Raw genomic sequence first — 72,089 nt, 5'->3', positions numbered from 1 at the left:
TAGTAAGAATTCTCTAATCAATATCAAAACTTTTCCTATTCCTATACTAGTTTCTCTTCCAAATGGATACAAAGTCAAAGTAACAGAGTTTGGAGATGTACCAGTCACATCTAATATTACTTTACATCAAGTCTTATATGTGCCTTCTTTTAAGTATAATCTAGTTTCAGTCCATTCACTAACTAATACAATGAAATGCATAGTCATGTTCACTAATGCATTATGTCTATTGCAGACCCCTTTAGTGAAGAGGCCACAGGTTCTTGGTAGTTGTAGAGATGGGCTTTACTTCTTATGCACAAAATGCTTGAAGACCTCTGAAAGAGTCAATACATGTCAAATATGTTGTTGTTTTCCAAATAATGGTCCTTTTTCTAGTTTCATTAGAGGTGAAACATGTAATTCTTTTCCTGTTAATTCCTATTCTCCTGATCAATACAAAGTGTTAGCTTCTAATTCTGTTCCTTTTAAGTGTAAATCTTCTTTTAGTCATGTTATGGCTGATCACAACTCTGGAGATAATGTAGACTTGTTGCTTGGCCATGTACCTTTTGTTGAGATGAAAAGTATCATTGGATTACCAGTCAGTTTTTCTTCCAAACAACCTTTCTGCTGCAATATTTGTCCAATGTCAAGACAACAAAGGCTACCTTTCAGTCATAGCACAAGCCAAACCAAATCCATTTTTGAACTACTACATATTGATTTATGGGGACCTTATCATGTATCCACTTATGACAACTACAAGTATTTCATTACTTTGGTAGATGATTATAGCAGATCAACTTGGACACACCTCTTAAGTACTAAGAGCAATGCTCTACAAGTTTTAAAAAATTTCATAGTCATGGTAGAGAATCAGTTTAATACCACTCTCAAAAACATTAGAACAGATAATGGGCTAGAATTTAATAATAATGAAACACATCAATTTCTTTTGTCCAAAGGAATAGTTCATCAGAAAACTTGTCCATATACACCTCAACAAAATAGTATAGTGGAAAGAAAACATAAGTATTTGTTGGAAACAGCTAGAGCTCTTTTGTTTCAATCTAAACTACCTATAAGATACTGGGGAGAGTGTGTTCTAACAGCTATACATATTATTAACAGACTACCATCGAGTTATTTGAAAAATAAGTGTCCATATGAGGTATTATACAATAAGAAACCAAACTACAGCCAGCTTAGATCTTTTGGTTGTCTTTGTTACCCTACTGTGCCAAAGGTACTTAGAGATAAGTTTGAGCCAAGGACTACTCCACATGTTTTCTTAGGATATATTTTTGGAACTAAAGGCTATAAGGTAATGAATCTAGCTACAAAGAAGTTACATATCTCCAGGGATGTAATTTTCCATGAACATGTCTTTCCTTTTACTTTGTCAACTGAAAGTTCTTCTTTTTCTTCTGTTTTGAAGTCTTTTTCTTCTCCTGATTATACTGTTTCAGATTCATATAAGAATTGTGTAAGTGATTATGACAATGTGACTGATACAACTCCTTCTCATTTACCTACTCACATTACTCAAAATCCTGATATACCTTCCACTACTCCTATTACCTCTTCAACATCTTCTCAGTACAATACTTCCACAATAGTACAGAGGAGATCACACAGGGAAAACAAAATACCATCACATTTGAAAGACTATGTTGTCAATATCCCAAAATTGAAATCACTCAGTTCTAACACATCCAACACAACTCTCAATAACAATTTATCACTTACTGCATTGTTTACCAAACATCATCATATATCTCCTGAAGTCATTGCATCTAATAGTCAGTCACTTGTTGAAAATATTTGTCATGATAGTGAGCCATCATCATATGAGGAGGCATCACTAAATCCTGCATGGCAAAAGGCCATGACACAAGAATTTGAAGCATTGTATGCTAATGATACTTGGGATCTTGTTGCATTGCCTCCAAACAAACAAGCAGTTGGATGTAGGTGGGTGTATAAGGTAAAACACAAAGCAAATAGAAGCATAGAAAGATTCAAGGCACGACTAGTTGTGAAAGGGTATACACAGTAGGCTGGTATTGACTACACTGAGACTTATTCACCTGTGGTTAAGATGACCACAGTGAGAACTTTGATAGCATGTGCAGTGAAGAAAGGTTGGAGCATGTTTCAACTTGATGTAAACAATGCATTCCTTCATGGAGATCTTCATGAAGAAGTTTATATGAAACTACCTCCAGGACTTGAAGTACTTAATTCAGGGATGGTTTGTAAATTGAAGAAGTCCCTTTATGATCTTAAACAAGCATGTATGCAGTGGTACTCTAAGCTAATTGAAGCATTGTCATCCAGAGGTTACTCACATTCACAATTTGATCACTCCTTATTTTACAGAAAGGAAGGTCCATTGGCTGTGTTTGTTGCAGTGTATGTGGATGATGTTATTTTAACAGGCACAGACACAACTGAGATTGCACATCTGAAGACATATCTAGATAACACTTTTAAAATCAAAGATCTTGGAAGACTTCACTATTTTCTAGGCTTGGAGATTCTTGATACAGCAGATGGGGTACTTATTTCTCAAAGGAAGTTTACTTTAGACTTGCTCAAAGAGTATGATTGTTTCAATTATACACCTTTGTCCTCTCCTTTAGACCCTACTGTTAAATTGAAAGCCAAGGAAGGAACCCCTTTGTCTGATCCTACTTTCTATAGAAAGTTAATAGGCAAACTGAACTTCTTAACTAATACGAGATTGGACATAGCTTTTAGTGTTCAACACTTAAGCCAATTCATGCAGGATCCACGAGCTCCACATTTACAAGCAGCTTATCATCTGCTTAGATATCTCAAACAGGACACTACCTTAGGAGTTCAGTTGTCTAAGGATCCTGACTGCACAGTCCAAGCTTTTTGTGATTCGGATTGGGCATCATGTCCAGATTCAAGGAGGTCAGTCAGTGGCTATTTAGTGCTACTTGGGAACAGCCCTATTAGCTGGAAGTCTAAGAAACAAGAGACAGTCTCCTTGTCATCAGCAGAAGCAGAGTATAGATCACTCAGAAAAGTTGTAGGAGAACTAACTTGGATTCATAGATTGCTTACTGAGTTAACTGTCTCTATTTCCTCTCCTATTAGTGTTCATTGTGATAGTCAATCTGCCATCCATATTGCTCGAAATCCTGTGTTTCATGAGAGAACTAAACACATTGAGGTGGATTGTCACTTCGTGCGTGATAAACTTCAGGAGGGGTTGATTTCTTTGCATCATGTGTCTACTTCCAATCAGCTTGCAGACATTCTTACCAAGGCCCTCACTGGCATCAAACATTCAGCCATCTTACACAAGTTGGCTGTGAAATCTTCACCTCCAACTTGAGGAGGGGTATTGACACTCATAATTACCTCATGTACATTACTTATTTCAAGTTTGTTAGTTAGTTGTATTTCCATTTTATAGTTGGTGTTGTAATAGTTAGTTACATAACAAACTAGTTAGTTAGTTAGTTATTTTCTTTCCACTAGTTTGATCCATCTAATCACATGTATATATACACCTCATGAGTGATGAATGAAGGTAATCAAACTCTTCACAATTCAATCTCAAAGTCTTGCATTGTATCTTTTATCCTCAGTCTCGTTTGGGGAAGTTTGCAGCTTCATCAATGGCTGCCCATGCTTCATTTTGAAGATCTTAACATCATTTATTGTTTTTGGTACATAGGAAAAAGTTTCCATGTAGAGGATTCTCCACAGCAAGGCCTTTAATATATAAATATGTCTTTTAGCTTGACTTCAGTTGATATACGTAATTTTTAATTTTGAAATGTGTATAATTATGTATTTAAATTTATATAAAATTAAACAAGTAGACATATGCATCATACATGGCGTCTTACGTGACAATTCACATCCTACATGGTGTCCTATGTGTAATTGATTGTCATGTAGGATGTATGTGTATACTTATTCAATTTTATACAGATCTAAACATCTACTTATATACACCTAAAGTTAGAGAGCATAAATAGAATTTCAGTTAAATAATATGTTTATATATTATGCCTTATAATATTCTTTAGGAATGGGTTTAGGGATGGCAATGGGGCGGGGTGGTGCAGATTGAGCTTAACCCGCAAAATTTTCATCCTCTCCGCCCCGCATAGCAACACTTTTCATTTTCAACCCACCCCACCCAACCCCGCATAGACCCGCTCCGCATAAATTTTTTTAATATTTTATTTTTCTAGTTAAGTTTGATACTAAAAATAAATTCATTTTTTCATTAAGTTGTATCAATTTAATAGGATAGTGACTTAAAATTTTGTTTTTTAGAGGTCAATTGGGAAACATGCAAGAAATTATATTATTTTTTTGAACCATTTTCATTTATTATCTTGAATATTTAGTAGCTTTAATGAAATTATCTTAAGAAATAATGCTCTATCACACAATAACACGTAAAAAGTTTAAAATTGAGTTTGAACCGACATAAAATCACATATACCCCCTGGCCCCACATTAATTTTTTAAAAAGCCACTTCAACCTGACCCGCATCCAACCTGCCCCACATAAGCTTAAGCCCACCCCACCGCATTTAGCCTTAAATCTACCCCGCCTCGCATCTGCCCCGCCTCATTGCCATTTCTAAATGGTTTCATAACTTTGCGTACAAAGTTCAAATTTTCCCTTAATGAATAAACATTACAATGAAATCAAAGGAAAAAGACATTTGCGTGTTGCATAGTTTTCATTTGAAATTTCAACATAAACACTCGTACAAGCACTTGAAAAAATAATAATCTCTCCATTTACTTTTATATGGTTGTTTTTCTTGACTAAGCTCTTTGTTTTATTTGATTTTTCTTTATACAAGAGATACACTATGATTACTTAAATAGAATTGTAATTAGACTTTTGTGTGTTGTTGCTTTCTTTTGAAATTTCCATGGTATGGCTTATAAACAACGCAAAATGTATACAACATCCTAATTTTCTTTAGGAATGAGTGCATAAATTTGTGAAAAAAACGGCAAGATTAATAGTCAAATGATATAAACCGTTAAATATTAGACTTATGATCCTTTTATATTGGATTTAGTGAGCTCAGTTGATTTTTCAAGTAAAAAAATATGTCAAGTTTGAATTTTACATATTTCTTAATAAATAGTTAATTCATGACGTGACTTGTGAGTATTTTATAATATCATTTAGGGATAATGCACAAGTACCCCCTCAATCTATGTCCGAAATCTCATAGACACACTTATACTATATAAAGGTCCTATTACCCCCTGAACTTATTTTATTAATAATTTTCCAATCCTTTTCGGTCTACGTGATACTATCTTGTGGGCCCAACGCTGGTTGACTTTTTCTTTCAAACTAGTGCCACGTAGGCCAAAAAGAGGTAGAAAGTTACTTATAAAATAAGTTTAGGGGGATAATAAGACCTTAGTGTAGTATAAGTGTGTCTCTGATATTTCGGACATAGGTTGAGGGGGTACTTGTGCATATTCCCTATCATTTATATTAATTGATATGTAAATCTTAGATTTTGGAAAATGATTTGCACTGAAGTAGTTAAATAAAAACATGAAAAATATGTTTTTTATTATATGCCAAAAATGTTAAATAAAAATAAAAGATATAATTTTAAGAAAAAATAAAAGGTATACAAAGAAAATATTTTTTTCATAGAATTCAATACAAATTAATACTTTTATTTGAGTGGATAATGCACACATGTTTGATAATTATAGTTAAGGCGTATATAATCAGTTAATGAGTAAACATCACAACGAAAATTCAAAGCAAATGGACATAATAATTGTGTGTTGTAGCTATCACTTAAAATTTCTAAGTCAACATTCTGCAATATTAACATTCTTTCATAGTTGCCTCTTTTGACTTTAATGTATTATATACCACTAACAAAGGTTGAATTATATCATACTTTTTTCAGCTTCAGAAGATAATATATTTACATACACATATAATTTTTAGAAAATTACGTAATTAAGTAAATATATAAGTACTAATTTATTAGCTAACATAATTACAATTTGCATTAATTATAATTCAGAATTTACTTCTAGCTATAATTATATTCTCTTTCTTTCCTCTCTTCCTCTCTCATCGTTCTCGTCTCTCCCTCTCTTTCGAATCTCGCTTATCGCTCTTACTCTTTTCCAGTCAAAGTCTCTCTATTGGTAGTCAAATCCACAAAATTAACAAAGTGATTGTCTGGTCAACTTTATTGATAGTCAAAATCCACAAAATTAACAAGTGAGAGGGCTATATTATTTAAGAAATAAGGGAAAATACCCAAGTACCCCCTCAATCTATGTCCGAAATCCCAGAGACACACTTATACTATACTAAGGTCCTATTACCCCTGAACTTATTTTATATATAATTTTCTACCCCTTTTTAGCCTATGTGACACTTGTTCGAAAAAAAAAGTCAACCATCGTTGGGTCCACAAGATAGTTGCCACGTAAGCTAAAAAGAGATAAAAAATTATTAATAAAATAAGTTCAGAGGGGTAATAGGACCTTAGTATAGTATAAGTGTGTCTCTGAGATTTCGAGCATAGGTTGAGGGGTACTTGTGCATTATCCCAAGAAATAACACAATAAGATCTTAACCAAATTAATATCCTTAAATAGACTATATTCAACTTATTGATAGTCAAAATCCACAAAATTAACAAGTGAGAGGGCTATATTATTTTAAGAAAATAACACAATTAGATCTTAACCAAATTAATATCCTTAAATAGACTATATTCAACAAAAGGTGGCCATATATGCTTGGCGGTTGCATGGATACACAATCTCAGTAAGTTTATTTAAGCCATAATCAATTTTAAAAAAAATTGTTTAGTTTAACTATTTAAGAATTACATTATACCCTAATATAATCAAGTTCCAATATGAATATTAAACTTTGAATGAAAAGTAATAATAAAAAAAGTTATATATATGAGTATGACCAAAGCGAATCTAAAAATATGCATATGAAGTTTGTTGAATTGCTTGTGTAAATAAATTTCAGATATATTTAATTTATCTACCTTTAAACATACATGACAATCCTACTTATGAAACAACTCTTGAAAAGTCTGAGACCACCAAATCTGAATCTTACGTAATCTAGGCCTACATCATAATTTTTGTCCTATGTAATGTTATATGTATATTATGTCATGTAGAACGCAAGTGTTTTCTAGTGCACATTCAAAGTTGAAGGGTATAACGAGAGATAAGTACCCCCTTCATCCCTACTCAGAGGTCTTGGATTTAAATTATCTTCGTTATAGAGTCGTCTTTGTTAGGAGACGTTTTACCCCCAATATAGGACTTTTCGGTGCAAATCTAGATTTAGTCGGACTTTAATACGGATACGAAACTTCGAATGGAAAAAAAAGTTGGAAGACAAATTTATAAAGCCAAATGGATTTGCATTTATTGGGGATACATAACAAAATTTCACTCACCACTCTCCTGTGTATCTAGTATTTCAGATACATACAAATCATACCAGATATATGCAAATCACACTAAATATTTGATGTAGTTCGCATGTATCTAGGATACATGACACATGACAATCTCACTCGCTTCTCGCTCCATCTATTTTAGTGTATCTGATAGCAAACATACATGAATTTAGGTATATCTTCCCCAACATATATGGTAGAATGTGTGTGTGTATATATATATATATATAGAGAGAGAGAGAGAGAGAGAGTAAGGATGTATGTTTAATAAGATAGTTTCACCTAAATTAACTAGACATTTTTGAATAATTTAGGCACATATTTGATCCTTTTTTCACAGTGAATTTCATCTATACATGTACAAAAATAGATAAAATCAAATGAGTAGAGTCAAGAAAGACATCCAAGAATGGAAATGGTAGTTGTATCTCAAATGAAAGATACAACACACAAATGTATGTATGCTTCCACTTGAATTTTCTTTTTGATGTTTACTCATTAAGTTAACGTAACCTAACTCTACTTGTCATTAGCAATATGCGTTAGATATTCCATTCAAGATTGAAAGGAGAGAAAAGAAAACTCTCCAAGTAAATTCAGATTTAAATTAAGCAAACTTTTGAAATTGTATCACTTTTCAAGGCTTTGGTTTGCCTATAGCCAACCAAATAAGACTATTTGAGTGGATATAATTAACACATGCTTCTTCACATTGTTGTAAAGGTAACTTAATGAGTGAATGTACTACTTGTAAACCAAGTAAGACTATTTATGTGTTGTAGCTTGTATATGATCTCAATATTGCAAGGACTTCATAAACCATTAATGTTTCCATTCCTTTTTCCATAGTTGCCATTTTTGAATTTAGAGCTTGTATGGCATTATTGTTAAAAATAGCTTATTTTTAGAAGTTCTTTTAAAATAGTTTTTTCTTTAAAAAGTGTTTTTGATTTAAAAAAGAAAACAAATTGGCAATTCATTGGAAAAATGCTTTTGATAAATAGATTGTGTTTGACTAATCATCTTTAAAAAGTATTTTGAGAGTAAATTATGGAAAATATTTTTGCATTAATATTAAGATTATTTTATAGGGAGAAATTATTTTAAATATCTATTATAAAAATTTTAATTAATGTTTTATTTTTTTAAAATTAATTATATCTATATTCAAATTTTCAATTTAAATAAAAAAAATAAGTATTGATATAATATTAACATTATAATTTAAGTATAATTAAAAATATTAAGCAAAATAAATTTAAAAATCATTTTACAAATTAAAATGCTACATAACAAAATTCACCATTAAAATAAATAAATATTCAAAATATATCAATAAATATGTATATATCGCACGAATAGGTGGTCTTGAAAAAATAATTTTCTTTTTTTTTTTTGCTAAAAAGGCAAAAAACAAATAACTTCTTCCCAACAATAAAAAAATTATTTCAACATCCAATTAGATTTTACTTAGCCAAACACCTTAACTTTTCCAAAACAATATTTTGTTTCCCTCAAAATAAGTGATTTCTGTCTCCCAATAGCAATGTCAAACAAACATTTATGTACTACTAGTGAATTTGTCTATCCAAAAAAATATTATCACTCGACTTTAAGATTTAGAGAGAATATATTCTCATTAACACAATGACACATCTATATCTTCACTATAACAAAAATAACTGTTAACAATAATAAATATTGATATTAATAAAGAGTGTTAAAATCTTTACCGGCATTAATTAAGTGTCATTAGAACCACTTTCGCTAAAGACTTTAGGAAAATATACAAAGGATATTAATTGCCGCTATAAATATATATTTAGGGGCAATGAAAAATTAATTACTTGCTAATAAAATTTTTTATGTAGTGCTCTGTCGTCTAACAAATAAGGCAGATTTTATATTAAAAAATTTTTGTTAATAAACTGAATTAAAAAGAATAATCCAAAAATAGTTTTTTAATTTATAAAATGTCACAAGATATCTCACGCATTTTTTTACCCCTCCAAATCTGACCCAGATAAAAGATTCAATCTCTCAAATCATAAATGGAATAAAAGAGTTATTGTTTTTTTTTAAAAAAAATCGAATCGGACTTGGTGGGGTGATGAAAAATAATTGAAGTAATTTATAAAAGTCATATGACATTTTTGAAATTTAAAATAAAAATATGTCTGATTTGTTAGACATCAAGAATATATATACACTAGCTTTTACTATGAATATATCCGCTCTAAATCGTGAAATTTAAGGATATATTTGTTCCTTTGTCCTTGATCTATAAGCCAATATTTATGAATTTTAATTATATATTAAAAAACACTTATAATTAAATAATGGGTGAAAATCATTTACAACTTTTAGAATTGCTTTTAAAATTTTCAAATTCCTTACCAACTATGAAAAATAAACATCCCCCTCCCTCCATAAGTCAATTTATTAATTGAAAGGCCTACTCAGCCCTAACATTATAATGTTTTATCTTTTTTATTATAACTTCTTTAAAATGATAAGTAAAAAAGAAGTATTAAAATCTATGCAGCAAATAGCATACTTCAAAGAAAATAAATATTATTTCTCATGCGATGGAAATTTCATGTGAAAGCTACAACACATAAATATATCCTTTTGCTTTGAATTTTCATTTTAAGTGAACGTACGTAATTGTCAAGCAGCACAAGTGTTGAGCTCATTTGGATTGGCTTAAAAAAAGTAATTTTTAAGTTAAAAATAAAAGTTCAAATAAAAATAATTTTTAAGTTAAAAAATAAAAAGTAGGAGGATATCTACTTTTGGTTTCTGTCTTATTTTAAGTAATTTTTTATTTATTTTAAATCATTTTTTTACCTTGTCAAATACTTCATAACTTATTTGAAGTTATTTTTTATATTTACCAAACGCTTTCAAAAATTGAAGACTGACTTAAAAGTAGATTTGATCAACTTTTAAATTAATCCAACACAGGCGCTCAATTATATTGTATCCACTCAAATAGTCCTTTTTGTGTGTTGTAGCTTTCATCTGAAATTCCTATGTCAAGATTGCAAGGACTTCATAAACCATTAATGTTTCCATTCCTTTTTCATAGTTGCCATTTTTGAATTTAGAACTTGTTTGGCATTATCGTTAATAATACCTTATTTTTAGAAGTACTCTTTTAAAAATTAATTTGGATTTATGTATAGACTATTAGGTATTTTTTTGTAGAGAATAGAAGAGTAATGGATAACTAGTAGCTCACCACTAGATATAAATTCTTGTCCTGTTTTTGCTAGTCAACGGCCAGTCAAGTCAGTCTGCCACCCTAGCTAGTCTATAATTGTCACAGAAATATCAATAATATTTATGTAGTAATGTAAGAAATCAAGTTTTATTATTGGTCTAGCCAACCTATTCGGGGCGGATCCATCCTTGGTTAAGGGGTGTCAAGCGACATTCATTCGTCAGAAAATTGTATTATGTAGGTAAAAATAGATAAATATAACTTTGAATTATTATAAATGGTATGTAAATACCCTTCGTTATATTTTCAGATTGTATATATCTTTACCATCAATATTTCAGAACGTATATACCCTTAGGATAGACGAAGGGACACGTGTCATATTCTTAAAGGCCTAGACAAGTTTAATTTAATTTTTACTCACAATTAAAAAAAAACACCCTTAAGAAAGATGGAGGGACGTACCATTTATGATAATTCGAGAATATATATTTGTCCTTTTAGCGACCAAGTTTAGTAAAACAAATATATTAAGACATGTTATTAACAAAAGTTAAAAGTTTAGTTTAATAATCAAGGATTTGTAAGAATTTTTTGAGATTGTGTGTTCCTACTATGACCATTGACACTCCTGCTGGCCTCATAATTATTTTTCTACTATAATCATAACTCCTCTTAATAAAAATTTTGACTACAGTAATATTGTTTAGTATTTTTAATAAATTTGGAGATACATTATGGGGAGTAGCTTAATTATTAGGTGTCCTTTCCCAATCTAGATCTCTAAATTTGGATCATGACAAAAGGGCTCAGTGATTAAGTTGGTTTAGAATTCTAGTCAACTAATTAATCTTGAAAGGATGTTCATGATTTGATTAAAAACTTATTCAAGTCAATTATATTAGTAAAAAAAATCTGATCTGATGTGATCTAATTTGATTTTAAACAGACAAATTGTATATATCATTTTTATAAGAATAAAGAGACAAATAATACACTTTAACTCGTTGTAAAAATGGTGTCTATATATTTTATCATCTAATAAATGGTCCATACAAAGAAATAATACATTCATATTATAAGCCTCCAACTCTTATTAGGACACTACATATTCAAATATATTTGACTTCTAATAAATATATTTTAATGAATGATGTTACATTTACCTAATAAAAATCTTATCACTTCATTTGTTTGGTTAATGTTTATTTAATGTAAGTACTACGTAGAAAACTATGTAAATGGTATATATATCATATATTCATATAAAAGAAAAATTTAAGGTCCACGTCATCTCAAGTAAGAATTATTTTTAAAATTTATTTAATTTCAAAATTAGTCTTTCCCTTTCATAAAAAAATATGCAATTGTTTGTGAAATTTTTTTGTGTTTTATGAAAAGTTGCAATTTTTATAAAGTGTTGTGACTTTTTATGAAAAGTTGTACCTTTTATTAGAGGTTATGGTTTTTTTGAAGGGTTGCAACTAATCCATATAGTTGTGACATTTTCAATAAGGAACAACAATATTTGTTTACACTCTCCTTTGTTATCTATAAATATAAGGATTTCATCTCATTTTAAAACAACGAAAAATCTAAATTTTTTATTCTTCTTTTTCTTCTTCTTCTGCACCATTCAATATTCGTGTATTTTGTTTATGTTGAGTTGTTCACTGACATCATTGCTTAATTTACAAATCATAGTATTTTGTTATAATTTTCATTTTCCGTTACATTATTAATGTTCGTTACTACGTAATCTTGTATGTAAAATAATATAGTTTTTTTAATTTTGATAACCGATAGGTTTTAAATATTATTTCATAAATTTCTTGATATTAAATTCACACGCAAAGCACGAATAATTTTATTAATTTATTTATAATTAAAAACCAAATAAATGAACCAAATCAATTAAATGTTTATCATATCTGATTTTATTTGATTAATAATAATTTAAAAGTCCACTAAAATTCGAAATAATTTTAAAACGGACTAAATTTGTTTGACCATAACAACTAAATTTTAGTTTCAACTAAAAACCGTCCCGAATCGAATCGCAAACACTCTAAACATTGCACTTGAGTACTAAGAAACATTTTCGATTGCTTCGAGAGAATTGAACTTACAAGAACGATAAAAAACCAACATTATTACAGAGTTTGTCTAAGATATCCATTTCTTGTTGAGCTAAGTTCATCGCTCTAGAGCGATGAGAAAATAGGAACACCTGGTAAGGTAGCACCAGCATCGACGATGAAAACATTGCCCGTTACATATTCAGAAGAATCATGCATTAAATATCGAATGAGTGATGTTAAGGCCGGATCTGTAGTTCCAAGATATTTCAGAGGAAGAGTTCTCAAAAGGAACTTATGGAACCATTTATTTTTAACGAGGTCCTCTGTTATCTCTGATTTTACAACTCCTGGTGATATCGAGTTCACTCTGATATTCTCTCCACCCAATTCAATCGCCATTATCTGTTATTTCAATCATAATCAATTAATTCAATCACATACATACAGATAATTTGTTCAATTGAACGAATCGTACCTTAGTAACCATGTCTAGAGCCATCTTTGAAGTACCGTAAGCAATAGTCCCTGGTACTGCTGTACGATTTAAACCCGCCATTGAAGTGATGTTAATAACAGATCCTCCGCCCTGTTTAGCATCGATCATACGCTTACATACATATTTCGAAACCATCCATGCCCCTCGTAGATTCGTGTTATATGTATTGTTCCATTCCTCCTCTGTTATTTCCACGGAAGAGCTCACGCTCCCTGATTTTTACACAAAATTTAAATCTCGTTACCATACAACAGCTGATAGCGACTCAATAAAATGAAAGATCTAAAGTTAAATTATAACAAGAGGCTTATTAAATTCAATAGTCTAAATACCTCTAACACCGGCGTTGTTAATCAAGACATCAATACGTCCAAATGCATCCCAAGCTATTTGTACAGCGGAGTCAATGGTAGTACTATCAGCAGAGACATCAAGCTCAACCGCGATCGCACGTTGAGGTCCGTTGGATTTACTATTAATTTGGTCACAGAGAGATTTCAGTCTGTCAACACGACGAGCTGCAGCAATGATTTTGCAACCGGCTTTTGCTAAGTTGATACAGAACTCTAGCCCGATTCCAGATGACGCACCGGTCACCATAACTACTTTTCCACTAAGGTCTTGCCATGGCTCCATTTTTTACAAGTACAAATGTTATACTATATAGTTTGATACAGAAAGTTATATATATATATATATATATATATAAAGTCAATGAAATGTAAAACTTCTAAACTAGACGCGTTTTTCCTCTTTTCTTCCTAATAAATGAACTATAGTCTCAATTATACCATCTAACTTGTCTATTACTTATATGTCCATATTTTTAAAAAATTCATTTGGAATTATTTACTCTCCGTTTCATTTTATATGATATCATTATTTTTATCAGTCTAAAAAAGAACATTACATTTTCTTATATGGTAAATATTTAAATGTACAATTTATTTTTTATCTTTGTTGGTTTCATTTAATTTTATACATAGTAGTCTAATACATTTATGAAAAGAGAGAAAAATGTGTTAACTTTTTTGAGGGATAATTTGGTAAAAAATTTAAAGTTTTCATTATTTTTTGAACTCCCTGTCCGATCAAATATTGTCACATAAAATGAGACGGAGAGAATATTAAATTACAAAATTAATTTAATTTTTTCATTTTTTTTCCTTAAAACGCACGAATATAGAGTGAACTAAAAGTTGGTAAACCCACTTGTTAGATGTGACAAAGAGATTGACAACAAACAATTGGAACGATTTCTTTTCAATAATTTTTTATTTTTCATGATAGGCTTAAATTATAAGATCAGTAAAAGATACTTTTGTACATTTGTTTAATTTAAAATTATAAAATTTAAAAGTTATTTTTTATATTTTAACTTTTTGTCAAAGTTTAAAATTGATAATGGAATATTATGGCCGCCTTTGTTGAAATATCCGTGATGTGGACCAAGAATATGTCACTATGTGTGGGCCCTCTGTTCTTCAGACCAGTTGCTATTACTTGGGCAAACTTTAGAGTTTAGCAAATTTAAGACTAAATTCATGTTTATAAAATTTAATTAAGAAGTTGTTAGGGTAAATCAATTCACATTCTTAATATAGTTTGATACCATCTATTTTGGACTAATTAAGGTTATACATTTTTTTTAAAAAAAGCTTCACATCATTACAAGTATTTTCTCACTTAACGTGTAGTTTTTTTCCCAACAAATATAACTTAAACTTCACATCATTAGCTTTCATAGCCAACTAAAACATTTGTGTATCGAAAAAATGTTAGCTACCTTGAAGATTGGTAGATTGATGATGAAGATGCAGAAAGAAGAAGAAGAGAATTAACATACTATGAACTGCTTTTCATTCAAAATTAACCTTTAAGTTCTTGTACATGTATGTTTATATACAGAGGAAGTAAAGCATATGGTTATAACTAACCTAACTACCTTCTTGACATCTAATCACTTAACTTTTAATATTTATATAATGATTCTACATTCTCTCCCCCTCAAGTTTGTAGGTATGAACAGGTTCAATACACCAAACTTGGATAGCAAGTACTCATGTTGAGATTTTCCCAAGCCTTTAATTAATATGTCAGCCTCTTGTTCTTTGGTATTCAAGTATTTAGTTTGAATCAACCCATTCTGGATCTTCTCCATTATAAAATGACAATCCAACTCTATGTGCTTTGTTCTCTCATGCAGCACAAAATTGGCAGCTATTTGAATAGCTGACTATTATCACTATAGATAGTTACTAGAGTAGAGACTTCAACTCCAAGTTCTTTGAACAATTTTACTAGCCACACAACTTCAGCTATTGCACTAATTAGAAGAGACGAGATTATCTATTTTAGTAAAACACAAATTTAAGGATCAGATGCCTAACATAATTCTCTCCATTTGATGCATAATGGGATAAATTAAAGTTGTCCTTTCAGTGGTAGGTGAGGCGCCAACGTACTGAACCAATCAGAATGGAAGATGTTGTTTGTCTATGTTATTCTTACAGTAACTTGTATTTATAAAGTTAATGAACAGAAACAGAAACAAGATGAAGCAGAAAATTTTTTTAAAATACAAGAATTAATCCGAGTCCACAGAAACTACTGTGTGTCCTTAAGAAATTTAATCTCCTCACTGTACCCAAGGTTATGGATTAATTTCTCCCAAGATAAAACGGATTAAACCTGTTAAAGAAATAGCGGTACCTCAAACTTCTTTAACTTCAACGAACTTAAGAACAACAACAAGTCACACAGACTCAGTCGATCGACACGTTGATTTTATTTGAGAAAAAAATAAATGCAGAGAAAGAAAAAATTTTCAGTGATTAAAAAATTAAAAATTGACTTCCTTTTATAGCCATTTTCAGCAAGGAACATGTATGTTCAGTGAAATCTGTTCAGACCCATTTTATCCAAAAAGTTGTGTCTTTTGGAAAAAATAACAATTTTTCGAAAAATTGTGTCTGTTAGGAAAATAACTACTTTTTGGAAAGTAAAGACTTTTCAAAAAATAACAACTTTTCGAAAAGAGTAATAACTTTTCGAAAAGAGTAACAACTTTTCGGAATGTTACCGTTACCTGCAAATTTATAAGAAATGACTTTACATTTGCACTTTGCAAATGACTTTTCATTTTCCCTCCAAAGTAGTTCCCTCACTTTTCATATTCTCTCTTTTCTTTTCCCATTCACACTTGCTAAAACCCAACAGTCCAATGGTTAATAACTTTGTATAGTTGATACTTTCAACATGACAAACAACATATTAAGTTCATTCATTTAAAAGGACAAAGAGAGACAACAAATCTTTATCAAGAACTCAAGCATCAAAGAACGCAACAAGGGACTTGGTCCTGGAAAGTGTGGATACGTGAAAAGGACGAAAAGAAAGTTGTCAAAAGGCTTCCAACTCTGATATGGTTGGTGCACAATCTTTGAGAACATCAGGCTCTCAACCAATGGCCTTGTGCCAAGAGTTTGTGTTCATTAACACATACTCAAGTTTTGGCAAATAAAATTTTGAATTTCAAATAATAGAAAAGCTCAAAAAGCAAAGACCATATTCAAGAAGTATCATCCTAAGAGCAATAGGGACCTGATAGAGCTGCAAGCTATCTAGTTGTCTTAGGATTATATTTTCCGTGCTTAATTACATTGTCAATTTGCTCCTGATCTATCAAGGACTCATATTTGTTTAAGGTTTGTAAAAGTCTAAATCAGTTAGGATTAACTGATTTAGTGGGCAACACTATTTTGTTACTTAGTCAAATTCTAAATCATCTAGAGTTGGGTGGTTTAGTGGGCAATATGGTATCCGCTTAGTAAAGTCTAAGTCATCCGAACGTGGTGATTTAGTGGACAACCTATGTATTGCTTAGTTGAATCTTAAGTTGTCTAGCAGTGATAGCTTAGTGGGCAAAGCGTCATCTGCTTAGGCTCTTCAAGCAATAAGGTTATTGCTTGGTCGTGAGATTAATAACTTTTTATCACATTGTTGTAACCGGGTTTCACTTTTGCTTGTGAAGATTAGTGAAGACGGTTGAAAATTTTGTGCAACAAGTCGTGATTTTACTCCCTTGAGCAAGGAGATTTCCTTGTAAACTTCTTGTGTGATGTTCTCCGTATTGTTTACTTTTTTACGTTGTTCTTACTGTGTCAATGGACCTGGTTAGTTGACCGATGGTAGACGCATCCACTCTATCAATTAGGATTTCTTAATATCGCTTCATCTGTTCCAATTGTTTTCAATTGTATTTTTAGTTTCTTGAGTAATGATTTTATCAATTGTCAATGTTCAATTAAACATAGACTACTTTTGCTATTCAAATTAGATATTCATCAATAATAACTATAAGAAAGAGTAGTAAAAACTGTAATATTTTTAGCTGTTAATGTAAGAAAAAAATTCATCTATAAATTCTTAGTCAATATTACATTACCATTCTAAAAGAAAACATGATAACCATTTTGGGAGAAGGCAAGTCAGCAGATGAGAGATCTTTCAAGCAAATGTTATGTTTTCAAGAAGAATTATGAGAAGATGTATATAATGACATGTTTATGTCGTTATGAGTAGTTTAGTAGTGAAAGAATTTGGACCAGAAACTTCTTCGGGTAGTGACTTAAAATTTTTAAGCAAGGCCAGCCCTCGAGAAATTTTGGGCTACGCGCATTCTAGGGCCGCCTGGTAATGGGTGGGGTGAACTGTTTGGGCTTGGTTGTTATTTTCTTGTAGCCAAGACATTAAGAAATTCGTAGGGTTTGGCGAAATCAAATATGGTAAGTATGTGGTGTAAAATGAATTTTGAGGCTCTGAAATAGTTTATTTAATTTTTATCAAGGTGAAATGTCTTATTCATGTGGAGTCAGGAGTGTGACAATTTTTTTTAAAATAAAGAGAAAGTATATTACACCATACTATAATTAGAGTGATATAAAAAAAATAGAGGTACGTTTCTCAAACTAATAAGCATAGTTTAAATGTGAAATTCACACTCTTAATTATTTAAGTATTAAACTCAAGAAAAGGAAAAAAACTAGTTATGTTTTTAAAACTTATCTAAAAAAAATGAAAAAGAAGAAGAAAGTCTAAGCCTAAAAAGTCCTATTTTCCAAAGCATTTAACGGAGGGAAAAAATGTTTTCCACGTGGCATGTAGTTTGTCTTGAGAGGATTCATTTTAATACATATACGCATAAAATCAAAATTTGAAGTTATATATATACAATATAATTTTTTAATAATAAGGTTCGGATGAACCTCTTAGGGTCCACCTAGGTCTGCCCATGGTGTTGATATTTCTTGAGCTAATGTTTCGATTACTTCACTAGCACAAAATCAAATAATTCAAGCAAATAAATAACTTGAAATAGTAATAAGATTTAACGAGATTCGATTAATTTTTTATGTCTTTGAAGTAAAAGCGGAGAGAATTTTTCACTATATATGAGAACCTTACACGAAAATGTACCACAATTAGGATCCAGTATTGCTTTAATTTTTTTCTCCATTGTTGTACTATTTTTTATTTTATCTAATTTTGTTGAATATTTTATCTAATTTTGTTGAATTATACATAGATTGTGACATATTGAATATGATGCCTGAGAGATAGAGTAAAGTCACGACCACTTAATTAAACTATCAAAATTAAAATTCAAAGCGAGAAGAATAAAATATCAAAATGAAAATTCAAAATGAGAAGAATAAAGTGGCAAATTTAATTAAGTAAATGAAGGGAGAAAATAACACTAATAGAGTGGAAATTTTGTAACGTTTATTATTATTGAGAAGGAATAAACGTTTGTTTAACGGCTAAAAAGTTGCTTTATTTTTAGAAAAAATAATTTTTTTCAGAAAAGCAATTTTAGAAAAAGTAATTTATTTCATTACAAAGTGTTTTTTGATAAATCAAATTGCATTTCACTATATAATATTAACATACTAATTTAAATATAATTAAGAAATAAGATATTTTAGTGATGAAATAAGCAATTTTCTGCTGCTTCTTGCGTTTTTTAAGAAAGCACAAATTTTTAATTTTTCTTTTCGACAAATTATTTTACGTCCATTTAAAAAATAATTATTCTAATTAGCCGAATAAGTTAATTTTTCAAAAATAAAAAATCATTACAATAAATATTTTTAACGTTCCAACAATTTCAAAGAGGCTCTAATATCGATCATCGTTAACTAGTCATACTTAATTTGATCGGAAATAGCCATTTTGAAATTTCAAAACTAATACTCCCCCCGTTTAAAAAGGAATTACCTAAAAAAAATTTAATTTTGTGCTTCTAAATTAAAGTTATGTCAAATATATCAAATATCCTTTAATCTTTAGTCTTAAACATGTTACGTGGAAAGTTAAAGTAAAAGTATTGATAAAAAAATAAAAAAAAATCATTCTTTCTTAACCAGACTAAAAAATAAAATAAAAATATTATTTTTTTAAACGGAGAGAATATTATTTTCTTGTCCATAGAATAGTACAATATAATAACTACGTACTATAAAATTACAAGTAACATGTGATATGTTTGTGTTGTAATTTTCAATTGAAATTTCCAAAGTCAAAAGGATTAGAAGAACAAAAAATACATTTTCATTCATATATCCATAGTTGTCTTTCTTTGACTTTAATGTACTAGCTAGGATGTGGAACAACGGAAGTGATTAGAGCTGTTGTTAAAAGTGGGGTTTGAATTTGAATAAATTCGATAAATTTTTTTTTATAGATTTTATATTTTTACTTTTTTGATATTTGTCTTTCGAAATACAAAGACATTGAAAGCAAATTCAAAAGAAAAATAAAAAAATAAAAAGGACAAATAAAATCAATACAAAAAAAGAGAAAAAACAATCAATAAGGGTAAAAAAAAATTTTAATACAAGAAAACGTGTGTTAACTTGGTTTAAATATATAGAGAAAATGGTCAAAAAAAATTTCAAGCTATTATTAAATTTTTAACTACACACTTATTCTTCACAGGGATTCCATCACCCCATCCCCCACTCGAACCTTTTGAACTGAAATATTTAGCCCCCTACAAATTCACGCCCAGATTTGTATTAGGCATAGCCAACACGTGCTGCCACGTAATATTACCTTTTTTATATATCAAAAAATTAATTATTTTTTTATATTTTACTTTTTTGTTTTATATTTTCATCTTCTCCTTTTCACTTTGTTTTTCATTCCTCCATTTTTTTTCCTTGAAAGCTTATGCATATTTGATGACTACCGCATCTTCGACCTTCGTCGAAATTCTAAAAATTAGGAAATATCGTTTTTTAAAGCTAGAGACAAACGAAAAACTCATTGCGTCTTTCTTCGCTATTATAGCATTTCAATAAGTGAGTCTTATTCATCAAAGGTTCTATTACCAAATGATTTCGTAGTGAATTTTTCTCCATTTGAATCTATTACTTAGTGAACTACTCCATTAGTAACTAGTGCGAAGTTTGATTTTCTAACTTTCAGTTTTTATTTTGATTTTGAGTAACCAACAATTTTTTAAAGTTTTGAAAAGTGAAATAATGACGAAAAATATGTGATTTGAAGATGAGACTTAGTGATGAATAGTTGAGGAGGACGGTGAACTGATGATCAAGGCGATTGATGAGCCACCTGTATCTATGGATCTATGAAGACTAAAGGAAAAAGATAAAGAAGATAAAAGAATAAATGGAAACATAATTTTTTTTTTTAAAAAAAAGAATACTAATATGAAATAAATTATAATTTTTTATAAAGATAATATTTTAATTATCTTTTTATCTCTCACTCTCCCAAAGAGAGTGAACTACACCTCTTCTATTACATCAACATTTAGGGAGCACATAATAAAATATAAATATGAGTGTGTAGTTAAAAATCTGATTATAAATTGAGGAGATTTTTGATCATTTTTTCAAATATATATAAGGCAAAAAAAAAAAGAGAGATTTAATAAATTATTTTTCTTTTAAAAAAATAATTAAAATCTTTATAAATATGGCAACATGTGTATCATAGCAACTATTTTGAAATTGAGACTTTGACTCCATATCAACATAGAAGGTGCACGAAAATACAGAAAAATAAAGTTTTTTTATAGGGTAAGAAGAGATAAGTTATTATAAACTAGTTAAATTAAAGTGTATGCTTGAATTTCAATTTCAATTCAAAGAAATCTTCTATCTTATCCTTTTAAATTCAATTAATATGAGTACTTTACTAATCAAAAAAGTTAATATTATATACTCTATAAAGACGACTCAAATGGATAACTATCACATGATGCTTGAGAGTTGAGTAAAGTTACGTTCACTTAATGAGTCAAAATGATAAAATTCAAAGTGAGAAGAATAAATGAAGGGTTTACTTTGTGGTTAGAGAAAGTGATTAATTAATGATTTTGACTAAATCAAGGGAGAAATTTAAAGAAAATTAATAAGTTGTGTAACGTTTATTATTATTGAGAAGGAATAAGATATGTCGTTTGTTAACTAGTCATACTTAATTTGACCGGAAATATTCGTTATGAAATCGATATAATTTTCTTGTTTTTACGATAGTATAATAGGGTATAAGGCACAAATCTCTATACAAATTATGATCGAAATCATAGAGACATATTTAAAATAAAAAAAAATACTTTAAAATTCCAAGCAAATAAATACATTGAAATAATAGTAAGATTTAATAAAATTCAATTAATTATCTATATTTTTACCGTAAAAGCAGAGAGTTTTTCACTATATATGAGAACCTTACAAGAAAATGTACCACAATTAGGATTCAGTCTAGCTTTTTTATTCTCCATTATTGTACTATTTTTTTGTTTTAGCTAATTTTGTTGAATTATACGTAAAAATGTGACAGATTGAATATGATGCGTGAGAAGAATAAAAAGTTGCTTTATTTTTAGAAAAAATAGTTTTTCAGAAAATTAGTTTTACAAAAACTAATTTATGCTTAGCTAATTCATTTGAGGATGTGTTTTTTGATAAATCAGATTGTGTTTGACTAATTTTGTTAATAATTTTTTTTGTCATTTAAGTGTGCAATTACAAAAATGATAAGTGCCAATATTATAAAATTTTGATTAAATTATCAATCAGTATAAACATAAATATATAAATAAAATAAAATAAATTATAATATTGACATAGATTTAAATATAATTGAAAATATTAAGCAAAATAAGATATTTTAGTGTTGAAATAAATAATTTTCTGCTTCTCGTTGTGTTTTTAAGAAGCACGAATTTTTAATGTCTTTCTAACAATAGACGAATCATTCTAACGTCCATTTAAAAGTAATTATTCTAATTACTCGAATAAGTTAATTTTTCAAAAAAAACAAAAAATAAGAAAATCAGTAAAATAAATATTTTTGATGTTCCAACAATTTTAAGAGGCTTTAATATTGATCATCATTAACTAGTCATACTTAATTTGACCGGAAATATCTATTTTGAAATTTCAAAACTGATATTATTTTCTTGTCCTTAAGAATAGCATAATATAATAACTACGTACTATAGAATTTACAAGTAACATGTGATATGTTTGTGTCGTAAGTAGAGTCATTAATATTGGTTAGTCTTGTTGGATCGATTTCATCTAATTTGAGATTTAATAGGATTGAATTATAATTTTTGAAGCCCATTTGAAAAAAGGTTTTTTAGTTCGGTTTGAATAAGCCTACTGATTTGTGGGGCTTGAAAAATATCTATAGGCAGGTCCGTGAGTCAATAAAAATAATAAAAAATGTATTAAATATTAAAATTTAAAATTAAAAAGAGTCGAAACTCAAAACAACTAAATTAATATTTCTATCTAGATATTTATATTTTTACTTGAAAGAAACTTAATAAGTATATAAAAATAATTTTAAATGTGAATTTGATTAAAAAGTAGTAACATTAACATCATGTAATATTGTTTTATCGATATTTATGATAATATTTTTAAATTATAATTTAATTTAAAAATTCTAAAAATAATATAATTTTTTTTAAAAAATAGCTGACTCGATAAGGCTGTAGCCCACATACTTGTGAGTTAGGCTGACCGTTTTCTGGCCCACAAAAAAGATAAATTAATTCGATCTGACCTATAAAATATTAAAGCCTGCATGAGTTAATCCAAATAGAATGAGCTAGCCTATATTGACAACTCTCGTAATTTTCACTACAAATTTCCAAGTCAAAAGGACTAAAAGAACAATAATACATTTTCATTCATATATCCATAGTCGTCTTTCTTTGACTTTAATGTACTAAGATGTGGAACTATGAAAATGATTAGATACCGAGTTAAGTGAAATTCGTAAATTTAGATAAATTTAAATTCTTTTTTATAAACGTAATATTTATATTAAAAAAATTAAATCTCTAATAAAACTACTAATTGATAACTTCGTGGTAAAAAAGGAGTCAGTGTAAATGTTTTTCATGTTAACTCCCTTCATTTAGTTGCATTAATTAGCCACTTTATTCTTCTCACTTTGAATTTTCATTTTAATATTTTATTCTTCTCACTTTGAATTTTCATTTTAATACTTTATTCTTCGCTCTATGAATTTTCATTTTAATATTTTATTGTTTTCACTTTGAATTTTCATTTTAATATTTTATTCTTCTCACTTTGAATTTTCATTTTACTACTTTATTCTTCTCACTTTGAATCTTCATTTTGATAGTTTAATTAAGTGGATGCGACTATACTCTATCTCTCAAGTATCATTCAATCCGTCACAATTATATATTTATATCAAAGAGATAATATTAAATTAACTTATGTGACGTCATCACAAATTAAAATTTCTGTTTTATTTATTTATTTTTAAAATTTGTTTTTCTTTCCCAAAAAATTGTGATATTTATGAAATATTTGTGACTTTTATGAAAAATTATGACTTAAATAAAGAATTGCAACTTTTATATAGAGTTACAATTTTTATAAAAATTGTGACTTTTATAAAAGAAATTGTGACTTTAATGATAAAACGTAGTACAATAATGGAGAGAAAAAAAATTAAAGCTAGACCGAATCTTGATTGTGGTACATTTTCTTGTAAGGTTCTCATATACAATGAAATACTCTCTCCACTTTTACTCCATATAAATAATTAATCAAATCTCGTTAAATCTTGCTAGTATTTCAATTTATTGTTTGCTTGGATTATTTGATTTTGTGCTGTCTTTTGCAATAGAAACATTAGCTCAAGAAATATCACCACTTGCACAACCTAATAGCCACATATAATCGGATACAATTTGTCATGACAATAGGGTGGTGCGACATATGACGGAGTGGATTGAGTTTAATTCGTAAAATTTTTAATCTGCTCTGCATAGATTTATCCTACATGAACCCGTTATACATAAACTTTTTTAACATTTTTCTTTTCTAGCTAGTTAAATTTTACTAAAAATAAAATTCATAAAAATAAATATATTTTTTCAGTCAATTGTATTAATTAATTAATTAGATAATGACTTAAAATTTATTTTTTAGAGGTTAATTGGGAAATAGGTAAGAAATACTTAAATAGTACTCCCTCCGTTTCATAAAAAAAGATCTGGTTTGACTTGAAACGGAATTTAAGAATATTAAGAAGACTTTTATATTTTGTGGTCCTAAATTAAAGTTAGGTCAAATGTACAAAATTGTCATTTGATTTTGTGGCCTTAAACATGTCACGTGGATAACTGAAATTAAAATGTTATAAAAAAAGTCATTCTTTTTGAAACAAACTAAATACAAAAGGTGATCATTCTTTTTGAAACCGATGAAATATTAATTTTGATTGAACCATTTTCATTTGTTAACTTGAATATTTTAGTAACTTTAAATAAACTATTTTAATAAATAATGCTCTATGATCACTCATATAATATGTAAAAAGTCAAAATTAAGTTTAAACCCGCCCTCCCCGCACTGCGCCCACATAGCCTTAAACTCGCCTTGCATCCCGCCCGCCTAGCCCCATTGTCATCCCTACTTATAGTTATGAATTTTTGTAACAAATTTATATTAATCACTAAACGCGTATCTAACAACTTAATTTATTCGTAATAACAATTCTCTGAAGAGAGAAGTACAAACAAGAGGGTCTAGACGTTATCTTGCACCAATGCTAATGAAGTAACAAACCCTAAATGTTTACAATATCGAAAATAATTTTTCATTAATCATTTAGTCGATATTTAGGAACAACCATTAAATGGTTTTCTTTGCTTGTTACTATCCCAAAGTGTTCATCAACGTCCAAATCACAAGGTTGCATACCATTTGGAAGCTCCAAATCAAAGCAATGTACCAATTGTGCCACCATAAGGCGGACAACGATGATCCCTAGCTGGATTGCAGGGCAACTTCTTCTACCAGAGCTAAATGGTAAAAGTTCAAAATCACGTCCACGGATATCTATACTACTTCCAACAAATCTCTCTGGAAAAAACTTCTCAGGCTCCGGCCAAACATTTGGATCCCTCTGAATTGCATAATGATTTATCATGATCCGTGATCCCTTTCGTATATGGTAGCCATCAACTACACAATCTTCCATGGCCTCACGTTGCGTTACAGGCACAACGGAATGCAGCCTCATTCCCTCTTTCACAACCATATCTAAGTACTTCAACTTCTCAAAGTCTGACTCTTTTACCATTCTTTCAAGTCCTACCACTTCTTCTAACTCTTTTTGGAGTTTCGTCATCACATGAGGATGTCGAAGAAGCTCTGTTACTATCCAATCTACCGATGTTGCTGAAGTGTCGATAGCAGCAACAAGCATGTCCTGTTACATATAAGGAAATTAAACACGATAAATTAGGATGAACAAATTCAAATCATTTGATAAGCTTATAATATACTCCCTCCGTTTCACAAAAACTGACCTGATTTGACTTGATATGGACTTTAAGTAAATAAAGACCACTTTTGAATCTTGAGGTCCTAAACTAAAGTTATGTCAAAGTTAAAGTTAAATATTACCAAAAAAAGGAAGAGGTCATTCTTTTTTAAACAGACTAAAACGGAGAAGAGGTCATTCTTCTTTAAACAGACTAAAAAGCAAAGAAGATCATTATTTTTTATACGAGGGAGTAAGAAATAGAAGGGATGAAATTAGAGAACGTACGATGAGAATAGCTTTTATATTGGTACGATCAAACTGAAACTCTCTGTCTCTTGAATGCATAATGTCCAACATCGTGTCTACAAAGTCTTTGGATTGCTTTTGGTCGCGAGACTGAACATGTTCGTCGATTATCTTCTCAAGAAACGCATCAAACACCTTTGAAAGTTCCTTGAGTTTACGCGTGATTCCTTGGAGATCAATTACACCAAGGAAGGGGAAAAAATCTCCAAGATTTGGTGTAGCACCTAAGTGCACAACTTCTTGAAGTATACCTTTGAATCCCCTCTTGCCCAATTCTTCATCCATATACTTCTTTCCAAACACCATCAAACAAGTTATGTCAGCGCTCAACTTTGAAACTCTTGCACTAAGATCAACAACACAACCACCGCCATCATTTTTAAGCGATTGGATCATAAGATCAACTTGTTCTGTTCTGACGGATTGAAATGAATTGATTTTTGATGTGTCAAAAGGTCTAGAGTGACCAATTTGCGCATGTTGCGCCAATATGGTCCATATGTTCCAAACACCAAATTCTTATGACCATATGACAAATACTTAGCGGCCTCGTTATGAGGCCTTGTAGCAAAGATATGATCATAAGTCTTGAGGAATTTTTCGGCTGTATCGACAGACGATGCAATATATGTAGGTATTAGTCCTAGTCTAATGTAGAAAAATGGACCATATTTCTTTGCTAGGTTTTGTAAATCATGGTGTGGTTTTTTCCCTAGCAAATGAAGATGTCCTAAAATGGGGATTCCCTTTGGACCTTGTGGAAATTTTTTTCTCTTGTGGATATTTAGGAGCTCATACAAGGCATACACTATACAAATTACAACAATTGTTTCCCATATCAAAGTCATGGCTAAGCTAATATGACTTCCCTAACTTCTAAGTCTAATCTCTAATGTAATATGTATATATATTTATATAAACATCATTTATGTTGAATAGTATACATATGGAGGAGTCAATAATATTTAAAAAGTTAGTAGCCATTAGATGAAAGTGACCATTAAAAGGTGTGGATTAGTTTATCATATATAGTACCGATATTCAAATTTGGCTGCAATAGTCAATAGGAACATATATTATAATTATGTGTTTAAGAATAATATATATTGTAGAATAATTGTTTGTTCAATTTATTAGGGATCCCATTTTATTAATAATGATTTGATAGATTATATATTTGTTTATAGAGTCCGGAGCCAAAAAGGTAAAAAAAAATTGTCAAAAATTTTAAAAGGGGATATCAATTATTTCTTTTAACCAGAAGGAAGCGATTTTCTTCTAATAAAATTGATACCGTAACTTTTTTTTAATATCGCTGTTTTTTAATAAATAAATAAATGATATCTTTTTCCTATCTTTGCAGCAAGCCTGCAATAGATGCTGCCAGCTTTGTTTGCCTCTTTGTAAAAATTTCTTTTGACAAAATCGCTGTCATGACAACAGATTTTAAGAAATTGATGTATCCTTTTGAAATTTTTGACAATTTCTTTTTGACCTTTTGACTTCGGACTCTTTGTTTATATGTCCATTTATTTGTGTAGTAGATGATTTTAAGTGTATAGAATTTTAACTTACATACGAATGAGTACTGAATCAATACTTCTTACGAGTATAATTTTCTTGTTCACAATCTGATAAAGATGGAAAATGAACAAACCATCTGTATATATGATTGTAGCACGAGGTTAAATATCGGTTACTATCTTACTTATAGAATGATGTTGTTCTGACTTCTAGTTCTAGTGCATTTTTTATGTATTGGATATGAGATGAATGTTTTAGATTAACTGATAAAATCTATTCTCTACACTATTAAATGTATCGATATTCTAAATCTGGATAGCATAACAATTGTTATGACATGTATATATCAATTATGAGTTTGATTTATTAAAAAAATGAGATTAATATGATTTGAATCAATATGTCTGGTCGAATGAATGATAATGATTTTGTCATTTCATCAATTTATACAATACATGATTTGGTGCATAAAGTTTAAAATTACACACATAATATACATTTAAACTTTTAAAAAAATCAAATATATGTTCATATGGATTTTATTTTGAAAAAATTATCTAAATACACAATTTATTTACTATATTCTCTAAAATTTCTATCATTTGAAAAAGAGTTATATAAATTCTTACTCACTCATATCCTTGTATACATCACTTTACACAATATATAAGGACTCTGGATGATGTATCATGAAGTTAATAAATGTATATGAAATTGGAATGAGATGTATGAGGACATTTTGAAATGTATTCGAATTCCATTCAAGTTAAAGGAATAGAAATTTTTAAAATTATTTTTAAAAGATAATTCAAATTTAAAGATTTTTATTTTTATCTCACCCAACCCCTATCACTCCTAGTCCCTGTACCCCTCTGATCCCCCACATTTTTTTTTTCATGTCCTAGGTCAAATCTCAGGGTCAGATTTAAAACGGTCATCAAAATCTTGTCCTAGTTTGAATTTGAGGATCGAGTCCAAGATCAATTATCGACGTTAATTTTCACATTACAAATTATTTTCCTAAAATAAATTTTAGTCTCAAACTAAAAATAAAAGATAATTATAGTTTTATGTAGCGCAATCCAAAAGTGTGAAATTGGGGCTTTGAAAATTTGGCACAAATGTTTGTATAAGATCACATCAACATGATTCTGCAACAATGGCGATTGGCGGGAGGTAAGTCGATTCACTATTTTCGCTACAATTTTACTCTAAAAATGAATTGAGATTTGTGTTTTCTAATTTTTGATACAAATTGGTGTTAGAAATTACAAGGAAACAGATTTTCCCCTGACTTTGTATATGATTTTCAGGTTTTAATATGGTGAAAATGAACGGGTCTCTAAACGGGTCAAAAAGACCCGCTAATGGTAGAAGACTATCTTCCGGTGTTTTGTCAAAATAACTCCACTTTTTCATCATGGTTAGTTTTGTTCACTCAATATGATAATGAATTTTTAATTAAATATTGATTTGAATGAGGTGCGGATAAAAATTGATGAGTATAAATGATAAATTAAGAATTGCATTGACATAAAATAATTTTATATCAACGAGAATAATCATTATATATGAGATATAAATGATTTATAAAATAATGATGTAAATTATAAATTAAATATACGTATAAAATAAATGATTCGTAGATATATATAAATTAAATGTAAATTTATTTTACAAAATGTAAAATTATGGGTCAAATTTTGTAGTTGAAAATTCCAAATTATGATTTGAAATTCCCAATCATATTTTTACATATGGATAAGGTAAGTACTCAAAATTGTGTTTTTTATAAAATTTGAAAAAAGAAACAAATATACAATTAGTATACACTGATATACAGATTTGTATATAAAGATATACAGATCATACATGTATTATGAGTCGTGGTTTGACTCCTGGTTGCGTGGGTCAATTTCGAAACCCTTTGAAGTTTTCCACCGGTCGACGTACGGATCGTACTCTTAACATAAGAGTTGTATTTGTTGAGATTAATTAGGTGCTAACTAATTATTTGATGTATCTAAATCAGTTAGAGTTGCAGTTGTAGAAAATTTGTTACAAAATTTAGTTAGATGGTTAGCTGTCACATGGTGTAGATATTTTCTTATTTTCATACACATGTATAAATACAGAAAGGAGGAGGAATAGAAGGCAGTTTTTCTTTTCCCAAATTATAATCACGTGTATCTTCTTCATGTCACTCTATCGTCTTCAATCATAAACACAAGTTCCATTAATGGAGTCCTTCAACTGCTGAATTACAATCTTAACATGGTATCAGAGCAATAAGTGTTTTTCTTTTCCTTCTACAGATTCTGCTACATTTGTTCTTTCCCTGTTTTGATTCATATTCCATTTTTTTTGAATCCTTGTTGCAATCTGCTCTCCACTGTAATCATTTTTTTTCAGTTTTCATTTTGATTGCAATTTTTTTTTTGTCAAAGTTTCCTTCAAAATCATCATGGCTCCAACAGATGAAACGAATCCAAATCCCACTAATCCAAATCTCGCTCAACCAACCATCAATTACAGTGATCCTTTGTATATGCATCCATTGGAGAATGCCGGATCTTCAATTACTCCAGTTCTTTTTGATGGATCTGGATATAGATCCTGGAGGCGTGGAGTTCTTCGAGCTCTTTCTGTGAAAAATAAGATCGTTTTCATCAATGGAAAGCTGCAGAAACCAGATCCAAACTCACCTACATTTGCCCAATGGGAACGTTGCGACGACATGGTCACGTCGTGGATTCTCAATTCATTATCAAAGGATTTAGCCGACAGCTTGCAATACGTCAACAATGCGAAGGAATTATGGGACGAATTAGCTGATCGTTATGATCAAACCAATGGTGCAAAACTGTTTCAGCTCCAACAGGAGATTAATGACCTTGCACAGGGAAATCTAGATATCACAGGATATTACACCAAGCTTCGTCGACTTTGGGAGGAGCTCTCTACTCTGGACGTCAATACCCAATGTACATGTCTATGCGATTGTGGTGGTAAAATCAGAATGCATAAGGCAGAGCAGGATCGCAGACTGATTCAATTCTTAATGGGACTAAATGAGGTGTACACTGTGATACGAGGTAGTATTTTAATGATGAACCCATTGCCGACTATGCCACAAGCTTTTTCCATTCTAGTTCAAGAAGAGAAACAACGAGAAGTCAAGTCTTCTGCTCGCATGTCTTTAGCCTCGACTTCTCTCAACGCTTCCACATCTCTTAGTGCTCTTTCTGGAAGTAATGGTTTCAAAACGAATTTTTCCAGAAATAAGCATACAAATGGAAACAATGCTTATGGAGGACCTACAAACCAGTTTCAGAATCCTAACAGGAACAACAATGCTCATCCTTTTCCAGATATCAATAGAGCTAACTTGTTTTGCGATTACTGTAAGAAAAGTGGGCACACAGAGGCTAAGTGCTACAAACTACATGGCTTTCCCCCAAATTTCAAGTTTACTAAGGGACGACATTCTGGTGCAGCAGCTAATGTTCACTCTACTTGTGACGATTCTAGTCAGGGAACTCAAGGTTTGACTCAAGTTCAATATGACCATTTGGTGAAATTTCTTGAAAATACTCAGATTCAGGGAACAAGTGGGAGCTCAAAAGAATCTGCAGACAACATCATGAGTGGAGCTGTGAACTTCGCAGGTATCATGGCTTGTCACTCTTCTATTACTGAAATTGGTGATCTTTCATGTAATTGTTCCAAGCTTACTGCTGAATCCTGGATTATAGACTCTGGAGCTTCACACCATACGACCTTTAATAAAACATTACTCACCAATGTTAGACCATTAATTTACCCATTCCTAATCACATTACCTAATGGTTATAGAGTTAGAGTGACAGAAATTGGGGATGCACATTTAAATTCAACGCTGATTTTATACAAAGTATTGTTTATACCTACTTTCAAGTTCAATCTTGTCTCAGTACATTGCTTAACTTCTCATCTCAAAAGTACAGTCAATTTCAATGATACTTCATGTTCTCTACAGGGCCCTTCACTGAAGAGCCCTCTGGTGATTGGTAGAGCAAAGAATGGTCTTTACTTCTTGTGCTCAAAATGCCACAATGCTGCTATTTCAACTTGTTCTTTTGGTTCTCATGTTTCATCTGATTGTCCTCCTCAACATAATGCCAATAAACAAGTATCACATTTTCCTAACAATGTAAGATTTACCCATTCAAGTAATAAAAATGCTTGTTGTAATACAAAATCGAATGTCACTTCTAGAAATATTTCTGCACCTTCAGAATGTTTTTCTCTTTGCACATCTCATGAAAACAGTGTAGATTACTTGTGGCACACCAGGCTAGGACATGTTCCTTTTGTCAAAATGAAAGGTATCCATACCATACCGGTTAAATTTTCCCCAAAACAACCTTTTTTGTGCACTATCTGTCCCATGGCTAGACATGCAAGGTTACCTTTTCCATCCAATACTACCACCCTTTCCACCAAGATTTTTGATCTCCTCCACATAGATTTATGGGGACCATACAATATACCAACTCATGATAATTACAAATATTTCATCACAATAGTTGATGATTATAGCAGGTCAACTTGGACTCAACTGATCAGTTGCAAAACCAACACTCTACAGTCCATAAAGGTTTTTACGTCTCTAGTAGAAAATCAGTTCAACACAACCATTAAGGCTATTAGAACTGACAATGGTCTTGAATTTGTCAATAAAGAAACAAATTTTTTCTTGCAGGAAAAAGGCATCATACACCAAATAACTTGTCCATATACACCACAACAAAATGGTGTGGTGGAAAGAAAACACAAATACCTACTTGAAATTGCAAGAAGTTTGTTGTATCAATCAAAACTTCCCATGAGATATTGGGGGGAATGCATATTAACTGCAACCTATATTGTCAATAGACTCCCCTCTATAGTCATCCAAAACAAAACTCCTTTTGAAGTCCTATATCGAAAACTACCCACATACTCACATCTAAGATCTTTTGGTTGCCTTTGCTTCCCTAGCACCCTTAAAACTCACAAAGACAAGTTTGAACCACGATCCACTCCACATGTTTTCATTTGATATCCTTTCAACACAAAAGGTTACAAAGTTCTAGATCTGATCTCCAAGAAAATACACATTTCAAGAGATGTATTGTTTCATGAAAACATTTTTCCTTTTGTTCTTCCTTTCCCTGATTCTACTTTCAGTTCTGTACTGAGACATCTTAATTCCAATACTGATTTGCTTAGTCCTACAAACAATATTTTGAATAAAACTCATCTTGATTTAAATGAAGACAACCCCACTACATTCACAAGCAACACTATTGAGACCAACATGTCAAATGCTACACATATAAATATCACTAGGGACTCATCTGATGAGACCACTCCAACATCAAATATTCCAGAAATAATTACTGCATCATCTCATCCAGAGATACCTTGTTCACCTCAGATTCCCACTAATACCACTTCCAGCTCACATCATCTACCTGCACCTAGAAGAACAAGTAGGATCCATACTGTGCCAGACTATCTCAAAGAGTACAACTATATACTTCCTAAGTTACAGCCTCAACAATCACCATACCATCCTCCTGATATCAATGCTCAACAACATGTTTCACTCACTAGTTTTAATTCAGAGAGTCAGCAATTAGTTAGGAACATCATTCATGATAGTGAGCCAAGTTCATATGAGGAGGCAATCATGAGCCCTGCTTGGAAATCAGCAATGACACTTGAATTTGAAGCTTTATATGCTAATAATACTTGGAATCTAGTTCAATTACCTGCAGGAAAAAGGGCAATTGGATGCAAGTGGGTTTACAAAATCAAACATAAGGCTGATGGGACAGTGGAAAGATTCAAGGCTAGACTTGTGGTAAAGGGATACACAAAACAAGCTGGTATCGATTATACTGAAACATTTTCTCCAGTAGTTAAGATGACTACAATGAGGATTTTGATCAGTTTGGCAGTGAAGAAGGGCTGGGATTTATATCAATTAGATGTGAACAACGCATTCTTACATGGTGATCTAAATGAAGAAGTCTATATGGATATCCCGCAGGGACTCCAAGTTGGTGAAAAGGGACTTGTTTGCAAGCTAAACAAGTCTTTATATGGCTTGAAACAAGCTAGTAGGCAATGGTATGAGAAATTGGCAGAAACTTTGTATTCAAGAGGCTACTCACACTCCACCATTGACTATTCTTTGTTTTACAAAAGGGACAAGTCATCTGCAGTTTTCGTAGCAGTATACGTTGATGATATAATTTTAACAGGAATTGATTTGGTTGAAATTACATCCCTGAAGCCTTTCCTACATGATCAGTTCAAAATCAAGGACTTAGGGAAGCTCCATTATTTTTTGGGTTTAGAGATTCTTTACAAACAAGATGGTGTGCTTATTACACAGAGAAAGTTTACTACAGATTTGATCAAGGAGTTTGATTGTCATCATTATAGTCCAACTTCTTCTCCTCTCGATGTTGTTGTCAAATTAAGGTCACATGAGGGCACTGTATTAAAGGACCCAACATATTATAGAAAGTTGGTAGGAAAATTAAATTTTCTTACAAATACTAGACTAGACATTGCATTTAGTGTGCAACATCTCAGTCAGTTTCTACAAGCACCAAGAGAGCCTCACTTAAAGGCTGCTCTTCGCGTGTTGAGGTACTTGAAGAATAATCCTACACTAGGGATTTATCTATCTAAGGAGCCGAACTATACTATCACTGCCTATTGCGACTCGGATTGGGCTGCATGTCCTGACTCCAGAAAGTCAGTGAGTGGATATATAGTGCTCATAGGGAACTGTCCAATAAGTTGGAAATCCAAGAAGCAAACGACTGTCTCACTTTCTTCAGCAGAGGCAGAATACAGAGCAGTACGAAAGGTAGTTGGAGAGTTGGTTTGGATTGAACGATTGCTTCATGAGTTAGGAGAAGGACCCTCCCAACCTATATCAGTTTTTTGCGACAGTCAAGCAGCTATACATATCGCAAAGAATCCTGTTTTTCATGAAAGGACTAAGCACATTGAGGTTGATTGTCATTTCGTTCGAGATAAGCTTCAAGAGGGACTTGTGACTCTTCACCATATTCCAACCGTGGAGCAATTAGCTGATATATTAACCAAGAGTCTTACTGGTCCCAAGCATTCGGCCATTTTGCACAAGTTGTCTGGAAGTATCTCCCTTCCAACTTGAGGGGGGGTGTTGAGATTAATTAGGTGCTAACTAATTATTTGATGTATGTAATTCAGTTAGAGTTGCAGTTGTAGAAAGTTTGTTACAAAATTTAGTTAGATGGTTAGCTGTCACATGGTGTAGATATTTTCTTATTTTCATACACATGTATAAATACAGAAAGGAGGAGGAATAGAAGGCAGTTTTTCTTTTCCCAAATTATAATCACGTGTATCTTCTTCATGTCACTCTATCGTCTTCAATCATAAACACAAGTTCCATTAATGGAGTCCTTCAACTGCTGAATTACAATCTTAACAGTATTGATGAAAATCTTAAATTAGAATATCTCTGGCGAAACAATTATAATTTTTTATTCTCAACTCAGATTTACAAATGGTCTTTAATGTGACAGGTACTGAGGCACGTAACTCCTCATATTATAAGAGATATGCTTGTTTAAAGTTGACCCTTGCATTATCTTATCCAAAAGGTTAATTGATAGAGAATCATAGAACTCGACTTAGTGTTAGAGGTTCCTTATGACCCTAATTCACATACAACATACTTCCCACACTAAGAAATTTATCTTAGCACCTAGTAAATCATCCGTTAAGAGTCTATAGACATATATAAAGAATTGTTCTGTCTTAGAAATTTTTGGAGTGTTACAACGGTACTACTCAATAAGCCCTTAGGACAAGACAGAAGTATGTTACTATTGACGACGGAATTCAAGACAAGGGGAAGATTTGTTAATTATGTCTCGAATTCTTTCCTTTGTATATTTTACCAAACTCATAATCTCTATTAGTTTAAGAGATCCTTTGTCCTAATTGATTTGAGAAACTATATATTGTCTTTCTAGGACTAGGAGAACCTTTTTACTTATAGGTTTGAGACTGCTTGAGATGTATATATAGTGGAAACTCTCTTCTCTTGCTTGGAGAATTAGGCGTAGCCGAACCTCATTAAGTCGTCGTGTTAATTTTCTTCTCTTTTTGCTTTATTTATGATTGTGTGCTAGTTAGCCTATGATATTTTCGCAACGTATTTTGTATTACATTGTGAAACGAATACATTTCTTATTAGCTCCACAAATACTACAGAGAAAAACAAATTACAAAGGAGCCTAGTCTGAGAGATAGCATGACCAGTAAAGAAGAGAAGAAATGGTTTAATTAAGGTCAACTATTTCAGCCAACTCCATTATTATTATGTATATAATCTCTCATTTGATCTTCCTTTAATTGATTATCGCACCATATTGCATCGTTTGAGATTAAGCATTCTTGTTTAGTCTATAAGTAGGAATGGCTATTAAATGATTTGCTCTGCTTGTTGCTAACCCAAAGTGCTCCTCAACATCCATTTCACAAGGCTGCATACCATTTAGAAGCTCCCAATCAAAGCAATGCACCAGTTGTGCCACTGTAAATTGGACAAGGACAATTGCCAACTGCATTGCAGGACAACTTCTTCTACCCGAGCCAAATGGTAAAAGTTGGAAGTCATGTCCACGAATGTCTATACTGCTCCCAGAAAACCTCTCGGCCAAAAACTTTTCAGGTTCAGGCCAAATATTTGGATCCCTTTGAACAGCATAAAAGTTAATCAGGATCCGGATCCTTTTTGTATGTGGAAGCTATTGACTACACAATCTTCCATTGCCTCGTGAGGTGCTAGTGGCGCTACGGCATGCAGCCTCAAGCGCTCCTTTACAACCATGTCTAAGTAGTTCAAGTTCTCCAAGTCTGATTCTTTTACCATTTTTTCAAGTCCTACCACTTGTTCCAACTCTTTTTGGAGTTTCTTCATCACATGAGGATGCCGAAGAAACTCTGTTAATATCCATTCTATTGCTGTTGCTGAAGTGCCCATTGCTGCAACTAACATATCCTGTTATAGAAACGGGAAATTAGCACAAACAAACCTAATAATAGAAGAACATAGATGGGATGATCAAAATAACGTACAAAGAGTATAGCTTTTATATGGCTACGGCCAAATTGAAATTCTGCTTCTCCTGATTGCATAATGTCCAACATGGTGTCAACAAAGTCTTTAGATTGCTTCTGGTCACCAGACTGGACATGTTCATCGATAATCTTCTCAAGAAAGTCATCAAACACTTTTGAAAGATCCTTGAGCCGGCGAGTGAGTCCCTGGAGATCAATTACACCGAGGAAGGGGATAAAATCTCCAAGATTTGGTGTTGCTGCTAATTCGTCAACCTCTTTGACAAGAGCTTTGAATCCCCTCTTGTCCAAATCTTCATCCATGTACTTCTTTCCAAACACCATCAAGCAAGTCAAGTCAGCATTCAAAGACGAAATCTTTGCACTAAGATAAACAGCAACACGATGATCACAAGTTCCATTTTTAAGTGATTTGATCATAACCTCAACTTGTTGCCTTCTCATAGATTGAAATGAATTGATCTTTTGGTTACTGAAAAGGTGCTGAGTGCACAATTTGCGCATGTTGCGCCAGTATGGTCCATGCTTTGCGGATATCATATTCCTCTGTCCATATGCTAAATAATAAGCTGCCTCATTGTGAGGTCTACTAGCAAAGATATGATCATATGTCTTGAGGACCTTCTCCGCTGTGCCTAATACTTACTAAATTTATTAGCTTCTAAAAGATCTCTAATTGAATGGGTCTAGAGATCTCAATCATATAATGGCTGTGTTTGGTAATGTTAGATATTATTTTTGAAAAATGTGGATGAGAAGTATTGATTATCAAGGTAATGGAAGATATGGTGCTTTCAGAAAAAAGTCAGAAGACAACTAAATGAGCCATATTTCAAGTTGTGTGTCTGATAGCAAAGCAAGCCTTGGGAATAAGTTGCTATAAGGCTTTTTAGAAACTACTTGAATTATTTGACTGGCTGCAAGTTGGTTTAGAAAGTTGTACAAGTATTACTAATTCTAGTACTGTCAAGATAGTTATGCATTATATGGAGTGCAAATAGCAAAACTGTAGCTATAGAGAGCTAATATGATTTTTATATTTGTTATTCCTAAAATTTACTTTTGATTGTATTCATTTCAAGATGTATGATATGTGTATTTGTGTTCATTATGATTTTCATATTAGGGTTTATATAATGACATTTGAATTTCTTTACTACTTTGTATTGATTCTAATATGTATACCAAATGGATTTGTAGTTATTTAAGAAGCATATTTGTATCCATATACTTGTGTAAATTCATTTTCATTCAGAAATGATACAACATCTGTTTGTATATTTATAAAAAATGTAAGATAAAATTTGTATTTTAGTCATCAAACACATGTAAACTTACAATCATGGTAGCAATCAAAATTTGTATTTAAAAAAAAATTGTATTTCTTATCTGTTATGTATTTTAAAAATATATTATATTCAATGTCTAATTTATAAAACACCTACTAAATAGATTTCAAAATTATTTTCTATTCCAAGTATACGACCTAAAAAAAAATTAAAATATTTCAATCATTCACTAGCTATTTGTATCCCAAACATATTACAAATTAAAAATTTGTATATTTTTTTACTTTAAAATATGGCTGGTGATTCTGTACTTTCATCTCCTTTGGGTCCTTCTGCATGCGAAAAAGATACATAAATACTTCAATTCATTGAAAAGATAACTATAATTATTGATGTTGTCCAACATAGTGCCTTGGATGAAATATTGACCTGAAACTCCCAAATCGAATACCTTAGTGACTGTCTAACCTTTAAATCCAATATTTGGATAGTAACTTATAAAGATCTTCATGTGAAGGTCCAACAGTACAAAATACGATCTAGATCCATTTCTAAATCACTTTTTTCAACTACCATTTTCGTATCAATTCCAAAAAAATTAAAGAATCAACCGTTAATGAATACCTGATTGTTTTTGTATTTCACCGACAATCTCATAGTTCAACGAAATCAGTTGAATTCACTTCGATATCCCAATCGATTATTTCAAAATTTTCTTCCCTAATGGAAACAATCACAAATCAACTGAGTTCACTTCAACAAAGGTAACAAAAACTTTTACATGATTTATGAGATCCCTTGGAAAAATCGAGGAATTTGATTTTAAAAAGACAAGGTTTAAGTTACTTGAGAATATGAAATAATGGAATAAATCGTGAAAGAGAAAGATAATGATAGAATTTGGTGAAAAATTTAGAGAGAGAAAAGTGGGTAATGTGAACTTTTGTTTTCGGAAAACTACATAAATAGGCCATAAAACTCAAAATAATTGCAAGTTCATACCCAAGTCCAAAGTAATTTATGAAACATTCATTCACTCATAAATATACAACCCATACCCTTAATTCATTAAGGCTGATAATTTTCGCTTAACTGATACAAAATCAGTATTATATATTGTATTGGTATCATTAAGACTGATAATTTTGCTTAAGTGATACTAAATAAGTATATATACTGTATTGGTATCATTACAGTTTCTTGTTCAGAAATTCATTAGTCAATAATACTATAAGAGTATATATAGTATCATTGACTAATGAGTAATTTCTGAGCAAAAACCTTATTGATAACAATTTCTTAATATAACGATTTCATGGACGAATTAAGATATATGACGGGAGGATGAATGAGTCAATCACTGTGGTAAGCCTTACATACTTGAAAAGAATGAAGTGTTGTACTATTTTTTCTTGAATTTTTGTGTCTTTGAGGGACTCTACAATGACAAGGTCTTGAGGATTGTTAGAGAAAGGGAAGGGTCGTATCTATTACAGGCCGGTTACTCCTACTACAAATATTTTCAGTTTCAAAACCCAAGCAGATAGGGTCATCCATCCTCAGCTGTGATACAACAAATTCCCTTTATCTTCAAATATGCCAGCAATAATATCCAAGACAAATGTCATATTTGTCCTTTAGCTAAACATCACATGTCCAGTTTTATAATAAGACACTTACTTGTTTTGACTTGATTCATGTAGACATGTGGGGGGCTATAGAAAGCCTACATATGATTAAGAAATACTACTTTGTCACTATTGTAGATGATTACAATAAATATACATGAATTTGTTTGTTACATTCTAAATGTGAGGTTACTATTATCTTGAATAATTTTCTTTGTATGTTTAAACTCAGTTTAATGTTGCTGTGAAATTCATAAGATCTGATAATGAAACTGAATTCTTCAACACTCATTGCATACAATTATTGGCTTCACATGGTATAATTACTAAAATGATACAGTAGAAGAAACACATACACTTTTCAGAAAAAGCTAGAGCTCTTAAATTCCCAAGTGGTGTGTCTATAAGTTTTTGGGGTGATTGTGTTAGAATTTCAGTGTAAATAACAAATAAACCGCCTTCTCCAACTTTGAATGGGAAGACACATTATGAAATACTGTATGGAGTGATGCCTATTCTGATCACTTAAGGTGTTTGGCTGCTTATGTTACGCTTGTAAATTATCAAGAAGTGACAAATTTTGCTGCAAGGGCTAAGAAAGTTGTTTTTGTTGCTATTCTGAAATTCAAAAGGGCTACATATCATATGACTTGGAGGATAAGATCTTCTTTGTCAATAGGGATGTGGATTTCAGATAATTTAGTTTCCTTTTAAGATAAATACAATATCAAATTCGGACATTTTAAGTATCACTCACATAGATCTTGTTGACATACTCACTAGTTTGTTAATTTGTTATCATTTCTTATCAAGTTGTTAGAGTAGATTTACATTAAGTTGTTAAAGTAGTTCCTTAGATTTAGTCAACTTAGTTATATATTAAGTTGTTAGAATAGTCCTTACATTTTACTTGTATTTAAGTTGATGCTACGTTTGAATAAAGGTCATTCAAGTTTGCTTGATTCTCAATCTCTTTATGGTTTCAGAGCCCCTCTAACTCTCACGAGTCTGATCCAATTTTTTCCCTTTCCTTGCGTCCAAACATAGTTATTCCCGCTACCACCACTGAAAGTGCTGCTGCACTTTTACTACCACTCAGGTGGTACAGTTCAATCCAGCTGCCTAATTACATATCAAACTACAAGGTAACCTCAACTTTGCCACCTGGAAGGCGCAACTAGTGATACTACTCAATGGACACAAGCTCCTTGGGCATTTACCTGGTATCAAATCTGCTCCGCCGACCACTAACACACAAACTGATAGAACCATCTCCAATCCTAAATATGAGTTGTGGTTTTTCCAAGACCAACTGATTTAACAGGCAATGATGGCATCCGTTGAATCCACCATTGTTCCACTGTTGCAGATGCCTCTTCGGCAAAAATAGCTTGGGATCTTCTTCATACAAGTTATGCCAATAAGAGCACACTCACATCTTCAGTTTGAGAGATCAGTTGCAAAACATGAAAAAGGCCTCCAAGACGGTTGCTACTTACCTACAGGAGATCAGATCGATTGTTGATGCTCTCAAAGTAGCTGGTTCTCTAGTGGGAGATGATGAACTAGCAGTCAAGATTTTGAGTGGCCTGGGTAGTGAGTACAATGAAATCACTGCTGATACAAGAACGCGTGACACAACCCTAAACTTTGAGGAGCTATTCCAGAAAATCACGGACCATGAACTCTTTCTCAAAAATCAAGATATTGACAGGTCATCCTCCTTCATCACGACTGCAGTTGCACAAAGGACCAACTTCTAACCCTAACATCAGAAGAATAGTCGTCGCTTCCCAAATCAGTCTTCAAGACCACAACCCCCACGACAGACGGTCCCTGGAAATCAACAGAATGAGAGACAACCCAGGCAAGTGGTAAAGTGCCAACTTTGTCAAAAGATTGGCCACACAACTGATGTGTGTCGCTCAAAATTAAACACCCACTTCAGGTTAACTTTGTGTCAAATCATCACTCAGATGCATCTCCTTGGATCCTTGACTTTGGAGCAACCCATCATGTCACAACAGAGTCAAATAATCTTGAAGAATACACTGGCAATGAGGAAGTTTCCATGGGTGACGGTAAAATTATTCCCATTACTCACACTGGTTTAACTCAACTTAAGGCTTTTAATTCCAATTTCATGCTCTTTAACACTGTTTGTGCTCCAGCTATAAAAAAACCTTATTTCCATTGCTAAGTTTTGCACTGACAATCTAACCTCAATTGAACTTTTTTCATACTCTTTTCTTGTGAATGATCTCAAAACTCGGAGATTTCTAGTACAAGGCCGGAATAAATATGGACTCTATGAGTGGCTCCAGAGGGATCATGTGTCACCTTCCGCCAACTTCACCTCCACCAAAGTTTCCAGTCAACTGTGGTATCGTCGCTTGGGTCACCCTCATCTAAAAATCCTAGACTTATTACTAAATAACTTTTCACTTCCCTTTACCACAAAAGAAAAGTTTCATTTTTGTAATTCGTGCTCATCAAATAAAGCTCATCGTTTTCCATTTCAATGGCTCACTTTAAATAGTAATGCACCACTTTAAACTTTGTTTAGTGATTTATGGGGTCCATCACCCATTTTATCCATTGATAAAAAGTTGTATTACTGCATTTTTGTTGATTATTACACCAAATATACTTGGTTTTATACACCAAATATACTTGGTTGTATACAATCAAAAATATAAATGAAGTCGCTTCAATTTTTGCAAACTATCATCCTTTAGTGGAAAAAAAATTTAAACACTTGTCTTACTTTATACTGATGAAGGGGTTGAATTCACAGGTCTTAAACAATACCTACAATGCCATGTCATTGAACATTTGATCTCCCCACCCTACACACCCCAACGAGTTACAGTCGCTAAGCGACGGCATCGTCACCTTGTCGAAACAGCTCGAACTCTTCTCAATGAAGCCTCACTACCATATGAATTGTGGTCCTTTGCCTGTTATTATGCAGTCTATATCATAAATAGAATCCCTACATTTGGTGTGAATAATGATTCTCTGTATTAGAAATTATTTGGCGAACCACCAAAATACTCTTCGTTGAAAATCTTTGGTTGTCTTTTTTATCCATGGCTTAAGCCATATACACAAAATAAGTTTCACCCTAGATCTACACTTTGTGTCTACTTAGGAGTTTTTATTGTTCATCATGCACACCTTTGCTTTGATCTAGTATACTAAAAAAATTTCGTCAGTCGTGATGTTCAATTTTGTGAAGACATTTTTACTTACACTCAAATGTTCTCACACTTGCAAAATAAGGTTTTCAAGTTACAATGGGAAATCATAGTGTCCCAAGTCTGTAAGGATACTCAGCCGACAGTCCAATTAAATTTGGATTCCAATCTAGTTCAAACTCTTCCACATCCTATTCCTATCACCTTAACAGTTCCCTCTCATTCAAACACTCCAGAGTCCAGAATTGAAAGCCAACTACCAGCAGTCTCCACTTCATCAGGTATGATTCTTATATTTACTCAACCTCCTTCGCTACTTAATGAAGCAACCCACAACTCTCGCCCATTATCCGATTCCCATTGTCCATCACACAACCAACAGCCACCGAATGCACAAGCAATTATGCCACCTGCCGCTGCACCACCACCATCCAGTGTTGTCACATGGTCCAAAAATAATATCTTCACACCAAAGAAAAAATTCAGCTTCTTGGCTCACCTTTATCCCACTCCAAATACCTTTAACTAAGTTGTTAAGCACTTTGAATGGAAGAATGCAATGGATCTGGAATACGAAGCCTTAATGAGAAACCAAACTTGGGAACTAGTACCTAGGGACCTGATAAACAATGTTGTTGATTGTAAGTGGTTATTTCACATTAAAAAGAAGGTTGATAGTTCTATTGATAGGTACAAGGCGCGATTAGTCGCAAAAGGTTTCACACGATGTCCAGGATTGGATTTTCATGAAACTTTCAGTCAGGTTGTCAAACCAACCACCATCAGAATTGTTCTTTCTATTGCAATTCAAAATAACTGGGAGGTTCAGTAGCTTGATGTGAACAATGCATTATTGCAAGGTAACTTACAGGAGCAAGTATTCATGGCGCAGCCGAAAGGCTATGTCAACCCTGATTTTCCCAATCATGTTTTTCGTCTCAAAAAGGCCATTTACGGACAGAACAAGCTCCTCATGCCTGGTATGAAGCTCTCAAATCTCACTTGACTATAATTAAGTTTATTACGTCTGAATCAGATATTTCTCTGTTTATTTTCACATCCGAAACTGTCACGATGTATATTCTAGTGTATGTAATCAACTCTCTGGCTGACAAGTACTCCCTAAAGAACATTGGTGAATTCAACTATTTTTTGGGGATCGAAGTTAAACATGTTCCAAATGGGATTGTCTTATCGCAATCCAAATACATACTTGAGATTCTCTTGGATGCGGATATGGCCAACTGCAAAGGAGTTACGACACCCATGTGCTCAAGCTCACCACCCAAAGCAGGCGATGGTTCACCTCCTGCCGATACAACCTTGTGTCGATGCATTATTGGTAAATTGCAATATTTATCATTAACGTGTCCTGATATTTCCTTTGCAGTTAACAAACTATCACAATTTATGCAATCCCCAAGTTTAGAGCATTGGAAAGTAGCAAAAAAGGTGTTGCGATACCTCAAGGCATCATGAACGTCGTGTCTGCAAATATCTAGCCACTCTGATAGTAATATGTATATGTATCACGCCATACATCTAAATTCGTCCTTAAAATTCTTTTATTAAGAGATGATTGTTGTTTCCTACTTTAACAATGGGAATGTTGAGTTTCTTAAGTTGAGTATCTTGAGAATAAGTTATGATTTTTTATAGGAGTTATGTGAAATTTCTATGAATTCATGCTAGGTTTGTGAATCAAAAAGATTTTAGAAGAAATCACTCGATTCTGGATGAGTTAGGACCCGAATGAAGTAGAAAAATTTATTAGAATTTTGGGCAGGGGTGTGGGCGTCGCGTCACCCATAGAGCCTGAACTCCTGCCCAGTAGTTTGGGGCCTCGGCCAGTAATTTAGGAACTGGTGCCCTATGTCACTTAGTATGCCAAAGCCGCCTCGTCTTTTTCTTTTGGTGTTCATTTATGGACGTGTTCCTTTGAATTGTGACTATGTTCTCTTCTTCGTCTTAGCTCCTAAATGCTCTATTAATCCTTGAGAATCGTACATATCCTAATCACATGGATTTATTTGCATTTAAAATTAAAGTGAGGTTAAGAGGAAAATTTAAGAGGTCCTTTTGAATCATTTTGAAAATTCTTTCGTAATTAAGTATAGTTTTAAAGTAAGTATGACAATGAGAAGTGCTGCATTCATGATCGGAAAAAGAGTATATAAAAACTAAAAAGTCTCAAATGTAACACTTTCACATTTTGAAAGAGGGAAAGTTGATTCTAAATGAGTTTATTTGTTCAGAGAAGTTTCAGAGTATTACCTCTTTTAAGAGGATCTTTTGAGTATTTAGAACAAATTAAGAAAGAGTTATGGTTTATACATTTGAGAATGAGTTTATATATTATTTGGAGTAGTATTGAGCACTAATATGAGGATAAGTTCAGAGAGCTCACATTCTTCATAAACTATGTAGCAACATGGTTAAGGGTCGTACTTTTTAGACGATTTCTTATTGCTTTTAAATATAACTTAGTGGAACCACTTAGTTGAGGTGTTTTATACCCCGGTCAGGTATAAAATAGTTCTGGCAGTTTATGCAAAATGTTGTATCATCACATAACCCATGGTGATGATTGTCGATTAGAGAATCTCTCAAATAACATAAAAGAATAACTTTCTGTACTTTTATACTTCTTGAGTTGATATTTACCGTTTTTAATATTGCATCTCTTATTACTGCTTTAATATATGGGAATTGAGTTGAGGTGAGTATTGTCTTCCCATGTTATTAGTTCAGTTATCTATGCTTCAATTTTCCATGTATGCTCGTACATTCAATGTACTAACGTCATTCGACCTGCATCTTATTTATGATGCAGATACATGTTCAGGGTCATCAACAGGCACTTCGTTTACAACATTTGCACTACAACTAGTTTTGGTGAGCCTCCTTGCTTTCTGGTGGGCTCCACATTTATATTTCTACTTTGTAAAAATATCGTGGGTCTTCTCCCTGCATCTATGATAGTATTTAGACTTCGTAGATAGATAGAAGTTGGGTAGTCTTTCATTATTTTCTTTTGTTTAGATGTTTTGAGGTCTTGAGACACTTATCTATACGATGTTAGTCATTTTCAGGCATTTATTTGAGTTAAGAATTAACTTGAGACTTTAAAGTTTAATATTGAAATTAATGGTCCCTATTTTTCTTGAGTTAATCTTTTGCTAAGTAGTCAACAACATTTCACTCAATAATTCAAAATTAATTAGTTTATACATCAATAATGAGAATAACTTTTATGAATACAAGAAAGAAATTTTAACTAATTTTCTAAAGTGCTATGTATGTGAGACTTTGGGAATGGATCAAAGCACTGAATTTCAAAAATAGCATGTTAGCAGAAACGCGAAGTTAAAGAACAAGGAAGAATAACAATATTTAACGTGGTTCGGATCAAAATGATCCTACGTCCATCAAAGAACAACTTCACCAATATTTATTTCACTCTATAAAGAATGCAAGTGAAATACTACAAGAAAGAAAACACAAATGCCTTAGAAGGTGAGAAGACAAGTGAGAGGATGATTTAAAAATAAATTAAGGGCTACCTATTTATAGGAATAAATTCATCCTATTGATGTCATTCATGACATCACTATGTGTCAAAATTGTGCAGGTTAAGAATATGAAAGATTTTATGGTTTGCCTACATTTCACCTACCAAGATACTATCTTTAGCTTTTATTTGTTCTAATTATCTTTCTACCATATATTTGTTAATTCATCTTCCATTTAGTTTGATTCCATAAGAACCAAACCAACTCTTTCAATCTCCACCTTGGTTTGTGTTCCAAGCATGTGTATAAATAACTCCGACCAAAACTTCTAAGCTTACTGGGTAATCCCGTTGTAAGAAACAAGAAGAATCAAACCTTTGTTGAACATACCAGCTCCACCTAGCAGTTGTTCTCTTAGAGTTGTATCAATTGATGGATACTACCACCAAGTCCTTGTAGTGTGCAAAGTTGGCAAGCGGGACTATTTTGGTCAACATGTCTGCAGCGTTATCGTATGTGATAACCTTCCCAACCTTGATAGCTCCCTCTTCTACGACATCTCGAATAAAATGAAATCTGACATCAATATTTTTGGTGCGCTCATTAAATCTTTGATTTTTAATCAAATGAATAACACTTTGACTATCACATCTTAGAATTGGTTCAGATTGAACCGAACTCAATTGTACCACAAAACCTTTCAACTAGATAGCTTCTTTCACTGCCTCTGTTGCTGCCATATATTCTGCCTCTGTTGTAGACAAAGCGACAATAGACTGTAAAGTCAATTTCCAACTAACGGCACTTCCAACAAGAGTAAAGATGTATCCAATTGTGGACCTCCTTCGATCAAGATCCCCTGCATAGTCAGAATCTACACAATCGATAATTGAAATGCCTTCACTTTTTCGGAAGGTTAGGCCAACATTAGAAGCTCCTTTGAGATATCTCAATATCCACTTGACAGTTTTCCAATGCCTTTTTCCTGGATTTGCCATGTACCTGCTTACCACACTTACAGATTGGTCAATATCTGGACGTGTGTACACCATAGCATACACTATGCTACCAACTGCGTTCGCATAAGGAACCCTTTGACATATGCTCCACCTCATCCATAGACTGAGGCTTTTTGTAACTCTGAAAGCTTGAAATGAGAAGTTAATGGTTTACTTACAGGCTTGCTCATATGCATATTGAATATTTCAAGAACTTTCTCGATGTACCTCTTTTAAGAAAGATGTACAACACCATTTTCTCTTGAAATCTTCATTCCAAGAATTTTCTTTGAAACTCCCAAATCCTTCATGTCAAATTCCTCACTCAAAAGTTTCTTTAAAATATTTATCTCTATGATGTTGTTAGCAGCAATAAATAAGCATATCATCAACATACTACAATAGATAAATCATAGAATTACCAGACATCTTCTTATGATACACACAACTATCAAATGCACTCCTCAAAAATCCATATGTAGTCATGAATGCATCAAATCTCTTGTACCACTGTCTAGGGGATTTCTTTAAACCATACTGTTGAATGCCTTGAATCGGACCCATTGTAACAACATCTAGATGGTCTTGCAACGAAGTACCTGAATCCATCTTAAATGTATGAAGACGCCATTGTAACAACATTTTTGTTGTCACTGAGTGGTCCTGGTAAAGCCCTTCCAGCTTTTCCCATAACTCTTTGGCCATCTCTTCAGTACTTGTAGTCACTTCACATAGTACGTTAGGTGCAAGGGACAGTTGGATTACACTCAATGCATCTCCTTCAATCTTCTCCTTGTCGGAATCCGATATTTTATCGGGATATTTTTCGCCAATAGCATGGATTGAACCTTCCCTCCGTAGTAACGCCATCATCTGGATTTTCCAGATATTGAAGTTGTTGCGCCCACTAAATCTATCAATTTCAAACTTCATGAAACTCATTTTTTTACTTGTTCTTCCTTTTCTAATACAATGTATTAAGAATTACAGAAAACCAAAGTTATCCTTTTCTGATGTGGAAGTTCAGACTGTGCTGCAACCACAGAGCATACTCAGACAGAACCTTGCTTCTGATATCAATTGTTAGCGGAAACTTGAAGTTAAAGAACAAGGAAGAACAACAATATTTAACGTGGTTTAGATCAAAATGATCCTACGTCCACCAAAGAACAACTGCACCAATATTTATTCACTCTATAAAGAATATAAGTGAAATACTACAAGAGAGAGAACACAAATGCCTTAGAACGTGAGAAAGCAAGTGAGAGGATGATTTGAAAATGAATTAAGAGCTACCTATTTATAGGAATAAATTCATCTTATTGATGTCATCCATGACATTACTATGTGTCAAAATTGTCAAGGTTAAGAATATGAAACCATTTTATGGTTTGCCTAAATTTTACCTACCAACATACTATCTTTGACTTTTATTTTGTACTAATTATCTTCCTACCAAATATTTGTTAATTCATCTTCCATTTAGTTTGATTCCACAAGAACCAAACCAACTCTTTCATAGCATCAAAGATGGCACAATCAAGAAAGATTATCTTACCAAGAACGAATAATTCCAGTTCATCAGGCTTTGAGGATCTAAGATTAGCATAGAACAGATGGACTAGAGGCTCATAAGCAAATTTAGGAGTGGATGAGAAAATGTTAGCTCCACATTAATTTCCTCAACAAAACTAGGGAATGCGAGTTTCATAAGTGACACTCTACGTTAATTGTCTCCTCTACCCTCCAAAACACCCCACCTCCACTTCCTTCTCTGCCTCCATTCCTTCCACCCCACACACTCCTATCCTTCACCCCACACCATAGCGTTTTTACACCTTTCTTCAAGGTGAGTTTCAACGTAAGATTGTGGTTTTTTTATATTTACTGTACTTAACATTTCTACAACAAACTAGCAAGCAACATCACTAGATAATTCCATCAATTAATTGATGCAACTCAAGCGAAGTTAAAGCAAATTTTAAGAGTGGGCAAAATTTTTTGACAATCTAATTCACTTTCCTGAAAACCATGTTTCTAAACAATGCTTTCTTAGTACTTAAGAAAGACCTTACACCATTAATTTGATTGTTTCTTCCATGTAACTAAAATTCTTGTTAAAGACTTCTTCAAATAGTATTTTTGTATAATCCAGAAGAGACAACTTGAATGAATGGAACATATCTTCAACAACAACATCAAAAACAACAACACCTTTCCCCGTGAAAAATCCCACAAATGAATTCTAGGGAAGGTAGAATGTATGCAAACCTTACCAACTATACTCTTATTTGATTCAGGCCAACTATTTCAGATCTTCCTTCAATTTATTATTGTATCGTTTGAGATTAAGCATTCTTGTTTAGTCTATAAGTAGGAATAGCCATTAAAGGATTTTCTCTGCTTGTTGCTAACCCAAAGTGATCCTCAACATCCAAATCACAAGGCTCCATACCATTTGGAAGCTCCCAATCAAAGCAATGCACCAGTTGTGCTACTGTAAGTTGGACAATGATGATCCCTAACTGCATTCCAGGGCAACTTCTTCTGCCAGAGCCAAATGGTAAAAGTTGGAAGTCACGTCCACGAATGTCTATATTACTCCCAACAAACCTCTCGGGCAAAAACTTTTCAGCCCCAAGCCAAATATTTGGATCCCTTTGAATAGCATAATAATTAATCATGATCCGGGATCCTTGTTTTATGTGGAAGTTATCGACTACACAATCTTTTATGGACTCGTGAGGTATTAGTGGCGCTACAGAATGCAGCCTCATCCCCTCCTTCACAACCATGTTTAAGTAGTTTAACTTCTCCAAGTCTGATTCTTTTACCATTCTTTCAAGTCCTACCACTTCTTCTAACTCTTTTTGGAGTTTCTTCATCACGTGAGGATGTCGAAGAAGCTCTGTTAGTGTCCATTCTATAGCTGTTGCTGAAGTACCCATTGCTGCAATTAACATATCCTGTTATAGAAAGGAGAAATTAGTACATACAAACCTAATAATATTAGAAGTATCACTACAAGAAAACTGTGAGTTACGTGGAGATTTTCCTGTATGAGAATTTGCAGGAAACTTATTTTCATGATTACTCATGCAGTTCACACTGTTTTTGTAGTGTATATAAATGGGATGAAATAAACGTACGAAAAGGATAGCTTTTATATGATTACGATCAAACTGAAATTCTGTTTCTCCTGATTGCATAATGTCCAACATGGTGTCAACAAAGTCTTTGGATTGCTTCTGGTCACGAAACTGGACATGTTCATCGATAATCTTCTCAAGAAACTCATCCAACACCTTTGAAAGATCTTTGAGCTTGCGAGTGAGTCCCTGAAGATCAATTACACCAAGGAAGGGGAAAAAATCACCAAGATTTGGTGTTGCTGCTAAATGCTCCACATTTTTAACAACAGCTTTGAATCCCCTCTTATCCAAATCTTCATCCATGTACTTCTTTCCAAATACCATCAAGCAAGTCAAGTCAGCACTCAAAGATGAAATCTTTGCACTAAGATCAACAACAACGCGATCATCATTTTTAAGTGATTTGATCATAAGCTCAACTTGTTCCCTTCTCATGGATTGAAATGAATTGATCTTTTGGTTACTCAAAAGGTGCTGAGTGCACAGTTTGCGCATGTTGCGCCAGTATGGTCCATACTTTGCGGCTATCAGATTCTTCTGTCCATATGCCAAATACTGAGCTGCCTCGTTATGAGGCCTACTAGCAAAGATGATCATATGTCTTGAGGACCTTCTCCGCTGTTTCTGCAGACGAGACAACGATTGTAGGTGCTAGTCCCAGTCTAACATACATAAGTGGACCATGTGTTTTTGCTAGTTTTTGTAAATCTTGCTGTGGATTTTTTCCTAACAAGTGAAGATGTCCTATAATGAGAAGGCCTTTTGGACCTGGAGGATGTCTTTTCCTATTTTGGATGTTGATTAGCAAGGCATACACAACAAAAATAACAACTAGTGTTGCCCATATAAAAGCCATGCCAACTACTTAAAACTTTTTTAGCTTCTAAAAGAACTCTAATGGAAAGTGTCTAGAGATCTCAATTATATAATGGCTGGAACCATAGAAAAATAATCAATGCATTATTTTGTAATGTGAGAAAATATATAATACTAAGGAAAACAAGTTTCATAAGTGACATTCCACATTAATTGTCTCCTCCCTCGTTACCCTACAACACACCTCACCTCCACGTCCGTCCTTGCATCCCCACACTCCTATGTAAGATCGCGTATTTTTTTTATTTTTACTATGCAAGCAACAAGCAACATCACTTGCTAATTCTATCAATTTAATTTATGTAACTCGAGCGAACTTTAGGTGAAAATTTTGGACGATCTAATTCACTTTCCTCTTAGAAAAAAATAGCGGGTGAGAACCATGTCTCGATTAGAATTGACTTATCTTAAGTGTTTTTAAATTTGAAGTCGATATAATTTTAAGTACTTTAATTCGGGGAATTAAGAAATTAAAATAGTTATAAGCTAGAATCCTTAAAATAAGTCAAATAGACTCCATATAATCAAACATTTTTTTTCTCTGCTTTGGTTATCTCTTTTTTTATAAAATTTATTCAATGATTTAAAAATATAAAAATTATTCAATAAGTTAACAATACAAAATTCAAAGTGGAAGAATATCCATCAAAATTTTACAGCTTGTTTGGATGATTGTTTGCTTATTGTGTTGTTTGGTTTAAATATTATGTTTTGTTTGACCGATAGTTAAATTTTATTATATTGTATTGTTAAAACTTATTGTTGTGTAATGATGAAAAATCACATTTTATGTAACAATCGATTTGGTGTGATTGTACCGTTACAATATTTTAAATCTTTTTCCTTTTTCCTACATGATGGAAAACGATATTAATATAATCTATTCAAACTATGTATTCATGATAACACTACAGTACAGTATTATACGATACATTATGAAACTATCATCCAAACAAATATAAAGGTACGTCCTATAAAGTGATGGTTAGATCGATTTTCTCATATGTGGCGGAATGCTTGCCAATCACATACTTTCATCTTCAAAAGATGTAAGTTGTGGAAATAAGGATGTTGAGATGGATATATGATTATACTCGTATCGGAAAAATAACATTAGGATTACGTTGATGATATCTAAGACAACAAAAGAGTGACATCTATGAAGAACAGGACCAGAAAAGTGAGTCTCAGATGATTTGACAATGTGAGAAGTTAGACATACTCATACGGGTGATTTGATGATTTTGTATTTTTGATATTGAGTACCGTACATCACTTTTGACAAGATAAAGTATTTGTACTACATTAATCGCTCCTAAAAATAAAATAATACTATGTGCACCCACTAAATTACATTTTCTTTTCTATTATAAATAAATGGGAAAATGACATAAAATAACAAATTGTTAATTTAAAATAAATCTTATAATCACAGTTTTATTTAATTTTGATTTGTATCAAATACTTTGTCATTTGCTTCTCTCCCTAAATTTCGCTCTCCTCTCTCACTTTCGTATAAACACAAATGAATAAATTGTGTTTATGCTTGTATAAAGCGAGAGAGAATTGTACATACAAATACATATTGCTTTGTCATATACACTTATAATCATACAATACAAATCTTCCTCTATCCAATTCTTTTTTGTTTTTCTCTCTTTATATACAAACACAAATTATATAAAATACAATGTAAAAATTTGTGTTTATATAAAGCGAGAGAGATTTGATATACAAATATAATTGTTTTAACTCGATTTAATTGTATACGAATTCAAATTTTATGCAGATATATAAACAAAAAGAAAAATACATATACAAACACAATTTTCATAGACACATATCTTTGATTTATACAAATCAAATGCCTACGATTTTATACAATCAGATGTTACCTGCAGTTTTTACAAATCTAATATTTCATAGCAAACTATGTTTGTTATGAAATACAAATAATAAAATTGTAGCTATAGAAGCGGTAATCTAATTTTTATGTCTGCTAAACTTAAAATTTATTCATAAATAAATTAAGGGACGTTATATATTTTACATTTTTATATGTTGGACTTCATCTAAGTATTGCGTGTAGGTCTTTAAATATTTTTCTTTACCAAAAAATGTGTTGGATATTTTAAATTAATTTGAGACATTTTAGTTTATGACATAAACACTTATTTTATTAAGTTGATGACTAATGTGCATATGTAATAATATATTGTATATATGTATATGTATATTACTTAAGAATAATATTGTACTAATATTAAGAATAATATTATACTAATATTTATCTTAATTCTTGTATTATTATTATTGTGATACTATAATTTCCCCATCTTTATTATATATTTTCCAAAGAAAAAGTACTTAAATTTGCTAGGAAAATATTAGAGTAAAGAGCTGTTAACGTAGTGAGTTCACATCAATATGACAATTCAAAGTGAAAGGATATACACCAAAACTTAGCAGCTTGTTTGGATGATTGTTAGCTAGTGTATTTTAACGTGTTATTAATTTAATAAATATAATATTTCTTTTGATTAATAGTTATATTTATTTTCTTTTCCTATTGTGGATGTTGTTTAGCAAGGCATAGACAACAAAAATAACAACTAATGTTGCCGATATTCCTTATACTCACGTTGAAAGATTCAATTTCTAATCTCATCTCGATAATGAATACAGTATTTAGATAGATTGAATTATTTTTCATTATACATAATATTATGTATTAATAATTAATAAAATTATAAATAAATAGATACGAGGTAAAACATAAATAATAAAAATAAAATAATAAAATAATATGAAAAGTAACGGTGCATGCAAACACACCCAACCAATGTAACTTTTTCGTCATTACCAAGTAATAAATTTACATAATATAATATAATAAAATTTAAGCTATAATTAAAATAAATATAATGTTTTTAAACTAATGATAGATAACAACCATTCCACAAAGGTGATGAGTTATACTAAACTTAATATAAATTTGTACAATAATAGAATATCAAATGTGTTGAATAAAAGAACCATGAATTGTATGGCTATATCTCCATTGATGGAGCTTGAAGAAGAAGCAGATTAAGAACCAGAAGAAGAAGAAGATGTGAAGAAGAAGAGGATCACACTTCTTCTTACATGTATATTAATAGAGAATGGTGTAAAACCATGAATGTAAAGTGAGTTTTCAGATGAATTTGCATATCTATATATATACACATTACTATCTCAATTAACTAACTATCTACAACTAACTAATGGAAATGTAAGTTGTTATGTAACTAACTAATTGAAGTGTAACTAACTAGTTGTTATGTAACTAACTAATTGAAGTGTAACTTAACTAATTGAAGTGTAGGTTGTTTACATATACATAAATCAATACCCCCCCCCCCCCTCAAGTTGGAGGTGCAGCAAGCAAATCCAACTTGCTGAGAATTGCTGAATGCTTCACTCCAGTGAGTGCTTTGGTTAGGATATCAGCAAGCTGTTCACCAGTTCCAATATGATGTAGTGAAATCAATCCTTCTTGAAGTTTATCTCGCACAAAATGACAATCGACTTCAATATGCTTCGTTCTCTCATGGAACACAGGATTCTTGGCAATTTGTAAAGCTGACTGGCTATCACAGAAAACAGGAAATGGATTAGTACATGGCACAGTTAGCTCCTCAAACAACCTGCTTAACCATACCAATTCCCCTACTACTTTTCTAATGGATCTGTATTCAGCCTCAGCTGAAGAAAGAGATATAGTCTCTTGTTTCTTTGATTTCCAGCTGACAGGACTTGTTCCCAACAATACAATGTAACCAGTAACTGATCTTCTTCAATCAGGACATGATGCCCAGTCTGAGTCACAAAAGGCTTGTACCTTGTAGTCATTAGTAGAATACATGAGCAAACCCAAAGTTGGATCTTTCTTTAGATATCTAAGTAGATGATATGCAGCCTGCAAATGAGGCTCTCTAGGTTCCTGCATAAACTGACTTAGATGTTGTACTCCATATGCAATATCTAATCTTGTATTGGTGAGAAAATTTAACTTTCCAATCAACTTTCTATATGACTGAGGATTTTCCAGAAGTTTCCCTTCACTGGCTTTGAGCTTGATTGTACAATCAAGAGGAGAAGCTAGACTAGAGTATTCTGTGCAATTATACTCTTTGAGAAGATCAAGCACAAATTTTCTCTGAGAAATAAGCATTCCAGCCTCAGTATATAGTATCTCCAAACCCAAGAAGTAGTGCAGCTTTCCCAAATCCTTGATTTTAAATTGGTTATGAAGATAGTTCTTTAACTGATCAATCTCTTCAGCATCATTTCCAGTAAGTAGAATATCATCTACATATACAGCTATAAACACAGTGGAAGGACCTTGTTTTCTATAGAACAAAGAATAGTCATTTAATGAATTACTGTATCCCCTATACTTCAAGGCATCAGACAATTTAGCATACCATTGTCTACTGGCCTGTTTTAAACCATATAGGGACTTATTGAGTTTACAAACCATGCCTTTTGTATCAACACTCAAGCCCTGTGGAACATCCATGTATACTTCTTCATGCAATTCTCCATGAAGAAAGGCATTGTTGACATCCAACTGGTATACATTCCAGTGTCTCTTTACAGCAGTAGCTATCAAAACTCTCACAGTTGTCATCTTGATGACTGGAGAAAAAGTCTCTGTATAATCTATTCCATAGTGCTGAGTGTAACCCTTCACAACTAGCCTTGCTTTATACCTCTCTATACTCCCATCAGCTTTGTGTTTTATCTTATAAACCCATCTACATCCAACAACATTCTTACCAGCAGGAAGAGACATAAGTTCCCAAGTATCATTGTCATGTAGTGCAGTCAACTCTTGTGTCGTTGCATCTTACCAAGCAGGGTTCATTGTAGCCTCATTAAATGATGATGGTTCACAATCATGTGACACACTCAATATAAGTGACTGACTATCAGGATACAGGGATGTAGAGGCTATATGATGGTGATGTGAAAAAGATGCATGTAGAGAAGTCATGTAGTCTTTAAGATAAACTGGGGTTTTATGAATTCTAGTAGATTTTCTGATGGAAAGATCACATTCTGAGGGTGTGAGATTTGGTGAAAGGGAAGTAGTCTCAATGGGATCACATTGTTCAGGCTCTAGAGAGGTGAGACTAACATCATTATCATCAAGAAAAACACTATCAGATGTAGAACTTGAAGAAGGATTACTGGTAGAAAGATTAGTGATTTTAGAAAAGGGAAATACTGTTTCATGGAACACAACATCTCTAGAGATATGTACTTTATTGCTGCTCAAACTCAACACTTTGTAACCTTTAACTCCAAAAGGATATCCTAGGAATACATGAGGTGTAGCTCTAGGTTCAAATTTTGTTCTCTGATGTTTGTGTGTAGTAGGAAAACAAAGACACCCAAAGCTTCTCATATGAGAATATTGAGGCTCTTTATTATACAATATAGTAAAAGGACATTTGTTGTGAAGGTAGGTAGAAGGAAGTCTATTGATTATATATGTGGCAGTAAGTATGCATTCCCCCAATACTTGGTAGGTAATTTGGATTGGAAAAGAAGAGCTCTAGCTGTTTCTAAAAGATACTTATGTTTTCTCTCTACTACCCCATTTTGTTGTGGTGTATAAGGACAAGATCTTTGATGTAATATTCCTTTGGATTGAAAATAAAGGACAAATTCTTGATTCACAAACTCAAGACCATTATCTGATCTTATTGTTTGAACACTTGTCTTAAACTGATTTTCTACCATGTTGACAAAGGATTTTACAATGTGTAAGGCATTACTTTTACAACTCAACAAATGTGTCCAAGTAGTTCTACTAAAGTCATCAACCAGTGTAATAAAGTATTTAAAATTGTCATGAATGGACACATGATAAGGACCCCATAAGTCGACATGCAGAAGCTCAAAAACCTTTGATGTATTATGAGTCTTAGGTGGAAAAGATAGTCTAGTTTGCCTGGCCATAGGGCAAATGTTGCAAGTAAAAGACTGTTTAGATGAAAAGTTCACAGGAATGGATGTAATCCCTTTCATTTTTATAAAAGGCACATGCCCAAGCTATAATGCCATAACAGATCACTACAAGAACCATGAGATAAAGGAGGTACAGCACCAGCCAGTACATTATTTGTGTTATTAGGAATTGTGTCCTTTACAGCTGATTCAACATTTTGAGAATTGAATGAAGGCTTGTAAGAATGACAGATGGTACTACAAGAATGAGAAAAACATTTACATTGAGAGCCTATCTTATTGTTATGAGAAGAACAAGCCATTGAAGATGAGACCTGTGAAGCTGAGTGACTATCCTTTTTTAAACAATCTGAGCAAAGGAAGTACAATCCATCTTGTTCTTTACCAATCTCCAGAGGCCTCTTCATTGAAGGGCCCTGCAAGGTACAAGATGAGTTAGAGAATGAGGCAGTACAATTGAGATGTAGAGACAAGGAACTAATCGAAATCAAATTGTACTTAAAGGAAGGAATAAAAAGGACCCTGAACAATGTGATTATGTCATTGATTCTAACATCTCCAACTTTGGTTACTTTAACTTTGTATCCATTTGGTAATTTAACTAAAAGAGGATATGGTAGATCAGTAATATGTGAGAGATGGCTGACATCAAAGGTCATGTGATGTGTAGCTCTTGAATCTAGTATCCATAAATCAGTCCTTGATTTGAGACATCCACACGACAGTTTATCAAAATCAATGGATGAGTTGCAAGCTATCATACCTGGAAAGTTTGCAGCTCCACAAGTTGCTTGTTCCTCAGAATTAGTATTTTCAGGTTGTTCTAATTGAAGGTGTTGTAACAAGTTAATAAGTTGTCCACGTTGTTCATTGGTGAGATTAGCACTACATGTTGTATGAGCATCAGTTTTTCCCATTGAAGAATCTGCAAAAACATTAGCTGCTACTCCTTTACCTCTAGTATATACCCTTTGATTATTGTATCTTTGCTGATTAACACCTTGTCCACTAGAAGAGTTGTTTTGATTAGGATAACCATGTAATTTGTAACACTTATCAATGATATGCCCTGATCTTTTGCAGTGTTCACAGAAAGGCCTTGGCCTATTGTTCGCAGGATAATTGTTTGGTGCATAGTTTGTTCTAAAAAATCTTCCTCCTGTTGATGAACCAGCATTACTAGAGTTTGATCTTCCACATGATGAATTAGATGAACCAACACGTACGGATGAATTCATTGAACTTCCTTCAGCAAACATCTGACCTTGTGGTTTAAACTCCCTTTGTTTCTCTTCTTGTACGAGTAAAGCAAAGGCTTGAGCCATGGATGGTAGTGGATTCATCATTAGAATACTACCTCTAATAACAGTATAGACCTCATTAAGCCCCATTAAAAATTCAATCAACCTTCGATCTTGTTCAGCCTTATGCATAATCTCTTTACCTCCACAGCTACAAGCACAACTGCATTGGTTCTTGATGCTCAGATTACTTAGTTCTTCCCAGAGTTTCTTCATCCTGGTGTAGTACACAGTGATATCAAGAACTACTTGACTTAGATCATTGATATCCCTTTGGATTTGAAACAATTTTGCACCATTTGTTTGATCATATCGATCTTCTAACTCTTTCCATAACTCTACTGCATCAGAAACATATTCAACACTGTCTGCAATATCTTTGCTAAGAGAATTAAGGATCCAAGATATTACCATGTTATCACATCTCTCCCATTGGCAATATTGTGGATATGTTGAAGAAGGGCGTTTGAATTCTCCAGTAATGAATCCTAATTTATTCTTCACAGACAACGATCTCATTACACCTCGTCGCCATGATCGATAACCAATTCCTTCAAAAGCTGCTGGAACTAAGATCAGACTTGGATTGTCAGATGTATGTATGTAGAGAGGGTTACTAATATCGATGGTGTTCCCTCCTGTTCCTGATGTAGAAAATTGGCCAGAAGTAATCTCAACCATGATGAAATCGATTTACAGGAAACAATTACAGAAGATAAAAAACAGAACAAGAGCTTCAGAGATAAGCGCAGTAATCGATTGATGAACTCGATTTCTTCAGATATGATTTGAAACTTTAATTGACAAAAAAGAACAGTGATCTACACCCGCTCTGATACCATGTTGAATAAAAGAACCATGAATTGTATGGCTATATCTCCATTGATGGAGCTTGAAGAAGAAGCAGATTAAGAACCAGAAGAAGAAGAAGATGTGAAGAAGAAGAGGATCACACTTCTTCTTACATGTATATTAATAGAGAATGGTGTAAAACCATGAATGTAAAGTGAGTTTTCAGATGAGTTTGCATATCTATATATATACACATTACTAACTCAATTAACTAACTATCTACAACTAACTAATGGAAATGTAAGTTGTTATGTAACTAACTAATTGAAGTGTAACTAACTAGTTGTTATGTAACTAACTAATTGAAGTGTAACTTAACTAATTGAAGTGTAGGTTGTTTACATATACATAAATCAATAAAATGGTTCTCTTACCTCAATATATAATATAAGTATTATATTATATATTGTACTAATACATTAATCGCTAAAAAATTATAAAATAATGTATGTGCACCCACTAGAAGACATTTTCTATTATAAAAAAATTTGGAAAATCATTTAACTCTTATTTTGTTACATTATAATAAAAAGAAAGTTCTTTTTTTTTGTCAAACCTATGACTAAACGAGTATCATAAACAATCTCGTACAAATATTGGAGAAGTAATTGAAGGAACGTCATATATTTAGTTTTTTATTCGTTTGACTTCATCTAATTATTGCGTTAAGTCTAATGTTTTTCAAAAACCAAAAGAAGTACTTAAATTTAATCGAAAAATATTAGAGTAAAGAGTTGTTCACTTAACTAGTTGACATCAATATGATGAATATTCAAAGTAGAAGAATATCAACCAAATTTTAATAGCTTGTTTGGATGATAATTAGCTTATTGTATTATTTGGTTTCAATACAATTTTTCTTTTGATTAATAGTTAATTTTTATTATATCTTTATTGTTAAAATTCGTTGCTTTGTAATGAAGAAAAGTCATATTTTATGTAATAATCGATTGAGAGTGACTGTATTGTTACCGTATAAGAACCATGATGGCGCTTACTATGATCTATAAAATAACACCAAAAAAAAGCCAAAAGTGTTTCGAAAAAAAAAGATAAAACTATATAAGAAATATAACCCCGGACTTACTATCACCGCTCACCAGTATTATTAAATAACTCATACAAGGCATACACAATAAAAAAAGAATTGTGTTCAATATTCATTATTCAGAACGATTCTCTAGGCTAGATCATTTTTTTTTAACTATACTTTACATTCCTACAATAAACTAGCAACCAAAATCTCTTGCTAATTTCATCATGTAACTCGAGTGAACTTTAGGCAAATTTTAAAAGTTGTGCAAAATTATTTAAGCTAATTCAAAGATATTTTTGATATGACAATGTGATATTGTCCATTTTAAATTATGTCTACTTAATATTTTCAAAAGGCCTTGCGCCTTTAAAAATATTCCTACACAAAATATATATTTCTTTTTCTTTTTAGCAATCAACTATGGAATTTTGTTGCATACCCAACCGAAGCTTGTAGAGGTAATTCTTTTCCCTATTCTCTGCTTTGATTGCCTCCTTAGTTTCCCAGTCAGTAATTAGTGGTGACAAATGGACAGGTTCGATTAAATATAACCCAATGCTGCTTTAATTTCTTTAACTATATAACTTGAGTAGAAAATAATTTTTGAAATAAACTTGAACTTTTTTTGGGAGGGTGGTGTGGTGGGAGTGGGGTAGGGGTGAGATGGGTAAAAACTAAAAATTAGAAATTAGAAATATTTTTTAAAATAAACTTAAATTTATTTTGAGGGGATGGGGTCGCAAGTAGTACTGGGTGAAAAAATAAAATTTTGAAATTGAAAATATCTTTTAAAAATAATTATTTTGTGGGGGGGGGGGGGCGTTAGTGGGGGTTGGGGTAGGGGTGGGGGTGGCTGCTGGTAGTGGGGTAGGGTAGGGGTCAGGGTCAGGGTGGGGATGAAAAATGAAAATTTGAAATTGAAAGTACTTTTTAAAAAGAAATTTTATTTTTATTTTTATTTTTTAGTGGTGACAAATGGACAGGTTCGATTAAATATAACCCAATGCTGCTTTAATTTCTTTAACTATATAACTTGAGTAGAAAATAATTTTTGAAATAAACTTGAACTTTTTTTGGGGGGTGGAGGGTGGGGTAAAAAAAATTGAAAAATTTAAATTGAAAAATATTTTTTAAAAATAGATCTGATTCAATAAAAAAAATTGATTTTTTGAACAAAAAATAATTGTAATTTGAAGTTGGAGGAAAGTTAAGTATCACTCAAATAGATCTGTGTGGTCCATTTCATTCCTTCTAATGCTTATGGTTCATTAGATGTTAGTGTGAAACCTCAAACATTTATCTGACTTTTGAGCTTAGAGTAAATAGTTATGTTTGTTTGAGTAAAACTTCACTAGTTAAAGCATTTCATAGTTTGAGAAAAGGATATTTTTATGTTTTCCTTTTACTAGGATTAAACACGTTGTTACTCACCCAATTAAGGGTTTAATCACACGCTAAGACATTTTTCACGCATCTTAACACTTAGGGATTTAGAGCGAGGTTTGAAGAAGAGAAAAGGGCTAAGTTTCTAGCGTTCATTAAGATTTGTGGAATTCGCAAAGAACATTGTTCTTTCCAGGTATATAAGGCTTAACACAGCGATGGACTTGTTCGTCCTAACGCCTTGCATCTAAATTTGTCCATAAAATCGTTATGTTAAGAGATTTTTGAGTAGTTCTTGATTGTTGTTTCATTCTTTACAATGAGAGTTTTGAGTTTCTTGGGTTGAGCATCTTGAGAATGATTTGTGATTCTTGATGGGAATTACATGAAATTTCTATGAATCTGTGTAGGTTTGTGAATCAAAAAGAGTTTAGAAGAAATCACTTGATTTTCGATGAGTTAGAACCCGAATCGAAGTAGAAAAATTCATTAGAATTATGGGCAAAGTGTAAGGCGGAGCGCCACCCATAGTGCTCAAACTATTGCCCAGTAGTTTGGGGCCTGGCTAGTCCAGTAGTTTTGGAACTAGCACCCTGCACCACTCAGTATGCCAAGGTCGCCTCGTCTTTTTCCTGTTGTGCTTCATTTTTTGGACTAGTTCCTTTGAATTGTGACTATGTTTTCTTCTTCATCTTAGCTCCTAAAGGCTCCATTAATCCTTGAGAGATCCTTCATATTCTAATCACATGTCTTAATTTGCATTTTAAATTAAAGTGAGTTTAAGAGGAAAATTCAAGAGGTCATTTTGAATCAGTTTGAGAATTCTTTCGTAATTAAGTATAGTTTTGAAGTAAGTCATCAGGAAGTAACACTACAACAAAAATGACCATTAGCAGCATTTAATTCTTAATTGCCGCTAAATATATATTTTTAGTGGCAATTGTCACTCTTTGTATATGTCCCTAAAGCCTTTAGCGACATTGGTTCTAATGATACTTAACTAATGTAGTCGATATGGGTAAGGGATCATACTTTTTGGATGATTCCTTATTGCTTTTAAGTATAGCTTAGTGAATCTACTTAGTTGATGTGTTCAATACCCAGTAAGGTATAAGACAGTTATGATAGTGTGGGTGAAACGTTGTATCATAACATAACTCATAATGATTATTGTCGGTTAGAGAATCTCCTAAATAAAAGTAAAGAATAACTTTATGTACTTTTATACTTCTAGAGTTGATATTTACTATTTTTAATATTGAATCTCTTATTATTGCTTTAATATATGGGAGTTGAGGTGAGGTGAATATTGTCTTCCCATGTTATCAGTTCAGTTATCTATGTTTCAATTTTCCCTGCATGCTCGTACATTCAATTTAGTGATGTCATTCGACCTACATCTTATTTATAATCCAGATACATGATTTCAGGGTCATCAACAAGCACTTCGTTGACAACATTTGCACTCCAACTAGCTTTGGTGAGCCTCCTTGCTTTCCGAAGGGCTCCACATTTATATTTCTATTTTGTAAAGATGTTGTGGGTCTTCTCCCGGCATCTATTGTAGTATTTAGAGGCTTCGTAAATAGTTAAAGTTGAGTAGTCTTTCGATATTGTCTTTTGTTGAGATGTTTTGAGGTCTTAAGATGCTTATCTATACGTTGTTAGTCATTTTCAGACATTTATTTTAGTTAATAGTTAACTTGAGATTTTAAAGTTTAATGTTGAAATTAGAGTCTCCAGTTTGCTTGAGTAAGCCTTCCGCTAAGTAATCAACAGCTTTTTCACTCAATTATGCAAAATTAAGTAGTTTATACATCAATAATGAGAATAACTTTTATGAATACAAGAAAGAAGTTTTAACTAATTTTCTAATGTGCTATGTATGTGAGACTTTGGGAATGGATTGTTCACCCTGACTCCAGGTTTTCTTCTATTTTTCTCTCTTCATTTTCACAATTTATTTTGGTAAAAACGAGTTTAAGTTATGTCTATATAGTAATTTATTTTGGTAAAAACGAGTTTAAGTTATGTCTATATAGTTGGCATGAGCTATCCGTACGTAAAAAAAGTGCATATAAAAAGTCATTCGTTTTTATGTATGTATGTTAGATGTTGAATTTCCTAAGCTTATTGCTGGTTGTTTTGTTACTTTTTTGGATTTTCCTTATGAAAATTTAGACCAGAATGAAGAAAAGATTGAACTTATGTTTTCTTGATATAAACAGTGATATAGTATGGCTACTTGCTAACCTTACTTCAAGTTTGTAGAAATGTTTCAATGAGTGGTTACCTCATTCTATCTTGTATGTAATGAAGCTAATATGAATGACATTAATCATAACATGTAATGAATTGATTTTGTTTCTACAATTCATATTACAAATTGCTTGAAAACTGAGTTAAGCCACTGAGACATTCAGTTTAGTTTAGGTAAGCAGAAAATAAACGGTTTTCATTGCACAAATCTTATTTGTTTAAGGCCAACTATTTCAACCAACTCCATTATTTGTGAAATGATATTCAACAACAACGTAGCCATTGAAATCCCACAAATGGAGTCTAGGAAAGGTAGAATGTACGTAGACCTTACCCAACTATGATCTTATTTAATCAAGGCCAACTATTTCAGCCAACGTACGTACCCATATTGTATTAAGCATTGTTTAGCCTATAAGTAGGAATAGCCATTAAAGGATTTGCTCTGCTTGTTGCTAATCCAAAGTGCTCCTCAACATCCAAATCACAAGGCTCCATACCATTTGGAAGCTCCCAATCAAAGCAATGCACCAGTTGTGCTACTACAAGATGGACAATGATTATCCCCAACGGCATCGCAGGGCAACTTCTTCTGCCTGAGCCAAATGGTAAAAGTTGGAAGTCACGTCCACGCATGTCTATACTGCTCCCAACAAACCTCTCGGGGAAAAAATTTTCAGGTTCAGGCCAAATATTTGGATCCCTTTGGATAGCATAATAGTTAAGCATGATCCGGGATCCTTGTTTTATGTGGAAGTTATCGACTACACAATCTTTTATGGACTCGTGAGGTATTAGTGGCGCTACAGAATGCAGCCTCATCCCCTCCTTCACAACCATGTTTAAGTAGTTTAACTTCTCCAAGTCTGATTCTTTTACCATTCTTTCAAGTCCTACCACTTCTTCTAACTCTTTTTGGAGTTTCTTCATCACGTGAGGATGTCGAAGAAGCTCTGTTAGTGTCCATTCTATAGCTGTTGCTGAAGTACCCATTGCTGCAATTAACATATCCTGTTATAGAAAGGAGAAATTAGTACATACAAACCTAATAATATTAGAAGTATCACTACAAGAAAACTGTGAGTTACGTGGAGATTTTCCTGTATGAGAATTTGCAGGAAACTTATTTTCATGATTACTCATGCAGTTCACACTGTTTTTGTAGTGTATATAAATGGGATGAAATAAACGTACGAAAAGGATAGCTTTTATATGATTACGATCAAACTGAAATTTTGTTTCTCCTGATTGCATAATGTCCAACATGATGTCAACAAAGTCCTTGGATTGCTTCTGATCACGAGACTGGACATGTTCATCGATCATCTTCTCAAGAAACTCATCAAACACCTTTGCAAGATCCTTGAGGCGGCGAGTGAGTCCTTGAAGATCAATCACACCAAGAAAAGGAAAAAAATCACCAAGATTTGGTGTTGCTGATAAATGCTCAACCTCTTTAACAACAGCTTTGAATCCCCTCTTGTCCAAATCTTCATCCATGTACTTCTTTCCAAATACCATCATGCAAGTCAAGTCAGCACTCAAAGACGAAATCTTTGCACTAACATCAAATACAACGCGATCATCATTTTTAAGTGATTTGATCATAAGCTCAACTTGCTCCCTTCTCATGGATTGAAATGAATTGATCTTTTGGTTACTCAAAAGGTGCTGAGTGCACAATTTGCGCATGTTACGCCAGTATGGTCCATGCTTTGCGGATATCAGATTCTTCTGTTCATACGCCAAATAATAAGATGCCTCCATATGAGGCCTACTAGCAAAGATATGATCATATGTCTTGAGGACCTTCTCGGCTGCGCCTGCAGACGAGACAATGATTGTAGGTACTAGTCCCAGTCTAACATACATAAATGGACCATGTGTATTTGCTAGTTTTTGTAAATCTTTGTGTGGATTTTTTCCTAACAAGTGAAGATGTCCTATAATGGGAAGGCCTTTTGGACCTGGAGGATACCTTTTCCTATTTTGAATGTTGTTTAGCAAGGTATACACAACAAATATAACAACTAGTGTTGCCCATATAAAAGCCATCTCTAATACTTACTAACTCTTTTTTCTTCTAAAATATCTCTACTTGAATGTGTCTAGAGATCTCATTTATATAGAAAAATCAATGCATTATTTGGTAATGTTAGAAAGTATATTTCGGAAAATGTCCTCCCTAATAAAACAAGTTTCATGAGTGACATTCCACAGTAATTATCTCCTCCCTCGCTATCCTACAACACACCTCACCTCCACGCCCCCACACTCCTAGGGGCCCTTCACCCCCACCCCCCATAGCGTGTTTATACCTTCCGATGTAAACAAAAATAAACCAAAAGCCAAAATATTAAAAATAAGCCAAAAGTTATCTCTTCTTTGATTATCTCTTCAAATGCTAATTTATTTTAATTAGGCCAAATTCATCGGTGACTTATTAAAGTTGGCATCAAGTTTCACTTAGACACTTTAACTAGATGATTTTCATTATCGACACATCATGTAGGGTTCTATTGTGTTATTTTTTTACACTATTTTGTTGACATGTCAAAGTGAATGTGATACTCGCAACAATAGCGCGTGAAAAACTTAACTTAGCTATTTTTTTATTTTATTTTCTCTCCTTCTTCTATATTTTTTCAAGCCCATCACCCCCACCTTTTTATCAAACTTAAACTCATTCAATGAAGATCACATTTTTTGTTCAAATTCTTTTTAAAGTCATTTTTCTGTATTACTTTTCTAAATCTACTATTATCTTCCTCCTTTTTTTTTACCAAAAAACGGATACTAACACTCATATTTAGTATTTGTTCTCTCTTGCTATCCCTCTTATCTTCCAAAAAAATAACACTAAAAAGAAAGAAGAATAAATATAAAAAAAAATAGTAAACGAAAAGAATTTTTTTTTCAAAAAAGAACAAAAGAGATTTTTACTGTAATGAAAAAGAATTTCTTTTTTTAGAATAATATTTTTATTTTATTTACTAAATAGATTTAAAATAATATTTAATTGAACATAACACATGTAATTATTTAATTGATTGTCTGCTATGTCATCAATGATTATTTACATGCTCTTTCAGGTTTTTTGTTATTATTAAAAAAGTATCAAAATAATATAATGAAAGTCTAAATAAAAAGTCTTAAATTAGTATCAATTAGTTGAAATATCTAAGTGAAATTTATTATCAATTTTAGGAGGTTACCTATGGATTTAGCCTTTTAATAATTCAGTTTTGTACTTAGAGATTGATGTTTTGACGTGTTAAGCTTTAATTGTGCCATCTAAAGAAAATAAACTCCAAATGGTATTTCATTGAACCTAGTAGATCTGTTTTATTCTCTCAAATTTAATTTAATTTAATTTAATTAAGTTTTTTTCTTTCTTTAGTCAAATAACGTTACGCCTTATTTGAAAAAAATAGGAATTATAACACTAATTGGATTTTTTAGGCATAAATAACTTGAGATTCAAAAGGGGTATATGTGTTGTTTTGTGCTGTGCATGATTTATTATATTTTATATGAGGGATTATTTCATCATGATGGACATCATATCGAGGATAATTCCATTGATTGAGTAGTCTTTTCCTCTTCTAGATATTTTAAACACTATTTTTTCTATAAATATATAAAATTTAACTAATGAGTTAACATCAAATCAATGAGTTAACAATATAAAATTCGAAGTGGAAGAATATTCATCAAACCTTTACAGCTTATTTAGATGATCGTTAGCTGAAAAATATTATTTTTATCGGATGTATATATTAAATTAATTTAATTTTTTATTAATATGTGATTTATTAAAGTAGAATATATGTTAATTAATTATGATTAAGTAAGTAAAATGAATTATAAATTTAAACACATGATATGTATGTATTGACTTGGTGTATACATTCGATGTGTATAAGTTTTATCCATTCTTAGCTTATTTTGTTATTTGGTTTAAATATAATATTTTGTTTGACTGATAATTAAATTTTATGATATCGTATTGTTTAAAATTCACTGTTATGCACTGGTGAAAAGTTACATTTTGTGCAACGATCGATTTTATATATTGTATCGTTACAATATTTTTTTTAAAAAAATATTTTGTCTTTGTTACTATTTATCTAAAAATCTTATTTTATCCTATATGATGGAAAACAATATAATCCATCCAAACTATATATTCATGAAAGTAGTACAATACATTATGAAATGATACATCATGAAATAATATGAAATTATCATTAACACAAATATAAAATTACGCATGTCATACAAAGTGGTGGTTATATTGATTTTGTGATATGTGGTGGGTGCTGACGCAAATCAAGTACTCTCATCTTCAGAAGATGCAAGTTGTGGAAATAAAGATATTGAGATGGATATATGAGCATAGGAGAAATAACATTAGGATTGATAATATCCAAGACAACAAAAAAGCAGAGGCAGAGCTACCTTGGACTAAGACCATCTTCAACCCACCTCTATTTACTTTCTATTTTCTATTTTACGTTTTAATTAACATATTATTTTATATAAAATTTCATTAATTAAATATCTAATATTCATAATTCCTTTTTAAATGTAATATAATATTTTTAAAAATGTTTTTTAATATATACTACTTTTATTTCAAATTAATAATATTTTAAATTTTTTTCTAATTTTCATCAATAATAAAATTTTATTCTATTATTAATTTTCATTTTAAAGAATACAAAAAATTAAAATGGCAAGATGAAAAATTTAATTAAAAAATACAATACATGATATGATAATTTAAATACAAGACAACAATATAATACATAACATAATTATTTAAATACAAGACAACAATACAACACATAACATAATAATTTAAAGACGGGATAAAATACAATACATAACATATTAATTTAGTAATCCAATAGGTCGTTTCCAGACCTAGCACTATTCGGAAAAAAAATTAGGATATAATTTCAAATATTGTTGCGATTGTGATTGTGATTGTGATTGCGGATTTCTTTTTTCAATTATTCGTTGTTGTTCTCATTGCATGTAAACGAACATTTAGATTACTAATAGTTTCTCAATGTACAAATTCAAGATATCATAGAGGCTCCAACTCCAACTATAGAAGTGGTGGTAAATGAAAATCTTCGATTTGAACAATTTTTAGTTAGACATAAAAAAAATAAGGACAAAAATGCTCATTTTATCTCCATAATGCATTATAGAGCATTTATGGGATCAACGTAATAATTTTGAAAATTGAGTGTTTATATAATTGTATGTCACTTTTATTTGAATTTGCCCTCCTAATTTATGTATTAATATTTTCTTGTAATTTATGTTATTTTAAAATTTAAGATAATATATAATTGTATATCTCATTAAACATCACATAAGATAATTATTTGAGAACAAAGAAATAAAGAATTTATATTATGAAATAAGAAAATAAGAATAAAATAGAAATGATGATATAATATTGTGAAAAAAAATTCTTTTTTAGAGAGTAAAATAAAAAGTTGAATTAAAGTTGATTGTCTAAAAAAATAGAAAACTCTATATTTGAAGAGTAAAATAGAATTCTATATACAGAATAATATTTTATGTATATTTAATAATTCGTTACCGAATATTTTGACTTCACCGTTGCAAAAGAATGACAATGGACACGTGAGATGATTTAACACACTACTAAAACAGTCAAAATTAAACCAACATCCAAATGTTGGCTAGTAGTATTTTTTGGAAAACTCTATCATAGAGAGGTCAATTTTTCAAATTATAAATAATAAAAATGCACCATCCAACATTCTTTATGATAAAATGTATTTCTACCTCTAGAACAATGCTTATGGTTAAAGAATGTGTTTTAGAAAAAGCTTAAATATGTTATTAAATATTTATGATATTTTTATTTGAGAAAAAAGATTTATTTATGTTATTATTTGTAAAATAAAAATATTTTTAATTTTGTAAAAACACTTTTTATATGTGATCAATTATAATTAGATCATCTCATTATTTTTAAATTTTTTTTTTTAAAAAAAAGGTTCAAATAGGTCATCAAACTTTGAGAAAAAACTTATGTATGTAATTAGTTAAAAATTTGTTTCATCTGTGATTTCAGTTAACAAATAATAGCACAAATTAATTATTTCTCAACAAAAATGACATGAATAAGCCAAGCTCTTAGTAGATAATATAAATGATTTTTTTTCAAAATTCAGTGTCATATTTGAGTATTTTATTCCTTCTCTTTCAAGTTGTATTTTTTTGAAAAATATCAAAGGTCCATTTTGGCAAACGAAAATGTTAAAAATCAAAATATAATGACCCGGATGGTTGTTTTGCTCCTTTAAACCCATTTTTCAGTTTGAACAATCTCGTAATTTTATTATACTATATAATTTATGACTTATTAAGAGTAGATGACACGGATCCCGAGGTGATTGATTTGGATTTACAGTTTATAAATTGAGAAATTTGACTATAGTCAAAATTAAGTTAACAAAGTCAGTTATGATTTGAGCTTTAACAAAGTGATGTGTGACCACCATAAACTTATTATCAATACATTTGTCATGCGCGTGCAGCTCAAGCATATTATTGACTTAAAATGAAACGTTAAATGTCACTTTAAATTTGAATCGTTAATAATTTTTATATATTTAATTTATTTTAGTTTTTAAGTGATAATATAATTATTTTTACTTTAAATTATTTTTTATGAGATTTAATACTTTAAATATGTCAAGTATTTTCTAATGATTTTTTTATTTTCATGAAAAATTTACTTTTTCTACAAATAGTATTCAATATTTGTTTAACTTATAGCCTATTATATTAAAAATGAGACCCTTAAATTTGAAGGTCTAAAACACATCTTTTTTAATATCGTCGAGTCACTCCTAGATATATCTTTATCTTGCTTTGTTATTATTATAGTGTTATCTGCATGCGGCCAGTAAGTAGAGATACGGAGAGGGAACAACTTTGTTGCGGATTTTGAGGATTTGTATTTTTGACATTATGTGGGTTATGGAGGTCTTAATTAGCCAAATTTTTGATGATCTTTTTTTCTCATATATTCATTTGGTACATGATTCTAACTTTATTTTGTTAATTTTCCAAGCATACCCATTGATTTTCATGCTTTGATTTGCAAAAATTGAGATTTGAAATCCCTAGATAGAAAAATAAAAAATATTATGAGTATATCAATTTTGACATTAATTTTTCTTAGTTTCTAAAACAACTCTAACGGAAAGGGTCTAGAGATCTCAGACATATAATATTTGGCACAATAGAATAGTCAAGGCAATATATGGGTGTGTTTTTGGTAAAGTTTAAAAGTATAATTTGGAAAATGTCTTTTCTAATAAAATTAGAGAAAACAAATCTTATAATTAATATTCCATATTGATTGAGCAAAAATTTAT

At 31.8% G+C, this 72,089-nt stretch overlaps 6 protein-coding genes and 2 long non-coding RNA genes across 10 annotated transcripts; 2 read left to right on the top strand and 6 right to left on the bottom strand.

The window, feature by feature from the left end:
- Nucleotides 1-12,785: 12,785 nt before the first annotated feature.
- LOC101255178 (uncharacterized) lies at nt 12,786-14,082 on the bottom strand. Its single transcript, XM_010316012.4, has 3 exons — nt 13,614-14,082; nt 13,261-13,493; nt 12,786-13,187 (listed from the first exon to the last, which is right to left on the bottom strand). The coding sequence occupies exons 1-3, from the start codon at nt 13,915-13,917 to the stop codon at nt 12,909-12,911; spliced, it is 816 nt and encodes a 271-aa protein (XP_010314314.1). The 5' UTR covers nt 13,918-14,082; the 3' UTR covers nt 12,786-12,908.
- An 11,250-nt stretch (nt 14,083-25,332) lies between these two features.
- On the bottom strand, nt 25,333-27,390 carry LOC101254669 (cytochrome P450 71AU50). The gene is made up of 2 exons (XM_004252334.5): nt 26,425-27,390; nt 25,333-26,082 (listed from the first exon to the last, which is right to left on the bottom strand). The coding sequence occupies exons 1-2, from the start codon at nt 26,839-26,841 to the stop codon at nt 25,471-25,473; spliced, it is 1,029 nt and encodes a 342-aa protein (XP_004252382.2). The 5' UTR covers nt 26,842-27,390; the 3' UTR covers nt 25,333-25,470.
- Nucleotides 27,391-28,820: 1,430 nt separating this feature from the next.
- Nucleotides 28,821-36,368, top strand: LOC138340590 (uncharacterized). Its single transcript, XR_011213254.1, has 3 exons — nt 28,821-29,145; nt 29,283-29,392; nt 36,280-36,368. It is a non-coding gene; the product is annotated as an uncharacterized lncRNA (long non-coding RNA).
- LOC101262495 (cytochrome P450 71AU50-like) lies at nt 36,224-39,397 on the bottom strand. Of its 3 annotated transcripts, none has more exons than XM_069292468.1 (3): nt 39,063-39,397; nt 37,147-37,458; nt 36,224-37,069 (listed from the first exon to the last, which is right to left on the bottom strand). In XM_069292468.1, the coding sequence occupies exons 1-3, from the start codon at nt 39,093-39,095 to the stop codon at nt 36,785-36,787; spliced, it is 630 nt and encodes a 209-aa protein (XP_069148569.1). In that variant the 5' UTR covers nt 39,096-39,397; the 3' UTR covers nt 36,224-36,784. The 3 variants fall into 3 exon arrangements, with proteins under 3 accessions (XP_069148569.1, XP_069148568.1, XP_069148570.1); XM_069292467.1 differs by having other exon boundaries at nt 37,147-38,867; nt 39,063-39,396; XM_069292469.1 differs by having other exon boundaries at nt 37,147-37,455; nt 39,063-39,396.
- A 10,727-nt stretch (nt 39,398-50,124) lies between these two features.
- On the bottom strand, nt 50,125-51,525 carry LOC101258546 (cytochrome P450 71AU50-like). The gene is made up of 2 exons (XM_069292226.1): nt 50,926-51,525; nt 50,125-50,742 (listed from the first exon to the last, which is right to left on the bottom strand). The coding sequence occupies exons 1-2, from the start codon at nt 51,523-51,525 to the stop codon at nt 50,125-50,127; spliced, it is 1,218 nt and encodes a 405-aa protein (XP_069148327.1).
- A 5,170-nt stretch (nt 51,526-56,695) lies between these two features.
- On the bottom strand, nt 56,696-59,804 carry LOC138340499 (uncharacterized). Its single transcript, XM_069292225.1, has 4 exons — nt 58,344-59,804; nt 58,137-58,238; nt 57,938-58,037; nt 56,696-57,075 (listed from the first exon to the last, which is right to left on the bottom strand). The coding sequence occupies exons 1-4, from the start codon at nt 59,802-59,804 to the stop codon at nt 56,696-56,698; spliced, it is 2,043 nt and encodes a 680-aa protein (XP_069148326.1).
- Nucleotides 59,805-62,264: 2,460 nt separating this feature from the next.
- Nucleotides 62,265-64,124, top strand: LOC112940444 (uncharacterized). Its single transcript, XR_003244632.2, has 2 exons — nt 62,265-62,590; nt 63,825-64,124. It is a non-coding gene; the product is annotated as an uncharacterized lncRNA (long non-coding RNA).
- A 604-nt stretch (nt 64,125-64,728) lies between these two features.
- On the bottom strand, nt 64,729-66,848 carry LOC101262191 (cytochrome P450 71AU50). The gene is made up of 2 exons (XM_069292466.1): nt 65,848-66,848; nt 64,729-65,664 (listed from the first exon to the last, which is right to left on the bottom strand). The coding sequence occupies exons 1-2, from the start codon at nt 66,706-66,708 to the stop codon at nt 65,050-65,052; spliced, it is 1,476 nt and encodes a 491-aa protein (XP_069148567.1). The 5' UTR covers nt 66,709-66,848; the 3' UTR covers nt 64,729-65,049.
- Nucleotides 66,849-72,089: the final 5,241 nt, after the last annotated feature.

This window comes from Solanum lycopersicum, chromosome 12, assembly GCF_036512215.1.
Source record: "Solanum lycopersicum chromosome 12, SLM_r2.1".
In the NCBI taxonomy this organism is placed as follows: Eukaryota; Viridiplantae; Streptophyta; class Magnoliopsida; order Solanales; family Solanaceae; genus Solanum; species Solanum lycopersicum.
This window is presented reverse-complemented; position numbering and strand designations above follow the sequence as displayed.

Excerpts from the sequence above, each read along its gene's own strand:
- LOC101262495 (XM_069292467.1), bottom strand. The coding sequence starts at position 37,689 with ATGATATCCGCAAAGCATGGACCATACTGGCGCAACATGCGCAAATTG. Across the intron at positions 37,070-37,146 it reads ATATAAAAGCTATACTCTTT|GATATGTTAGTTGCAGCAAT; the intron begins GTACGTTATTTT and ends TTTCTATAACAG.
- LOC101262191 (XM_069292466.1), bottom strand. The coding sequence starts at position 66,708 with ATGGCTTTTATATGGGCAACACTAGTTGTTATATTTGTTGTGTATACC. Across the intron at positions 65,665-65,847 it reads ATATAAAAGCTATCCTTTTC|GATATGTTAATTGCAGCAAT; the intron begins GTACGTTTATTT and ends TTTCTATAACAG.
- LOC101258546 (XM_069292226.1), bottom strand. The coding sequence starts at position 51,525 with ATGATCATCTTTGCTAGTAGGCCTCATAACGAGGCAGCTCAGTATTTG. Across the intron at positions 50,743-50,925 it reads ATATAAAAGCTATCCTTTTC|GATATGTTAATTGCAGCAAT; the intron begins GTACGTTTATTT and ends TTTCTATAACAG.
- LOC101254669 (XM_004252334.5), bottom strand. The coding sequence starts at position 26,841 with ATGATCCAATCGCTTAAAAATGATGGCGGTGGTTGTGTTGTTGATCTT. Across the intron at positions 26,083-26,424 it reads ATATAAAAGCTATTCTCATC|GACATGCTTGTTGCTGCTAT; the intron begins GTACGTTCTCTA and ends TATATGTAACAG.
- LOC101255178 (XM_010316012.4), bottom strand. The coding sequence starts at position 13,917 with ATGGAGCCATGGCAAGACCTTAGTGGAAAAGTAGTTATGGTGACCGGT. Across the intron at positions 13,494-13,613 it reads TAACAACGCCGGTGTTAGAG|GGAGCGTGAGCTCTTCCGTG; the intron begins GTATTTAGACTA and ends TGTAAAAATCAG. Across the intron at positions 13,188-13,260 it reads CTCTAGACATGGTTACTAAG|ATAATGGCGATTGAATTGGG; the intron begins GTACGATTCGTT and ends TTGAAATAACAG.
- LOC138340499 (XM_069292225.1), bottom strand. The coding sequence starts at position 59,804 with ATGGTTGAGATTACTTCTGGCCAATTTTCTACATCAGGAACAGGAGGG. Across the intron at positions 58,239-58,343 it reads ACATAATCACATTGTTCAGG|GGCCCTTCAATGAAGAGGCC; the intron begins GTCCTTTTTATT and ends TGTACCTTGCAG. Across the intron at positions 58,038-58,136 it reads ATAGTCACTCAGCTTCACAG|CCTTCATTCAATTCTCAAAA; the intron begins GTCTCATCTTCA and ends CATTCTTACAAG.